Source organism: Trachurus trachurus, assembly GCF_905171665.1.
Source record: "Trachurus trachurus genome assembly, chromosome: 7".
NCBI classification, from domain to species: domain Eukaryota; kingdom Metazoa; phylum Chordata; class Actinopteri; order Carangiformes; family Carangidae; genus Trachurus; species Trachurus trachurus.
In genome coordinates this window covers 20179081-20241240 of record NC_139901.1, presented here as the reverse complement: position 1 = coordinate 20241240, position 62160 = coordinate 20179081, and the positions used below count along the sequence as shown (strand labels likewise).

At 40.5% G+C, this 62160-nt stretch overlaps 6 protein-coding genes across 12 annotated transcripts in view; 4 read left to right on the top strand and 2 right to left on the bottom strand.

Annotated features, from left to right (window-relative positions):
- Positions 1 to 16240: 16240 nt before the first annotated feature.
- Positions 16241 to 18795, top strand: LOC310988266 (uncharacterized protein). The gene is made up of 4 exons (XM_083974798.1): positions 16241 to 16316; positions 17551 to 17891; positions 17979 to 18071; positions 18155 to 18795. Exons 2-4 carry the CDS (start codon positions 17576 to 17578, stop codon positions 18433 to 18435), a joined length of 690 nt encoding a protein of 229 aa, XP_083830924.1. The 5' UTR covers positions 16241 to 16316; positions 17551 to 17575; the 3' UTR covers positions 18436 to 18795.
- Positions 18796 to 19393: 598 nt separating this feature from the next.
- csad (cysteine sulfinic acid decarboxylase) lies at positions 19394 to 23492 on the top strand. 2 transcript variants are annotated; one of them, XM_083974797.1, is made up of 14 exons: positions 19394 to 19561; positions 19659 to 19804; positions 19885 to 20011; positions 20105 to 20195; positions 20433 to 20655; positions 20771 to 20850; positions 21144 to 21198; positions 21325 to 21441; positions 21544 to 21608; positions 21703 to 21784; positions 21892 to 22091; positions 22430 to 22481; positions 22577 to 22666; positions 22829 to 23492. In XM_083974797.1, exons 1-14 carry the CDS (start codon positions 19549 to 19551, stop codon positions 23000 to 23002), a joined length of 1515 nt encoding a protein of 504 aa, XP_083830923.1. In that variant the 5' UTR covers positions 19394 to 19548; the 3' UTR covers positions 23003 to 23492. The 2 variants fall into 2 exon arrangements, with proteins under 2 accessions (XP_083830923.1, XP_083830922.1); XM_083974796.1 differs by having other exon boundaries at positions 19394 to 19804.
- A 1128-nt stretch (positions 23493 to 24620) lies between these two features.
- Positions 24621 to 32927, top strand: znf740b (zinc finger protein 740b). 2 transcript variants are annotated; one of them, XM_083974806.1, is made up of 7 exons: positions 24621 to 24696; positions 27603 to 27736; positions 27915 to 28142; positions 28537 to 28665; positions 28766 to 28901; positions 29225 to 29343; positions 30711 to 32927. In XM_083974806.1, the coding sequence occupies exons 2-7, from the start codon at positions 27692 to 27694 to the stop codon at positions 30858 to 30860; spliced, it is 807 nt and encodes a 268-aa protein (XP_083830932.1). In that variant the 5' UTR covers positions 24621 to 24696; positions 27603 to 27691; the 3' UTR covers positions 30861 to 32927. The 2 variants fall into 2 exon arrangements, with proteins under 2 accessions (XP_083830932.1, XP_083830933.1); XM_083974807.1 differs by lacking the exon at positions 27603 to 27736 and having other exon boundaries at positions 24626 to 24696.
- Positions 32928 to 43821: 10894 nt separating this feature from the next.
- copz1 (COPI coat complex subunit zeta 1) lies at positions 43822 to 48442 on the bottom strand. The gene is made up of 9 exons (XM_083974993.1): positions 48332 to 48442; positions 47791 to 47859; positions 46655 to 46736; positions 46467 to 46558; positions 45651 to 45706; positions 45475 to 45552; positions 45297 to 45348; positions 45170 to 45208; positions 43822 to 44455 (listed from the first exon to the last, which is right to left on the bottom strand). The coding sequence occupies exons 1-9, from the start codon at positions 48398 to 48400 to the stop codon at positions 44408 to 44410; spliced, it is 585 nt and encodes a 194-aa protein (XP_083831119.1). The 5' UTR covers positions 48401 to 48442; the 3' UTR covers positions 43822 to 44407.
- An 8341-nt stretch (positions 48443 to 56783) lies between these two features.
- On the top strand, positions 56784 to 59317 carry nfe2 (nuclear factor, erythroid 2; the record flags this gene model as incomplete). Its single annotated transcript, XM_083975536.1, has 3 exons — positions 56784 to 56831; positions 56920 to 57033; positions 57844 to 59317. 3 exons carry the CDS (start codon positions 56784 to 56786, stop codon positions 59128 to 59130), a joined length of 1449 nt encoding a protein of 482 aa, XP_083831662.1. The 3' UTR covers positions 59131 to 59317.
- Positions 59318 to 59459: 142 nt separating this feature from the next.
- hnrnpa1b (heterogeneous nuclear ribonucleoprotein A1b) overlaps positions 59460 to 62160 on the bottom strand; it is a 4123-nt gene continuing 1422 nt past the window's right edge. The window contains exons 4-12 of one of the 5 annotated variants that reach the window (XR_014595503.1): positions 61968 to 62160; positions 61797 to 61880; positions 61628 to 61678; positions 61464 to 61544; positions 61250 to 61378; positions 61017 to 61169; positions 60873 to 60936; positions 60130 to 60705; positions 59533 to 60055 (exon numbers count right to left, since the gene is read on the bottom strand). The exon at positions 61968 to 62160 is cut by the window's right edge and continues 18 nt beyond it. Coding sequence is in view for 4 of the 5 variants with exons in the window: in XM_083975538.1 (XP_083831664.1) it covers positions 60884 to 60936; positions 61017 to 61169; positions 61250 to 61378; positions 61464 to 61544; positions 61628 to 61678; positions 61797 to 61880; positions 61968 to 62160 (744 nt within the window). In the remaining variant the exon portion in view is untranslated. The other 4 variants (XM_083975538.1, XM_083975537.1, XM_083975539.1 and 1 more) reach the window with 4 other exon arrangements.

Genomic DNA, 62160 nt, shown 5'->3' with positions numbered 1-62160 from the left:
TTTGTCTTTGATAAAAACAAACTGACAACACTTTATTGCTGCATCTTCAATTTTTTACCTCAGTAACTTGAACAACCACAACAAGTTAGCCCATACAGTTTTGAAAACAATTTCAAGCCAAGCTGCAATTGTAAAGTACAACTGGGTTATTTGTTTGTTGCCTTTCAGTAGCCTATCTTCACTGAATTGAAATGGAATGGATCTCATTTGACCCGAAGGAGCTTTTTTGCACTTTGCCTCATTTGACGAGCCCACTTTTGTCCAAAGCTTCAATATATTTTCATTGTTTGTTGAGTTAATGCATCACTATTTTAAAATCCAATAACCCACATTAGATTTTTTTTTTGTCTTACAAAAATTGATTTCATTCATGACAGAATTAAGGTCTCCAGACGTTAAACAATTTGCTCCCTTTTCTCTCAAAATGCTAGAACAGTTTATTCATGCTGTCAGTGTCTGCAATTAAGGGAATTTTAAAAAGTGAACATTGTCTTCCACTAAAGTTAACAAAGGAAATTACCTAAGCATTATATTTTAGTTCCATAGAGAATCAGCAGTTGAAAATAGATTTAGCATGTGTCAAATTAGGTTGTTGGCTGAGGTTTGTTGTTCTCTGCTGATGGATGTTTAAAGGGATAGTTCAACATTTTGGCAAATTGGCCCATTGCCATAATCCCTATACTTTTAGGAGTAGGTTCGTTAAATTCTCGGTGTAAGATGTTTTTAGAACCGCCGAGCCGCAAGCTGCTACGCTACGGAGGCTAATGGGATTTCTTGGTTTCCCTCATCAAACTCATCAGATACACAATCCAACAACTCCAAAATGCTCTCGTGGACAAGTTGTGACCTGCAAATTCACCACGATATGAGATAATAACGGAACGTTACGAGACGGAGTTTTGTAGGTAAATTCATGCAAAACAGCTGATGCGCGTTCCCATCGGGGGCAGTTTTCCGGAAAGCAGTCTCTGCATTTGCTTCGAAAACAACTCTGTCTCGTAATGTTACGGGGTTACGGGGCGCGTTTGTGAGGCGGTGTGCAGAGACGAGAGCTGGGACACCGGGGTGGCGGCTCTGATCTTGCAAGGTTGGTTTTTAGCCATGAGACGCAATAGGTGGCACACATTGAAGGCAGAGAGCCTCCATTCTCCATTTATTAAACCATCACAATTACTCCAAAGCTGTTAAATTAAGGTAAAAATGTAGCATAGTTAAGCTACAAATCCTGCATAGTTTCTAGTCTTTGCTGGAAAAAAGATGGATGCAGATGGAGAGCAGCTCTACAAAGAGCTCTGTCAAAAAGATGAGCTTCCCAAAAGAATTACCAGGAAAAGGCAGGCCTGAACGAGAACATGCATAGGTAATGGACAGTTGGAGAAAATATCCAAAATTACAGTCACAGTTGTTGTTTGGGCTGTTTTTTCCCCTTTTGTGAGTCATTTTAGTAAGCAAATTAGTCCTAATGCCTTCATTGAGATCATACCAGTTTCACCCCATGAGCACCCATGACTTTCATTTTGATATCAAATAAACACCTTTAGTTCTTGCATGGTTGTGACGCTTTTGCAGTGGCAAAATCTGTCCACAGACAGACAATTTAATGCCTGTTCTCAAAATAGCCTGTGTGATAATTCCTGTGACAGCAGATATCTCCAGGACCACATTGACACACATACACACACATACTCAGAGGGTGAAAACAATACCAGCCCCTGTTGCGGCTGGTAATAAAAGCAAAAAGCCATAATATCCTCATAGAATGATCTGCACCTGCAATACTCCTTCCCAGTGCACCTGCCTTTTATCAAGTGCTAATTAAGCCACTTCAGGACCAGACTGTCAACTTTCAACACAAAATATCCCAGAACATAGAGGAAAGATGCCATAACATCTGCTGAATAAAATCATGCTGCCCAGAGGACCAACGGTATCTTTGTAATTCAGTTGACAACCTGCTCTTTAATATAGCATAACCCAGAGACTGACAATTGCATTTGGATAATACAGCTCAAAGTATAATGAGTAGATTACTGTGAATTTGTTAAATCATTTGAGGAAAGGCTCAATGCATTGTCACTCTGTTGACTTTCCAGCCCAAAACAAAAGGGGGACTGTCCTGCAAGTGTTTGGACAAAAAATTAAAACCTTCTATCTTACTTCCAGGACTAAGTTTATACTTCATTAATGGTACTGTTGTCTTATTTTTCTTTCCAGATTTCTGTAGTGTATTTATACTGCCTTATTATTAGTGTACTAGTGCAGCTAAAACTAGAAAGAACACCAGAGGCCTGTTTGTTAGAACATAGTAAACCAGTTGCGTGCTGTCAGGACAACAAGTAGTCAAGTAGACCAGCCAAACCTAAAATTAGACATCAAATACTGAACAATTACTGAACAGTGCTCTGCCTATGAGTCCTTTGAGCCTGGAAATAAATCCAGTTTCCTTGTCCTGAAGTCACCGGGTTTTTGAGTGGATGTTTGGCTAGATGCCTGGAATAATGTGTTTGGTTAACACAAGCTTAAGACCTTTTAATGTTTTTTTCTACATGAAATGCATTAGTAAATAAGTAAATGTATAGGCGTGCATTCAAATGATCTTCATCTGCGAAGATGAGTTGCTGAAAAATGTATAAGTAGCATAAGCTTTTCTACATCAGAGCTTTTTTTTTTCTTTATTACAAAAAACAAAAGCTAATGGATGATCACCTTTAGGTCTGCCTACGTCACCCTACCAGCTCTCTCTTAGGCTATATATGGGATCTCATATTGCCTGTTTGCAATCACATTGAAATTTACTTCCCCCTTGTGGTTGCAGTGGGCTATGGTCTTTGTACCGTGCTGGGGTTTGCCAAGCTGAAGGGGGAGGAGCATGTTTTAAACGTTTGACCCTGTGCGCTGGGGTTAAGGATGTTTAAGAGGTCAATGTGAAATAGTGAGCTACATCTAGGTCTACCTGGCTCTGTTTTCCTATCTGTAAAAGTCACCTCTAGAAATAAATGTTGAATTATTTTCACCTCCTTCACTCATGAACCACCATCACATTCTTCATCCAGTTCAGATGTAGTTCACTCAAGTCTTCATATTACAATGAGAAGAGGTTTTAATTTACTTTGACCTCTCTGCTATGAGATTTCTGCAAAGACATGAATGCTGCACATGAGTCTTAACGTACAATAATAGCTTTCAGCTTGTCCCGTTCGGTCTGATTGCATTGTAATGCTTTTACCATGTTATCTTAACTGAAGGCTGCCAGTGAAAACTGATCAATTATTTTATGCTCCTCTTTTTTGAGGTGGTTTAGAAATGGTGACAGAAATAGCGTATTATGTTGTTTGTGCAGCAAATGTTATGGGAATATGTTTTAAAATGATTATTGACAACATTATTACTCAAAACTCATGCATATCTGTAGTGGCCTCAGAAGCTCAACCAACAATCAAGGGAATAGAAAAGCTAATTTCCACTATGCTCGTTCTTGTTGTTAATTGTTTCATCATCTTTATGTGTTGTTAACATCACACAAGGATAATGAAAATTAACACGACAGCTAGCTGCCTCTTTTCCAGTGATTTTGTGATATTGATTGCAACTCCTGAAAATACACTTAGTAAAATATAACCATACAGGATACAACACCAAGACAAAGCTTCAAACATGCCAAGCATATATTCTCACGTACATAAATAATCACTGGATTTTAATTACTTTGACACCCTGTGTACCTTCTTGTATATGCAGAAATCTCTCTTCACATCCTTATTGGGTTATATTTGTTCAGTAACACTTGATCCTATACGTGTCTGTTGCTGTGATATCCATAGCTTTTTATTGCCAATGGGATGAACTTTGATGAGCATTTACTGTCTGAACCAATGGCATTTTTGCCAGACATTACTCTACTCAATACCAGCCTTTGCCCTGGCTAAGTCTACATCAGGAGTGGAGCAACAGAAAATACAGGAAGAGATAAATAGGACCATTGGGTGCTGTAAAATATGCAGGTATGGCGTAGGTGTTAGGATTGAATAATTGATTAGGATGGGTCAATAGTGATATGTATCATCGTTGTTTGATGAGCTATAGCGCCATGTGAAGATAGCCCTAGAGAAAATCTATAGGTAAGGGTAGACTATTGATCCGCACAAATCCTACAGAAGGTTGCACTGATGACAACTAAATGTGTGTCAGAGAAATGTAGAGAATAATGTTATTCATCAGAATAAATCAATAGGGAATCCTCCTGTGTCTCATTCAGTTTGATCAAATTCTTAATTACTTACCTGGAAGAAGTAAGCCTTGTTCCTGTTGGAGTGAGTCATATAGCTCTGGAGCTTTCCTGTTCTTGAGATTACCTGTTTCTTGGCAGGAAAACTACATTTGCACATCATTTCTCATCAATACACCTGGATGCTTTTTATTGCAAACAAATGGTTAAGCTGTATATTATGGTCCATAGTCATTCAAGTCTATGTTTCAAATTTTTATCAATAATCAAGTCTTCAAAGCATGTAAACTTTTCTTTCGGATTGTGATTTTGTTGATAAGTACAAGGAGCTTTTTCGAGCAGATTGCCTGGATAATACACAACAATTCATTGAGGATCAACAAACACTACTTGAATTAATTGCAACATATTGCTTTTTAAGTGAAGATTCATATCATCTCTTTTGCTTTTTCCAAATCCATACCCAAGGGTCATTACCTACCAAAGGAATGCATGAAAAATATTACAGACAATATGTCCTAGTGGTGGATGTAGGAAGCAAATTCCAGGCAGGGCTTTAGGGGGCCATCTGCTCTTGAGTTCCACCATAATGACCAGCTTATGAAAGCTCTGTCCTAAAATTTGGCTCTATGTATATAGCAGCAGACAATGAACCGTCTGCCATCTGGGAATCACAACAAGTCTGCTCTCCAACGCAAATGCTCGCTGTGTTGGAAATTATCTGAAGAGTTCTTCAAACAGCCATGCAACATACTGGGGAAGGCATGTGCTTTGGACTGATCTGTTGCCTTTGGTCCTCTCATTTGGCATCAAAAAGAAGAAACTGGCTTCACTGTTCCACTTGTCAAGCAATGGCATCACTGAAATATCTGCATGTGTGCATAGTTTACTCATCTGACATCAGACAAGCCCTTACTTTATTCTGCCCCTCGGTTTTCCACACACACTCTCATGGGAAACTTTCAACTCAGTGATGCGTGAACATATTTGTGCAAGGTATTGAAATTTCAGCAGAGCTGCGAAGCCAAGGCGAAATGGGATATCACAGTATTATGCTTTTATACAGTGTTGGTAAGTTAAGACGACAGTGTCATGTGCACAGATATGTTCACAGTTATAAAAATACACAGTTGGAAACATGCACGGAGCTGTGCGCTGGAGTGTGAGGAGATAACCATTATGCAGCTTCAGTTTCTCTCTGGCACACAGAATTAGCTGAGGTTAATGTGTGCACCTTGGCTTAGAAAGAAAGTGGAGAGAATGGTGTGTGAGTGTGTATGGTGGTGGTGTTGGGGTGGGGTGGGGGGGTGGGAGGGTAGCACGGCAGGGTTGACCATTTTCTCCTCTTCTGTAACTTCATTAAAGAAATATAAAATGGCAGGCCATTAGGGCAAACGCATTCACCAGCCTCTTATTGAGAGATGCTTTTAGAACAATCTAATCCACCACAAATTGTATGGCTCACTAACACTCCAGACACACACACACACACACACACACACACACACACACACACACACACACACACACACACTAATCCTCCAAATATGAAGCTGTGTGAGGGCTGCAGTAGGAGGGGATGGGTGGCACTGTGTTTCCACAGTGATAAAGTAGCACCTCAGACATGGCCGTCTGTTCCCCCTGCCCTCTTATTAAACATAAAGAAAGAGAACGAGGGAGCAAGAGACCAACAGAGATTGTGAAACAGACAAATCTAAACTTCACACTCATTTTTCCTTCCTCTGCCTCTCCCCCAACAGCCTCCATGTTCTCGCCTCTCTCCTCTCGATGTGTGCTCCCATCACTCCTCCTCTGTGTGAGTTATTAGGATGAGAGGAAGTCATTCTCTGTGTGTGGTTATTAGTATTGATCTGAGCGTCGTTCAACAGCCGTTTCCTGCTGATTTCCTCTCGTTCGCCCTCCCTCCCTTTCTTGCTTTATATCCTTTAATAGCCCCCCCTCCACCCCAGCCCACCCCACAACCACTCCACCCCACCCATCCATCTTAGCTCTCAAGCTGCACTACAGTGAAGTTTTAACATAGTGCTTTGTCTGCTGTGTCTGACTGATTTACTGGATATTGTGGCCTTAATACTGCTACACACATTCACATACACATCCATGCACGTACAACTAACTGACCACGGAAACAATAAATTTACACTCGAGCTCAGGCCTGAGTATTTTATTGACCAATAAAGGCTACACACACACACACACACACACACACACACACACACACACACACACACACACACACACACACACACACACACACACACACACACACACACACTCCATTCCTGCTGTTTGCAGACACCATGCAGTCACTCACACACACGCACACACATCTATTATTGAAACAATCACTATTTACTGTGGGGCCCTCTGAGTCTCTGCAAGTTATACTCTGCCCTGTTTGCTGGTGCTGAGTCTGTAGTTTGTAGACTTATATTAAACAAAATGACATTTTAAGAACTGACAAATAAAAGGAAATAAATCAGTTAATTGTCTTCCAATTTAGTCAAATGAAACAATGTCCGCTTTCATCAAACTTTGTAACAAACACACATATACGCATATTTACCAAGTCATACACACACAATGTTTGCCAAAGAGCCCAAGGTGTTAAAGTGCACTGGTGCAAAGCTCATGATCAGTGTCTCTTTATTATTAATGGACCATTTAAATAACACAGGTTGAGGCATGTGTATTATTCATGATATTAATATCATTTCACCCCCCCACTGTGTAACCTCCCAACATCATCCTCAAGAGATGCACACACACAGATACACACACACAAACATACAAACAAGTGTATGCATACATTTGAGCCATCAGACACAGATATCATCGATCATAGATTAACAACCAGATTTAAAAATAACACCCGTGTGGCCTGTATGTTTGGCCACAGCATCATCAGCTTACCTCCTTTTGACACGAGTAAACTGCTGACTGTGGCCACATGACAATTTGCTGCAGACAAGAGTCACTAAACTCTATCAATTTCTATCAGCTTCGCCAGTGTTATATTGGAACACCAACCTTAACCTTTCGCCATAACCTTAATCCTGCCACCAATCCGATAGATCATTAGACTTTAGCATATTTATTGCTATTGGCATGTCTGTCCTCTGTGACCATGTCTATTAGTCTTGGCAAATAGAGCAGCCATCAGTAATGAAGACACACTACATAGTCCCTAATGGCTTGTGGAAGGGATGTAAACAAGGTCAAAAGTAAAACCAAAACAGCTCACCGCAATGAGAGGAAAATGAAAGAAAACCAGCATCACGGCCAGGCAATAACTCGGTACACAGCAGCAGTGACAAACAAAGCTATTTGTAAAAAGAAAAGGTGGGCAAGAGGCTTATTCTGGGGGGAAATCATTTTGCCAGGTATGTTGTCTACAGCTCAACTTGGCCTGTCCTCTGTTGTTGAGAGGGCCAGGGAACACACACAGTGTCTCTCACAGGCTCTGTGCCGCACAGGAGGACCAGGAGGACAGTTTCTTTCTTTCTTTTTCTTTTCTTTTCTTTTTTTTTTTTACATCTACAATGTATAAATAGAGGACCGCTTCTGAGGGACAGAAGCAAGGACAGCCACTTTGACACAGTCACAACCAGACATGCGGTACTAATAAACTGGAAATGTTATGGTTTGAAATCCATGTATGTACAGTAATGTGATGTAGAGTTTTTAAATCAATGTATTTGACATAAATAGTGTGTAGAGCTCAGTGAAATGACCCATAGACAGCTGATTCTGATGAAACAGGAGGTAAATAGGGTGGAAGTGTGTAACATCAACACAGATATTGATACTAAAGCTGACAGAAGCAGAAAACTAACAGTTTTAAGCCTGGAAGCCACAGAAATGGTGGGCTCATGGGGTTGAAGGCTAAATCTGATTGGTTAACATGGCTGAACTGATTGAAGGGACATGATAGAACTGAAAGTGGGAAAAAAGAGAGTGTGAGAAAGTGATGGTCTCTTTAATTGAGGTCAGATGCAAATACAAGTGAATAATAACCAGAGACTGAAGACAAGTCAAGTCAAGTCAAATTTTATTTGTATCTCCAAATATCACACGCTTGTGCCCTAAGGGGCTTTACAGTTTTTCATACGACACAGCACAGTGCTATTTGTCAAATATGATCTTCAGATCAAGTCTTACAGAGGCATCACATCACATGGATTTTTAGATTTTTTTTAATTTTTTGTCACTGTGAAATACAAATGTCAACAAAAAAGAGGTGAGGTCATATCGACTATCATATATAAAATCAAATTTTCGTGCATGGAGACTGCTCAAGAAATCTGGTGACCTTTGACTTCTAACAGGCTTGTCTTGTAACTGTTGATGTGTTTGCCTTGACTGAAATATGTGGTCTTTATAAAACTGACACAGATAACTAGCTGTAATATGACCTATGTTGGCATTTTGATTTGTCTGTGTGAGAGTCGGGTATTACACTACATTTGTATGTATATGTATCATACACTGTATATCTTATGTATACTGTATGTATCATATTAAGTCTGTATATGAATTCAGAAACGGGTACAGAAACACAAAAAACGAATTAGTATCAGTGAGAACATCAACATCCAGAGACACAAGCATCCCATTATCAAGATCTAGTTGGCTGCTATATTTAGAAGATGTGAACTGTGACAAATAAAAAAAATAAAAAAACCTGGATATTTCTGCTAGAATTTTTTTTGGGGGCAGTTTCTGAAAAAGGGAATCGTCATGCTCCATGACTGATGATGACAAACGTTTATAGCAGCCTCTTGTGTTCACAGCAGCCAACCAGAGCAAAATGCTGAGTTACATATCTGTCTCTCATTTGTACTTGCTCTCACTCTCACCATCTCTCTCCCCTCTCGGTGAATGATATTCAGTTGCACGTTAATCCGCCCTGGATATTAATTACAGTCTCCATTAACATTTAATAAATACTTCCCAGGTGGGCTTACTGCTGAGTGAACAGAGAGCCTTATCAAATATTAGGCCTTTAATTGGCCTTTCACTCCAATGAATGGCTTTTTAATTAGCGTGCAGTTATCATTCCTCCACCAACCACAGGGCCAGGCTGATTAGCACGCGCAGATGTGCCAGTTTTGCTGAGTGAGGGCATCTTAATGACCTGAGGTAGGCCACTCAATACATACTCCCTTCCTGTGGCCAAGGGAGGGATAGTGCAATCGGTGGGTTGCAGGCCACAGCCAGACACTAACTGATTGTCTGGTTATAGCATGGAGATCTATGGGGACGGAGAGCTTACAGTTTTTTAATAAGACAGAGATATGTGTAGATGCCACAGCTAATACAAGTGTATACACCCACGAGGCATTTCTTTAAATCAGTAAAATCAATCTTAACATGTCTCTGCATGTGCATTAAAACAGTTATAGAACACTTTTGTTCATATCAGAATGTCACTTCTGAACATTTTGTCATTGTATTGTTGTAAAAAAACAAAACAAAAAACAAAAACAAATGGACACTCGCTATGATTACTACTATCTGGTCTACCTGACCTACATGTATCTGCAGATGTGAGGGAGAACCAACAAACCCAAAAAGACTCAGGATTTTGAAACAGCAAATCAAATCCCTCCACAGTTGTGTTTTCCCTTCATTTAATTTCACATTAATCCTTCAAGTATAGATGTATTCAAGAGTTTCTTTCCATTAAATAGGTGCCAGCATTTTAAGATGAGATTAAATTTAAACTATTTACAACCAACTTAATAAACTTCATTGGGTATTTTAGGAGTTTTTCAGATATACCGATATAACATTTCTGAGACAAACACCTTATCATAAAATACTTGGAATCAGCAAACTGCTTTAAAAATATCTGCATCAGCAGCAACTGGCAAAAATCAATACGGCTCAAACACCAAAGTGAGAATGTTTAAAATAAATATGCAGACAAAGATAAATCGAACAATCCTGCTTTTTAAAACATTTTTTTTATTAACAATCACATATTCACCATGATTATTTACCTGCTTCATCCTTTTTCCAAGGCTTGAGCAACAGTTTTTCGCAATTGAATTGGTAGGAAGACTTCCTCCCGCTGGGGCTGTGAGGTGTGATGCAACACTCAAATATGAATCACTGCCATATCCGGACTACCACCAATTATTATAAACACATTCAGCAAGGCGCAAACACACATACTATATTCACCAATGTGGGGAGGGAACACAGCAGGAGAGAGTGACGGCTGTCATGAACATTTAAAATCACACAGACATCGACACCACATCTACGCTTTGGATTTAACACTTTCACACATACAAGTCAGAAGTCTCTCTCCTGTCTCCAAGTGCTTTAATTAGTAAATGTAGATGATCTTGAAAAGCATAAGGAAGAAACACACCCAGTTTATATCGAATTATGTTTCTAAATCCAGTAAGAAATTACTGCTTCCACATTAAATTGGATTATTAACAGCAGCTGTTGTATGCAGATGACGATGGCGGCCAAGACAACAAAGGAGCTTGACAGAGTAAAAGACAATTTGCTCATGTAACTTTTAAGAAGCAGCATTGTTTCCTTGTACTGATCAGATCACTGCAGTTCATGAGATTCTTCAATTGATAATGAACACCAAGTGTAACTGAAGCCTTGAGGACTTCACTACTTCACTTCACAGCACAAGAGGAAATAGCTGAAAGTGATACAAAGGGATGGTTTAGTAATAATTCCTCTCTACCATCTCAATGACCTACTCGGTCTCTAAAAGCCTTTTGTTAGCACTCCAACATAAAATGTACAAGCAAACCCACTTCTTCGACATTTTCACTCAAAAGTATTCAAATTACTAATGCAGTGCAAATGCATGTCAAACACACAGAGAAAAAAATATTAAAATACTTTCATGCTCGCACTTTTAAAAAAAATATATATACCAGAGAGTGTAAGGAGATAACTCAACCTCCAAACCCTGAGTATGTGGTCGTATTTCCAATACTACTGAGACTTGAATAGAGGTGCTTTGCAAACCTCTCACTGCAAATCTATTTCTAAGTCTGTCAAATATAAGCAATGTGCCCTTATCGTGCCCTCGCCAAAACGACCTCCCAAATATGGGCATATTTTGCTCATGATGCAGTTCACACTATGCAACAGATTTATTTACAGATTCATCTTGCGTGTGTGATGCTCGTAGCAGCGAACCTGTTAGGGAGCCAAAGAGAAAGATTTGAAGGGAGAAATCGCAGCACTAGACTTCATCAGGAACAGAACAGTCGGCAGTAGGGAGGCATTCTGGACACTTTTCCCTGCGAGCTTTAAACTGGTCCAGTGTCGTCATCATTGTGCATGTTGCCGTAAATCCACAAGGACCCTAAATGCATTAGCAGATGTTCAGTCAGTATCACAGTGGGTGACAGTGGTTAAAATGGTCAGGTGGGATGCCCCCAGAAAGCTTTAGAGTTTCAAAGTCAGATTTCAGAAACTCCAGAGTGACTCCGGCTCTCACACAGAGGACACTAAGTTTAGGACAGACCACACCAAACCCCAAAGCCAACAGAGTGTGGGCCCATTTTGCCGCCGGGTTTCTTTTCAGGAACTCAGAAAAGCTGTTTTTGTCCTTTTTTTGCCAGAGGGGACCTTGTGTCATCTCATGTCCAAAAACAGAGACACTATTGGGTCGAAGAAGGTCTGAGCTTGATGGCTAAAATCATACAAGAGGCATGCTCGTGGTTAATTGAGGAGCTGAGTGATGCAGCCAGCTGAAAGCATTTAAGTGGTACTTTAGAATGATAAGAGCTCCCTCTAGGGGTCCAGGCACACTGCAGTTGACAAAATCTCTTTCTCTCTCCTCCTTCAGTCACTTTGATTCTGTTATAATGATGCAGATTTCCCCTGGTCCAGGAATTTGGTTTGATGAATCCTGTAAACAGCGTCTGGACACAGCAACGACCGACGGCTCCATTGCATTAGAGCAAGTGAGAAATACTGATATCAGCTGACACCTGCCTCTCCCCAGGTCCAGTGACTTCAACCATGATGATCTCATGCAATAAGAGCATCCTTTTGTGCACTGACCCTTTTTGCTCATTTGAACTCTTCAACTCTGTCCTCCTCCCATTTTTTTCTTTTAAATCACCCTTTTGACCTCCTACTAAAAACACTCCCTTTGTCTCAGTCCAGCTTACCTCGCACCCACCAAAACACACACACACACACACGTTGCACTCATCCATTTTCTCCTGCAGCTCCTCCTCCGTGGCTTTAATGTAGTCTGAGAATGTGTCTGCTCTGTCAGCCAGACTCACTGTCTTTTCCCTTCATTAGACTTAAAGGAAGGAAGATGCCTTTGTGTTTGCCATTTTTCAGTATCCACTCCGTGTAAGGGTGCTGGGGAGCGCACACACACACACACACACACACACACACACACACACACACACACACACACACACACACACACACACACACACACACACACATATATAAATTATTTACACTTCTATCAGCATTAATGGAGCCATAAATTACAGTACAGGCTCAACCTGTAAGCCCTCTGCAAACTGTCTTCTTCCCTTAATGAACAACAGCTTCATATATATTTGATCTGAGAGAATGTATACGACAGACTGAATGATAATGGATAGTCATCCTGCCGTTATACCATATTAAACCCTTCTTTGCTCTAAAAGTAAGGATTATAATATCTCAGACGGTATTACTTAGGAGCCCTGAGCTGAGCCATACTGAAATCTCTTTTTCTACTAGTGTACTTTTTTCTACTTCGCTCTTATTCTTCTGTCATAATGCTAAATCGAGCCCCACTTTTGCAGAAACCCGAAGCTTCCCACCTGCAGTATGTGTTCACTCTACTGTGAATAAGTTCTTCCCTTTGCCCTCTCTTTCACTCCCTTCCCAATGTCTGTCTCATCTCTGTCTTCTTCCCTCTCTCTGTTCGGCTGCCCTGCTCCTGTGCTCTTCCCTCCCTTGCTCTGGTCTTTCATTTATAATGCATGTTAAACAAACAGACATGTCAGAGTCACTCAAATGTATGGGCGTCCCCTCGCTGCTGCTCCATCCACCCCGAGTAGGGAGGGTAGGGTGGGTCACGTCTCGAAGGCCCCCCGTGTGCAGCCCGGGCCCCGCTGAACTACAGCCCTCTGCATCAAACACAGCCTGTGCATTCTACAGGGGGAAATCAATGTTGGTCCAGCACCTCAGTCTATTTATACAACGTTGTATTATCGCATAAAATCATGCTAGTTCATAGAGTGGATCTTTTTTTCTTTTTTTATATCTGATCTTGAGTCTAAATTTGAAAGAAATGTGACGAAGCAGAGGTGAATGAAGCTATTTGTAAAGGCATGTTCAAAAGAGAAGAAGGCGCCCTCATCAAGGCTGTTACTTCAAAAGGAGTTCTGTTTATGTTGTTTTCACATAAAAGTCCTTACTCATGTATTGTCAACATGCAAGGGAAGCAATTTTTGATCCATACAAATGTAGACCCATCTCCATTTTGTTTCTTGTGGCTCAGAGTGCTAAATACTGTCAGAAAGAGCAATTTCCTTTTGTCTGTTACTTTACATGTAAATCTAATTTCTTTGTTAAGGCGTGGAGGGGATAAGCTGCTGCTTTGGCTCACTCTTGAATTGTGTACGTGCATAAATAAACACACAGACACACACACACACCGTCATCTGCAAAATCCCAATTTTCCAGGTGCAGAGGTCTGTAGAATGGAGCTAGAACCACTCATAAGGAAACTGCATTATTCTCCATCAGCGCTGTGCGGCATCTGAGCTATTATACCATCCACCACTAGCATGCACATACAAATGGAGTTTACCACTTGACAGGGAGCGCGATGGGGCCTGAACAGCACAAGGGTATGAGTGGGATCGTGCTCGATCGCCAGCAAAGTAAGTTCATTTTCATTTTCCATACAGACCATGCTCCACTTGTGTTACAGTGATATAATGCAGAATGACTAAGTGCACACTTCACAGGCACATTATACAGCATTTGCAGTTGGAAGCTCCCAGAGTGTCAACATGTTTGTAATTTCCTTAGATCAGATGACTGCTTTTCAGCTTTGCGAAAGTCTTCAGGATGTATCTTCTCCAGATCAAACTGAATATAATGCAAATTTATAGCATAATAAAGTCGTTAGATGTACATAAAAGTAGATGAATTGTGCATTCCTCTCTTACACAGCAGTCTCACCTGGGTAGTAAGAATAAATAATAAGAGTAAATGATGGTTCTCTCCACTCTTTCCACCCACTGTAGGCTGAGAGAAAACTGGATTTATTCAGTCACCTAATACACACAGTGACTCAGAGTGTATACTGTGTGTGGATGAAATGAGCTTGAGAGGCTTTTCCTCTCTCACAAAGCAAATATCTGTCCAGGAATAAGATATTGATTTGTCATTTCCCAGAGCTGAAGCTGAGTAAACAGGCTAAGCAGACATGTGATTGGTGGTTGTTGATAATTGTTGTCCGGTAACAGTCGGAGGCATTTCCTCTGAAAATGACACTAAACGCATGCTGAACTGTAAATCATTCATGTTGCCTTGCAGGTACCTTTCAAAGCACAAACGTCTGATAAACACCGTGAGTCTTTTCTGCACAAACAAAACAAATCAAATATTTATTTCCATGTTTACAGCACTCTGCTTCCCCAGTATGAACAACAACACATCTCTCCACTGTCAACATGAATGTTGGAGCTGCTTGTTTTAGAGGAAGCTCGCTCTGGGCGGAGAAGTCATTTAGATTATAGTTTAACAATCCAAATGAATAACCATGGTAGTGACACACTTGTCTCAAAAACAAAAACTTGTCTTTTCTTCATTTGTTTATTTGGCATAAACCAAGATTCCATTAGAACAAGGACAATGGGACTCATTTATCGCCTGGATTGTGCCACCTCAATGTGCCACAGAAGTGAACTAAAAATGCTGCGTTATACTTCAAGTAGGTTTTTTGTGCCATTTTTGCATGTGCACAAAATGAAACTAATGAAATTCCTGCAAACATGCAAGAAAGCTATAGGGATATGGAAACCTGTCTTTTTCATTTGGCATCATGACCCTACTCATCCATCTGATCCATCCTGATATACAGATATGTCCAGACATCCAGAACATATTTTGTCTGATTATTCTGATCATGTAGCTGGTGGTCCTGAACGTTTTGCCTCCGTCATGAAAAGACTTCCTCTCTCAGCTTGAATGAAAGGTTGCCCACCATCCCTGGGATGGTGGGGATCATAGATGTAGCAGAATGAGGCAGATGTCAGTCTAATTACCATAACTCTGCAGGTAAGTTTGAATGTGAAATTATGAATTTCTACAGTGTAAACGTGATTTTGAGTTTGCACGAGAAACTAATCTGAAAGCTGTGGTCTCTAATATATTTTATGTTTAGCAGCAAAAGTTGACCTGTTTTATGTTGACTACATGAAGAGTATAAGAACCAGTGAATGTGTTTGTTTTGTGTGTGTATGCTGTATCATTGTATTATCTTCAATTTCCATTATGTATGATTCATACTTTATTATACTTTATTATTATGATAAAATGTGTATATTTCAGACTTATACTACAACATTATATATTTGATACTAAAATGAATTTTGTGTTTTTATCGTATTGTAAATAGATTTAACATCCTCTCTCCTAGGTGTTTAATTTCTTATTTTGTGTTTTATTTATTTCACCGCACTTTATATGGGCTAATGTATTCCCTTTTAACCCTGCTGCTGTAATTTGAATCTACACTCAGGGGACATTAAGTGTCATCTTATTTCATCTTTATTCAGATTAAACAATGTTTTTTTTATTATGATTTATTCTTAAAGAAAAGATCTCTGAACACTTCCTTCATCACAGACTGCAATGTGTATTCAATCCCACCAGATGTCACCAAGTCTTGATTTGGGAGTTAAAATCTGCAGTTAAATCATCCGGCCACTAGATGGCAGTACACCAATAAGCACCAGTACAAAAAAAAAAAGTTTCAGTGGGTTCCTCTGACAAAAACAGAGAAGAAAACGAAGCGGGAGCGAAGAAGCAGGAACAAACCCGATATGTGAGAACACAGGAAATGTTTTCTCTTTGTCTGCTCAAAGCTGTTTTGGTTTAATCGTATTTTTTCTGTGATATCAGCTGTTACAATAAATTGAAAAAGAGTCTTGTGAGAACACGCCGTGAGAGGGAGTGTGTAGTGTGCAGGAAATCAGGAAGTGTAGACATAAACAAACTCAGCATGGGGCTGTGGTCAGGCTGACGTGGGTTTCAGTTGTACCTGTGTAACGAAGCACATACAGTACTGTTGTTAAAGGACGCTGGGTTTAGATAATGATAATAATAGTCTGTCACTATACAAAGAACAAACTTATAGTCAGAAACAGGTACATTGTATCTTCCAGATCAACCTCTCAGGCACTAAAGCAGCTCTCAGTTTGTACTTTCATGATAAGCCCACACACCCAGAAACCAAACGGTGCGCTGGAAGTGAAATTAACAAGCTGATTAGTAGATTTGCTTATTTGATTGACAGAAAATCGATTGGTAACACAGTTTGTCATTTTCGTCACCATCTATCAATGAAAACAAAATGAACATGTATCTTCAGGGCATAATCATGAGCATTTTTCCTGATCTTTTCTGGCATGTAGGCCTATAGGCTACACTAAGCAACCAATCCATTATTTAGGAAAGTGACTGTCAAATGTATTGATTGTAAAAGATGATTATTGGTTACAGCCTCACTATGATGCATTACTATGAAGGCTGTGTGTGAATGACCTGACAGAGAAATTAAAACAACACTATGCTGCAACAATAAAGGTATTTGTCCTGCCTGACCAGGACTTCAAGCTTTAGGGCACATCATACCTAATTAATATTCTCTTTAAGTGGTGAAAAATCATGACAAATATGAAATTAATCTAATCATGTTAAACAAAAATGATATGCACTAAACCTGTTGTGGGGCCCTGGACAATTGTCAGCATTGCTTGGTTTGTAATTCCCTTGTCATTATATTTTAACAGATAATAAGTCATTTATTTAACCACTGCACATGCTTCATGACCAACTCACTGGTTGCAGATTTCACAAGCGATCAGAAATAAATTTGAGAATATCATTGTACCTTTATAGCTTTATTAGCTTAGTTACAAAAAATATGTGTACATCTATGTGTGTCTGAATAGGAAATGACTGACTCTAGGACTAAAGAGTGTTTAGTATTAAGTTTTGCCATCATTTTAGATTGGATAAAGAAAATGTATCATCATCACTATATTTTTTTTTCTCAGGAGCTGATTTAAGTGACATTCAGTCATGGCTGAGGAACCAGCAGCAGAAATCCAGCTACTCCGGAGCCAGAAGGCCAGACTAATAGAAATACTTAGTGGTGATCCTGACTTTGTGCTGCAGCACGCAGACTCTCGCTGTCTGCTGTCACCTCACGGCTACCAGCAGGTGAAATCATGCCGTATTCCTACTGAGAAGGTGACTGAGCTGCTAGATCACATCCTCCAGAGAGGGCCTGAAGCAGCACGAGGATTACTGGAGCTCCTGAAGGACCAGGCTCTACTAGAAACCTTTCCACTGCTTGATTTTATAAAGGATCTGCAAATCAGCACGCTATCATCAGGTGGGTCAATATCCGCTCAATATTTTCAGCTATCTGTGAGATGCTGTTAGATTTATATCTTAAATATAAATGTTTTCTTTACACAAGAACAAGAACAAACAAGAAGAAGAAGAAAACGAAAGAAGAGAAAAGCTCCTGAATTGCAAGAGACCATTCCTGGCAAACAGATCTGCAACAACAGTGAGTCACGCTCCACTCAAAGCTTTTCCCCTCAAAATACTGTAAGATCATCACCTGCTTTATCTGCTTGTCTCATTTTACAGGCCCTTGTTTAGTGACGGAGAAGCAGTTAATGACCGTGGCCCGTGCCATTGGCAAATGTTGGCGGGAGATTGGCAGAGTGGCTCTGGAGATCCCGTCTGTGAAGCTGGAGCAGATTGAGGAGGACCACTCCAGCCATGTGGAGCGAGTATTTGCCATGCTACGCTACTGGAGGACGTGCCAGAGGGAAAAAGCCACAGCAGCTAAGTTGCACTCCCTGCTCAGTCAGGAGGACTGTGCGCTGCCACCTGAAAGTGTTGACCACTTGTTGAAGAGTGACTGAGGCCTTCACCCCCTGGGACTGAAATACTTTCAAAGGAGGATGTTGCAACTGGATATGAGTGTATTTCTCATTATAAATACTTTTAATTCATATTAGAAAAAGACCATTTTAATGGGACCAGTTCAGAGACATTGACGTACCACTGGACAAGAGGACTCTCATTCAAAGATGATCGTCTGCTTTTTATTACAGTGTAGAAAAAAAACTTTTTGTTAGTTGGAATTTCTTTAAAAGGGCTGTTTCTATTTTCTCTTGTGACTGTAATACTGATTTTTATATTTTCCCTCCAGTCAAGGCAGTTAGGACAACTAACTAACAGTGCTCATTTTATTTTAATGTACTACAACAGAATATCTAAAGAGGAGGAATAAATCATATTTCTGTCCTGTATTTTGATGGATGTTCTTTAAGATCTTGGGGATAAGGGCTAAAAGAATCAAGGCTCTAGCTATGATATAAAATATATTATTTACATTATTTGCAAAAATGGCTCACTCGCCTGGTAGCCTATGTCTGGCATGAAAACAGTGTGTGTTTGCAGTAAAGCAGAGATTAGAATTTACTGGAGATTTCCTGATAGTAGTGATCATACCTCTTTATATACAGTCTATGGATCATACACGGCAACAGAGGCATCATCTTGATGTAAATAAACGATCTTTGGCGGTGGATGTTGACCGCTCATAGCTTTCCCATTGGATCTTAGCCCGTCATGTGACGGCACACTGGTCTCCTGTTGGACACCCGATATTACACTTGACTGCTCGGCTTCTGGGTAAGCTCATGGATGCATTTTAATAGATCCATGGGTAAACCACAGAGACACCGGTGGGCTCGATTTAAAGGTTGAAGTGTCCCGGTTTCATTAAAAAAAGAAGAAGAAGAATTATCGTAATAGGCTACGTCTCTGTCGTATTCCGTTCCGGAAATAGACGCAAAACAGTACGACAATACAATACCCCTCCGACCTCAGAGGGTTAATCAGAGAACAACGCTCCCATAAAGCAGAAACTCATAAAAGATAAGTTACTTGCTGTGTTTTCCCACATAACATTAATTAACTTAGTCTGGTGCAAAGGTAGACTCCCTCACGCTCCTGTCACATTAGTTGATATGGCAAACTCATGTGAGTAGGCTACATTGTGCTGTTGTATTTTTCTGTTTTTTTTTTGTAGCTCTTAACTTTTGGAAGTGATGGTTCATGTTTTTTGTTGTAACTACAGCAGATAAGATGACGAAGGAAGCAGCTGGTTTTACTGACCTGAGTGAACCTCTTATCGACCACACAGAGGGCCAACTCTTCTTGAATGAAACCTTCAAAGTTATTCTGGAGCAGGTGCTCTGCAAGGGCACAGACATCAAAGAGAAGGTAAAGCCCCAAATCCCAATTGTGTCAAATTACAGTGATGATTCTGAATAAAACTCATTATCCACTTTTTCTTCCTGCAGGTTTGTGAGTGGAAGGAGCCTGAGGAGCTGGCTCTGCTGCTGGATCTGGAGCTGAGGCCAACAGGGGAGCCACAGCACAAGCTCCTAGAAAGAGTTAAAGATGTCGCCAAGTACAGCATCAAGACAAGTAAGACTGCTGAGACAGCTGTACCAGTTGAATAGATTGACCTTATTCACTCGTGATGAGACTTTTCTCTTTTTTTTTCCTCGATCATTTCAGGTCACCCACGTTTTTTTAATCAGCAGTTTGGGGGGGTAGACTACCACGCCTTGTCTGGACGAATGCTAACTGAGGCTCTCAACACTAACCTGTAAGAATCAGCAAGAGATAGCGCATTACACATCAAGTGATATATGTAGATAAGGTTTTGTGACGGTTTTAGGTGGTAGTAGTGGATCTTCCATTAGTAAAAGTAAAGTGTAAAAATATCAAAAAATCTGCATTAAAAATTTTAATAAGTGAAAATACACAATACTGGACCTAAATGGTTTGCACTGCAGGTGTTTACTCGGCGCTCTGGTCATTATAGTGTGTATTTTACCTGCAGTTTCACCTACGAGGTGGCCCCTGTGTTCGTGCTGATGGAGACTGAGGTTCTGAGGGGCCTGCGTCAGATGGTGGGCTGGACCGAAGGTGATGGTATTTTCTGCCCTGGAGGGTCTACTTCCAACATATACGCCATGAACCTTGCACGCTACCGACTCTTCCCAGAGGTCAAAAGCCAGGGGCTGTGGGGTCTCCCACGACTGACCATTTTTACATCACCAGAGGTCAGGAACAGCTGTTCAACACTGTACATCTGAGGGATTGAGGTCCTAGATGGAGAATGAAACTTCAGTGTTTGTGTATAAATATGATTAAAAGAAGCATCGCTTATGTTTTCAGAGCCATTACTCTGTGAAGAAAGGGGCTGCACTTCTGGGAATTGGGACGGACAACGTCATTTTGGTGAAAGTGGATGATAGGTAATTAACTGTTTTTGTATGAGCCATTTTGGAGCCAAAGGTTTCCTGGTACATATCCTCAAATGAGAGGCCTTTCCCATTTTTCATGTTATATCATTGTAATAACATGGTAATGTAACATAACTGTGGACCATGGGTCTATGTTAGGATATTATTCCACTATTTTCTGACCTTTTACAGATTAAACAATTAACTCCCACCAGCCAGTTGTCGGTCGGTTCTCAGGATCCTGCCACAGTGATGCCTGACCGATTTTTCTTTCCTTTTTCTCTGTGCTCTCTCATGTGCTGCAGGGGGCGTATGAGACCAGATGACCTGGATGAACAGATAAAGCTGGCAAAATCTCAGGTGAGTAAGTATCAGGTATGACCTGTCATGGTTCACTAACCAACCGTAAAACATTTTGTTCATCCTGCAAGTCACAAATCACAGAGTGCAAGATGACAGTACTGACTTTCAGTGTGTTTCTACCAGGGTTCAGTGCCATTCCTGGTAAGCTGCACATCAGGGACCACAGTTCAGGGTGCCTTTGACCCATTGGACCGCATAGCTGACGTCTGTGAGAAACACGAGCTCTGGATGCACGTAGATGTGAGTCCTCTAGTGAAAGAAATTGCAATGACACTGTCTTGCATTAGCTTGTGTTACATTCATTAAAATGTGAGTTCATGTAGAAGTATGTATTTGTTTCAGGCTGCCTGGGGAGGGAGTGTGCTCTTCTCCAAGCAGCACCGACATCTGATGAAAGGAGTTGACAGGTATTAAATGTACAGGCCAGGCAGTAAGACATGGTCAGGCGATATTTGATTTATTGATTATCATGTGTGTGTTTCTTTGTGTCTGTGTAACAAGAGCAAATTCAGTTGCCTGGAATCCACACAAGATGCTGGTGGCTGGCCTGCAGTGCTCTACCTTACTGCTTAAGGATACCACGGTTCGATTTCACACTTTGAGGACAATTCATACCTGATACACATCTTGACCTTTTTCAATGGTTTTGCACTTCAAAATTGTGACAGTCATTTATCTTCTTTTCCTTAGAATTTGCTGAAGCAGTGCCACAGCGCCAACGCCACCTACCTCTTCCAGCAAGACAAATTCTATGACATCAATCTGGACGTTGGGGATAAGTCTGTGCAGTGCAGCCGCAAGGTGGACTGTCTGAAGTTGTGGTTGATGTGGAAGGCTGTTGGCTCTAATGGCTTTGAACAACGTGTAGACAAAGCCTTTAACCATGTCAGGTAAGCAAGCTGCAGCTGTAGCTCAATGCACACCTGAAATAATTAATGAATTAGAAATGATCTCATTTTGAAAAGATGACATCTAAAAGCACTACTATTTCACTTAACTCACATCTTATCACTAAACTGTAGCTGTTCATTCATCTACATTATAGAACAGAATAGAAGGAATATTTAGGATTGTGCAGCAGGTTATGAAACTGAAATCCTCACTCACATAATCTTCTCCTGCCTGCCTGCCATCACCATCTCAATTTTATTGAAAAAATAACACAAATGACATCGGCATCATCAACATTTTATATAAAGGCGTATACTGTAAAAACTTGCCCCTACAGGTATTTGGTTGAACAGATGAAGAAAAGACAGGGGTTCCACCTTTTGGATGAGGTAAGTAAATATCTTAATGATACTAAAAAAGGTACGTTGTTGTTTTTTCTTTGCAAAATTGTCTAACACATGTCTGTTTCTGTCTCCATTGGCAGCCAGAGTTTGTGAATGTGTGCTTCTGGTACATACCACCCAGTCTGAGAGGGAAGGAAGGAAATGCAGATTATCAGGAGAGGCTGGCAAAAGTAAGTGTCTGTATTACAGTGCAAGTTACAAGTGCGCACATAAAGACTATAGTCACATAAGAGTTTATGATTTTTAATTTCCTTGTGGATGCTTGTAGTCTCCATGTTTTTTGTCTATAACTCTTTGTGTGTGTTTTTTTATCTTCCTTATTTGATTCAAAGGTTGCTCCAGTCATCAAGGAACGCATGATGAAACAAGGCACAATGATGGTTGGCTACCAACCTCTGGGAAACAGGGTCAACTTTTTCCGTGTCATTGTGTTCTCTCCTCTTGTTTCCCAGAGAGACATGGACTTCTTTCTCAATGAAATTGAAAGACTGGGAACTGATCTGTGATCAAAATTACAACTCAGCTGCCCATTCATAATCTGAGGCTGCATCCAAATGTCACAAATGATGAGAAATTAAGAAGTTATCATGTTTGACAGATGTGATTAAACATGTGCTCTGAAATTAGTTTTTCCAGACTTAGAACTTTTCATCCTCAGATCAAGAAACAAGTAGTTTATAACAATGATTTTCAGCTAAAAGGGGACTTACAATAATCATATCAAGAAATCTGTTTTGTTATACAATATTATATAAGACGTCCTAGATGTGACCTTTTGCACTTGTATTTTGACTTTTTGCCCTCAGGGCGGCATTATAGAGTAAGTAACTAGTAGTGATGATGATGATGATGTTTCTGTAAATTCCAGAAAAACCCAACACTCTGCCCTGTTATTTTCTCATACTTTTTTACTTAATGTATGTATTTGAATAATGTTCCTTTAAACTAACCTAACCTGTTTTTAATACAAGTTCTCACGTAAAAATGTTGAAACATGAGTAGTTTATGACTCTCCTCTTGTTGTGATCAGATCTGCTGAGGGAAATAAATCACCAATTGCATTATAAAAGTGTAATAATTCAGTCTGACTTATTGCTCAACATTGTTAAGACCTGTCAGTCAGTTTGAGCGTGATAGCCAAGTCATGCAATCTGTGGATTGTGCCTTCAGCTATGCAAAGCTTTTTTTTTTTTATCTTTTCTTTTTATGGTATGTCCATGTTGCAGCAGAATGTACTACGCACTCATTGGCTGGAAACTGATTGACCACAATTTTGCAAATAAAACATTTTCTTTTATAATGAAATACAGTGGTACAGTACAAGGGCCAAAATATTTTTAATAATGTATGATATAAATAAATGTGTTGATGAAAAAAGGACTGAAAAGCGCTGCAGTTTTAGATGCATGAGTTCATCTTTTAAATTTAGGAGGTCATGCACTGTCGAGTCACTTGATCCATATCAAGAAAAATAAAAATCTGGTATTTTAGGGATTAATCTGGTTCGTGTTCACGCTGACTTTTACATTCTGCATGAAACAGATCATGAGCCACATTAAGTAGCCTACAATGGATCTTAAAACTGTTGCCATATTTTGAATGACTATTTGTAGATTATGGGGATTTGACTGGGTGATTGTTATATTTCTTATGCACACACTGAATTAGCCTACAAGCATATCACACCTCAGTTTCAAATGCTTTTGACTGTCTGATCATGTTACCATTATTACTCATTAAATCACTTCCTGGTCACAAATATTTGAAGTTAGCTAATTTTACAGTGCAAAACTCCTGTGGTTGGTCTGTCAGACCACATCACAAAAGAGTCTGGAAACAGACCCTGATCATCTCTTCCCTTCTTCCTCGCAAATAGACGTTTCCAGAGCAAACAGGCTGGCTATGAAAACAGCGGTTGTAGTGGTCCCCATCTATGTATCGCTGGGGGGTCCAGATCTTTGTGCTCCGCCACTGCCTCGCCTCCACCAAAGATACTCTCCTACTCCGCCTCCAACAGTCCCTCACAATCATGGCCGAAAATGTAGGTCACCGCGCTCCGATCACGTGACTGCGCGTTCGCCCAATCACGGCTCTCCCCGCGAAGCGCTTCCGGTGGCGTTTCCTGTCAGTGTTTGTAAACTGAGAAGAAATTGGAAGTGCGACAAGAAATAATAACCTACAAAACTGTTTAAACCGAAAGGTAAGCAGTCGGCTTTCCGACACGTTTCTGTCGCGGTTCTTTAGGCGTTTTATAACGTGCTGCTCGTTTGTTTCCAGCGGCTGTAGCCGGAGAGGGAGCTGTTGTTTTGTGGTCGGCACTGAGCCCGCACGCCCTGCCTGGCTGTTGTTGTGTTGTCTGGGGTGGGGGGTGGGGGTGCAGTCATACAAGAGTTATCCTCAAACCCAACTCCTGGCTGGCTAGCTGGTTAGCATTTTCTGCTCCATTCAGCAAACTCTCATTGTACTGCTCACTTTTACGTCGTACGTGCAGCAGCAGCAGCAGGTATCTGAGAGCTCCACACTCAGTCCCGTCTGACCGAAGCTAACCTGTTCAGGGATGGTCAGGTTTCCAGCATGGTACCAGTCGTTAGCCAGCTCCCTAGTACCCCGAGTGCCTCATTGTTTAACGTGGTTGTTATACAGACATGCTTTCAAATGAGCGCCATTCACAATCCAAAATTATTCGGCTTTTTAAAATACTTCAATTGACTGTGAGCAAACATTTTACTCTAAATTGATGTGTGGCATTTTTCTGTACCATCAAAGTGTGCACGCATGGTCTGTCCAGGTAACAGTAGTGTGCACAAAAAGAGTAGATCGGATCAACATTTGGTGTGGTTGCACTATACTTTAAAATGGTACCACTTCTCTTTGGTAGCTGCAGTTGTTCAGTTTTGCAGGGAGCTTTGCAGGTAGATTGTTCCATGCATTGTGGAGAACTTGCTCTCCCAGTGTCTTTTCTCTTCATAAAATCCCAATTAAACTCACTGAGGTTGAGATGGTTCTACGCATTTGGCCTCATCATGCTGCTGAATAAATCTTGGATGCCTCCCTCGCAACTGTTTATCTCACCACTCATTGCAATAGTCATACTGGCTGCTTTTATCCAGTGAGGGGTTTGGAGCATGGTGGTACTGTGTTCCCACTGCTCCACTAGCTGTTCACTGCCCAGGATGTTTGATGATTTTCTCAAGGACAAAATGCTACCTGCCCCTTTTCATCTTATAGGCTACATGATCATGTGAGACAATAATTTCTTTAAGTTCTTGGTGTTGTGATAACGAGTGTGTTTAAATACACTCTGGTATTCTGGTTTTGATGTGGAATATGGTGTTACTGTTTACACAGATTATAAAGAAACCTGGGGACGCATACACATGAGGTTTCTGATGTTTGGTTTGGTTTGTGTTATTCCTGTTCTGACTGAGTTACCTAACGCCTGCATATTAACGCAGTTTGGTTTCTGACTGTATAAGCTCTGCTTCATTAATCATCCTGTATTTGCCTTCTGCATCTGATCATCAGTGATTGCAGACCAGTGCCACAATTTGTTCATGACCTGCTTTGATCAGACTCCCTTTGAGCAAGTTTATTGCCGGTGCAGCATTTGCCATTTAAAAAAACATATTTTTACTATGTAATGTGAGTCGAGCATGCACCTGAAAACATGCCAGAGGATGGTTAGAAACCTGGATAACGTGTTTTTCATAAAAAGCAGACACTCGTGCACATGTAAAGGCAGTCAGTGAGGAGCAGGGAGTTTGTACAGTGGGTGAGTTTTGTTTGGAAATGTTGTAATGAACCCTACACAAAATAGCCTTGTCCTTTTTCCTAATTGATCATCAGGTGTGTCGGTATAACAGCTTATATTATGGAAGTTTTGCTGTTCTTTTATTTTGTTGACCCTTTCATGTTAAGCATCTACATTTCTTTTTTTTTCTGAAAGTATATTTTGGGGGCTTTTTTATGCCTTTAATTGATAGCGTAGTAGAGAGAGACAGAGGGGGAATGACATGCAGCAAAGGGCCACTCGAGTCGGGATTCGATACGGGGCCGGCTGCAGCGAGGACTGTAGCCTTTTTATACATGAGACGCCTGCCCTACTAACTGAGCTAAACGACACCCCAGCATCTACCTTTGTATCCCAGCCTATGTCATCTATCTTCTATCAATCTTATAATCATTTTCATGCTCTGGCTGTACGTTTAAATAATCAGAATAATGCAAGCCGAGAGACAACAGAAAAAAAACTAATTTTTGTTTATGTAATTATCCACACTATAGCTGTTCTGAAGAAATAATTTTGCAGTTATATGCAGTTGAGTTATCACACAGTGCTTTACATGTGCAGGTGATTGAGAGCAGATGATAGTTGCAGAAGTTACCACAGCGCCAGATTTCACGGCTGCTGTCCAGTTCACTTTAACGTGACTGACTGGTTTGTGAACTATCTGAAATACCCCAGTGACTCATCGGTTGATTTGTGCTGTGAAACACGACTTCCAGCGTTGCTATGACAATGTGAGTTGCTCAGATGTAGACTCAGGGTATTGTCAGTTTATTAGGCTTATTTTCTCAGCTGTACAAAGACAAACTGTAGCTTTCAATCAGATTATAAAACATCCCATGTCGCCTATATTTCATTTTACGATGTCTAAAACAATATGATCTAAGATTAAAAGGAAGAATGGGTTTTATAGCGCACTTACTACTGTCAAAAAGAAAAAGCACAGGCATTAGATGTATTTTACACTTTTCATTGTCACTTCACATATGAAGCATTTGTTTGATTGATGTATCATTCCTGCACACATGTGTTTTGTTGTTGGAGGCTGCCTTGATGTCTCTCAGTTTCTTCCTTCCATTTCTTTTATTTCTTCTCCCCGACTGTTGTGTTTTCTGTCACCCGTGGTGACATGTAATGTGCACCAGACCTCTGGGGGTTTATTGCCTAATAAACTAGATATTAATGCTGGACATAAATTTCTGGGCATGCCGTATATCCAGACATGATTTGATCAATCTAAATAGATTGATGTGGTTTTCCAGCGCCTGATTCCAGCATGTAAAAAGCTTAGCCTTATGTTGTCATGCCTCTACTTTCAGACTTTCAGGTGGGTGTCTCTTCTGTCACCCATCATCCTGAGTGAAGCCCCCCCTGTTCCCCCAAACACACACGCATTCAAACCACGGCGATGACACACCATTCCAACAACTCTGTTCGAGACCATATGAAATGGGTCAGTGGAAGTCTTCATCTCCAGAATCACCATCATGGTTTTAACGTGTCCCGATACCATTTCATCTCTCTGTCAGTCCCATTTCTCGACCCCCAACCTCGTTCTCCCCGACTCCTTGTCTCTGTGAGGAGTCTTATGGCCCCCACTTTCTGCTCTGACATGTTGTTTGTGTTTCCAGGCTGGGTTGCTGGGCTGTGAGGCGGTGCTGTCCAGCATGGCCCTAATGCAAGCCAACAGCATCCCAGGCCAGAAGAAGATGATGTCATCCTTGGGTCACGGGCACAGAGCCAGTTCTGAGAGCCAGCAAAGCCACTCGCAGCACAGCCACCATGGACACCAGGTTCACCACGGACAACCACACAACAGCCACATGGGGCATCCTTCGACTGGGAGCTGTCCACCTCTGGTGAGGGAGATTTTTGCATGAAGACAAAAATAGACAGGGTCACTCAGAGGGTTTTCTAAATCTGTAGTTTAAAAGCTTTGCTTTGATGGTTATTCACAGAAAATGTCTACTTCTGTCATGGAACAGTGTAGGAAACATCATGTGTATTGCGAAGAATATATGTGATTATTTAATATTTAAACAAAATATAAACTTTGATGAATTGCTTTAACACTAAATATGCACTATGATGCAGTTGTAAGCAAACACAAGGATAGTTTAAGTTTATTAATAATACACAGTGATTTTCAACAACTGTGACTTCTTTTATACTATTAATTGCAGGCTCTGCTGTTTTTAAATAGCTCTCAAAGTGGTAAACTAAACTATACTGATCTCTTGCTTTCTTCTGAAGCTAATCCGAAAAGACGGGGATTATCACACATCAAGACTGATGGATGGAAAGGACATGCAGGCGAACCAGAATATGCAACCCAAGAAAAAGCACAAAAAATCCAACAAAGTCAAAGAGAAAGTGGTGGAGGTAAAGATATTTTTAGAGCTGTTCTTTACAAAGATCTACTCGTGATATTAAGTCCAGATTTCACAAATTAAATGTTAAATGTTGTCTCTGTTGTTGATAGCATCTACTTCCACCAATCGAGATGGATGATGATGATGACAGTTCCCTGAAAGTCCAGAAGAACTTCATCTGTGACCACTGCTATGGAGCCTTCCGGAGTAGCTACCACCTCAAGCGACATATACTTACACATACAGGTGAGGACACACAGCTCATTGTGACCTTTTTCTGGTATAAAGATACGAAAAATGCAGGCTGGAGTAATGAGTAGCCTCCACACATTTCAAAGGCTCCTTTTGCTTGGATTTAACTACAGAAAACATAAAAATGTTCTGTGTTTGTCCATATCATGTAATTGTGTTGCTCTTTTGGAGAGGACCCGTCAAAGTTTTAGTAAAAGATTAACGTTTCAAATCGATTTAATGTTAAAAGTGAAAAGTATCTTTATGCAAGCAATAGATCAATGTGTCCAGTGAAATCGACTGTAAGTGATACATTTTCCACTTGTGGCTGTTCACAGGGGAAAAGCCATTTGCTTGTGATGCGTGTGATATGCGGTTCATTCAGCGTTACCACCTGGACAGACACAAGAGGGTGCACAGTGGAGAGAAGCCCTACCAGTGTGATCGCTGCCATCAGGTTAGTCATTCATTCTTTTAAAGGGATAGTTCACCCAAAATTCAAATTTCACTCATTATCTACTCACCCTCATGTCGACTTAGGGCTGGGCCTTCTCGGAGTTACAGCGGGGCTCCGTGCAGCACTGCATGTCCATATGACGGTAGCGAACAGGGTTCACTTTTCTTCGTTCAAAAAGACACACCAAAAAACATTCAAATACCTCCACACAGTTAGTCTGTAATATCCCTCTTGTATTGAAGCCCCAACATCAGAAATTGTTCGGAAAAAAATTAAATAAGTCTATATTTTAAGACTTCCGCTACAAACAAGCTTAAAATATAGACTTATCTATTTTTCTTTTTCGGAACAATTTCTCATGTTGGGGCTTCAATACAAGAGGGACATTACAGACGAGCTGTGTGGAGGTATTTGGATGTTTTTTGGTGTGTCTTTTTGGACAAAGAAAAGTGAACCCCGTTCGCTACCGCCATATGGACAAATACTGCTGCACGGAGCCCCGCTGTAACTCCGGGAAGGCACGGAGGACTCTAAAACTTCTCCCAGCCCTTAGTCGCCATGAGGGTGAGTAGATAATGAGTGAAATTTGAATTTTGGGTGAACCATCCCTTTAATGTAGCCTTTTTTTGTATGTTATTCACTGAGCATTTTTAGATTAATCTCAGTCAGTCTTTCTGCATGGCCACAATCTACCTCATTTAAACTCATGCTGTATGGATCAATTGATCAGCCGTGACATGATGCTCACACTGAATGCAAACACAGAGTCACAGGTTGGTTTTGTCCATTGATAATTCCAATAAAGTTTCCCCAAACATAACAACCGCATCCTCAATAATAATGATAAAAACAGAAAAGGGCGGATTACCTTCTGCAGTTCTTTGATGACTGATTGAAAATAAAGGTGAAAAAAAAAACTGAACAAAAACTTGCTGGATTATGCAGAAATTATGTTTTTTATCACACCAGCTCCAAGACCAAAGTTTTAGCTGGAATATTGAAAATGCTGCTTCAGCAGAGGAGCTGCTCCCGCTGCGCGACAGTTGACCAAAATTTCTCACACACCAGACATGTGGTTGCTCGTCTGAGAGCCGACTGGTTGATTGTTCATGCAGTTAATCTGGCATTGTGATTACCTCACGCTGCACATAAATCAACAGTCTGGCAGAAATTATGCTCAATTTGAGGATTATTTTGAGAACCATTTTCAGGCCAAAATCATACTCTCTCTCAATGTCTTGGCTTTGCATGTTCTTCAGGGTTTCTGCATTTTAGCCAGAATCTTATAAATAAAAGCAGCTGTTGTGGCAGTCAGCTTTGCTATTTCACTTTGACTCAAATGCACATCTTTCTCTGCCCGGCTTCAGAACTTCTCACGGACAGACAGACTGCTCAGGCACCGACGGCTCTGCACTGTTGGGATGAGCAAAGAGGAGAGCCAGTACTCGCAGGATACACCTGGCCATCCAGCTTCCTGGAGCCCCCTACAGCCTTCCAACAACCGCCTGACTGTCTGACACCCACCTGCCCCCCAGGACCCCACAAAAAGATCCTACAGACAGCAGCAGTCTGCGGCTCAGTAATGTTGAACATTGAAACACCACAGAACTGTAACCTGACAGCCTAGCTTAAACACAACCAAACTTTAGTTTGCTCATCCATAGAGCTTGATAGTAGTTTTTTTGTACTTTTTTAAAATCTGCCATTACATTATGATACATGCAAAAGAAGGACTAATTCACAATCCTGGACAGCAGATCACGATATTACAGCAATAACCCAGTGAAAAATGCTCACATCTACTTTAATCTGAGTAGATGTATTTTTGGTATTGCTGCCAAGAGACTGCAAATATTTTTGGCTGCATGAACTGTCTGCTGTCAGCCCCAGAGCTGCCTCTTACCACACGGACAATTCACTAATGGGCACAAGCGCAGAACTATGTAGCTTTTTAACCATGTACCAGCTTATGCTGATAAGTGAGACATCCCAGCGGACTTGTGGTCTGTGCTGCCACAGGGAAGTAATTACCCACAAATCCAGTAACTACACTATACAACACTACAGACAGGTTGAATAACACTGACAGTTAACTATAATCTCCTGAAATGTCCAATTTTCAAATAATCTGGGTATTAGCATGTTCTTCACAATGTTCCTTGTTTTAAAGGGGTGATGCCCTGACTGTTAATAGGTTACGCTGCTGAAAGGCTGTAGAGGCTGACAGGTTTTGTAGGAGTAGCCGAGGTTTTTTTTTTGATGCTCTTAAACAAATCTAGTGAGTTTTTTTTTTTTTATATATATAATGTTAGCTGGATGTAGGAACGACTTGTCTGTGGCAAAATCAGGGGTTTCCTAAAGTGCTTCTGTAATAACACCCTTGAGATAAACTCAGTGTGTTTACTGTCCCTGCTCCTAGGAACCTCTGTCAGTCTTATTTCTTTCCACTCAGTGTTAGATCCCTCTGACTTTGAGAGACTTTCAAAAGTATTTTTCTAAGTGAGGCTGGGTCAGCATATTATCTGTAATGCTGAGACCTACCTAAAGGTTCCTGACAGTATATTATCAAATCTCATCAGAAGTGATTTTTATGAGGCTGTTTCCACAGAGGTGGATCATAAACTACTCCCAGACCTAAAATCATTTTTCACTGCTGGTACTGGGAAATCTTTCTTGGTGCTAACCAGATTTAGTTCAGAGTTTGTGAAAGTGGCCCGGTACAGTTTAAAGTGTTTAACGTGTAATTTGACTCATCCACAGATGTAGAGAGCTGACCTATGTCTTGACCTGACTGAATGTGACCTGAATATAGTGCCATGTCATTTCATCTCCGTTTAAACCTTGAGCATCTTCAGTGAAGATGAGAAATGTAGTTTATGGACAGGGGAGGAATACAAGGCCCACGTGGTGTTTGCTATGATCATAACCTACATTATGTTATTGTATGTCCAGGCCTCTGTAGAATCGAATCAGTTTGTAAACACTGGACTGAAGATGGTAGCTCAGTTGTAAAGGAAGACGGGAGTTTTTAACATTTAATATCTGTTTAGGTTAAAACATGTTTTATAATAGACTGTTAGTTCCGTTGCTGTCAGACTTTTAGATCATGTGAAAGGAGTTTTGGGCCCCTCACTGACTTGTCTACTGTTTATGAAGTTAATATATATTTAAATTGTAGTAAGGGTAGAAGATAGAACGTATGGGACCTACACTCCAAAAGCGAATCAAAGTATTTACAAAGTTATAATCATTAGTCTGATGATTTTTATGAAAACAGAAAAGGCCATGATGAATTATCATTCAACATGCTCTTAGGAGTAAAGTAAAAGCTGATACTCGTTCCCTTTTAGTATAGCAGCCATGATTAGTCAGCATATTTTTTTTTATTTTTCTTTTGCATGTATTTGTTGGAGGAACTTGTATACATTTTGTTTTGGTAAAGACATTTTTTTAATGTTAGCCCCAACTTTTATTTTTTGTTATTTCAGGGGTGTGAAGTAAAGACTCAATCATGCTGTAGTGAGTGGACTTTTATGGCCCCAAGTCTCAATAAAGCTGTTACGGTTTTTAAACTAGTGTGAATTGTTCACATCAGATCTCTTCCTTTCTTCTCATAAAACTAAACTTCTTCAGAGGGATTAGCAGATTATTCTGGTGACTTCGCAACTGCTGAGCTCTAATCAGCATCAAATTGTACAAACTGTACATTACCTGATTCAGTCAGGACATCTTTTAGAGAAAAAGATAAGAAGAAAGACTGCAGAACATTTCAGAATAATGCAGTGCACTAGTTATGTCAGCAGGTGGCATCCATGAACAATTGAGGGTCAGTCGTCTCCATAGTGCAGTGGCAAAGATGTAGAAATAATTAAAGATACTTTCCAAGATGGGAGGTGGTTCAAGATCAGTGCTCTGGGGAAGAAAATACCAGTAACTGATCGACATGAATGTGATTAAGGGAGATGCTCCAAATTTTGCTGAGTGTAAATAAATCTGTTTTCAATAATAACATGTAAAACATATGTTACTACACTATCAAATGAATGTGTGTGTACAAACACAAATAACCTGCGAGACGGACATCAGCTTGCCATAATGAGACAGACACATCAACAGCACATTATATGATAAATGCAAAAATAATAACAAATCTGCTTTTCTTACCACTGTTCAACAAAATAAAAATATTTACAATAATACAAAGCTGATGAAAATAGTTTTTATGCCTCTGTGACAGCGACAGTCAGGGCTGTAACCTTTATGTTTTCAGATTTTAGATTGTCTGTTCATCCCATTCTTGTGAGTGGGAAATCTCAGCAACACTTTAAGGGAATTTAGGTCATTTCTACAAATTTCTTAAACTGAGTAGATTTTGGTGGTCGAAGGGCACTGTGACATCACAAATCATGATCTTTTGAATGCGATATCTCTACACCTCCATGGGAAAATGTCTTCCCATTTTCTATTTTATTTTGATTAGTTTTAATAAGAAAAGTAAAAGCATTGAAAAGGGCAACTGTCAGTGACGAGTTCTCCTTTCATCAACACGTCTCATTCAGCTTGGACAACTACACAAAGTAATCCAGTTTTGTTGCTTAAGTAGGTTCACACAGGGCCTCGTCAGTACCACAAGAGGGAGGTGTATGCTAAGGTACCGCCTGTTTACGACCTTCCTGGAGAGACAGTAGGAAACAGATGGTACTTGCACTGTGTAAAAAGCCAAGTGTTGTTGTAGTTTTCAGGGGCCTTTTATGGTAATCGTTAAAGCTGAGACAACAGATGATCAATACACCTTAAAACTCAAAGCAATCACTGATATCATGTCCTGGACTTGTTTAAAATGTATGACCCATATATGATTTTGTATTATACTACTTGCGGACTTGCAAAGAAAAGTAAAAAATTCCGGTCACAGTAATCCTGATAAAACAAACAAACAAAAAAAAAAAAAACAGTTTTCGAATCAAATTTGATTTTAGAGCTTGTTAAAACATCTACAACGGAGTAATGGGAACCACACAACAGCCAGTCGGACCTGCATGAAGATGATTTGTTTAAAATGTTGCTGTTATTGTCAAAGTAGGCAATAAAATAGACATAACTGTCTGTGCGGTAATAGCTAATATCTGCATTCTTCAAGCAGGAGGAAAGAATTTCTCCAAGTACACTGCCCCGTCATTCTGCCTGCGAGGGTATTGCCACATCAGTTGTACGTTTGGAGGTGCAGATCATACCCTTTAGCACCTTCCTCTTTGCTATTGACCAGTTCTTTAATTAAAGCATTAAGACAGGCAGGATGAGATCAGCCTGAAGGCTGCTGGGAGTGTGCGTTTCCTCCCATGGGAGACATCCCCTCCCTCTGCAGCCTGATTTACAGCACCCACAGGCCCCTGGCACTTAACAATGGACCTCTTTAAGTGAGGTAGATGGGGAGGAGATCAGAGAGGGGGAGATAACACTCCATCTTCATACACAAAGTGCTGAAATCATCTAGGTTCGAAATCATCTCTGTGAGACAGACTGATCATGGAGCCGGTCCAGAGGTAAAGTGTAGGAGTGCTGCCTTGTGCTCCGTCTGGCTCACTCTATCAGGGAGGGGAGTGCTCTTAAGACTGATAGCCAGCTCTCTACATCCTCACCTCTCCCGTCAGAGGGATAAAAAAATAGGTCCTCCAAACAGAAATTTCCCCAACATCCAGTAAATCTCAACTGACTGAGCATACTGTGGTTCTGTCAACATATGGGTGGTTCAGAGGTTTACAAAAACAAGCGCTCAGCACCAGAAACGTTCTGTCTCCTACAAATGTTTGGATGCCCCCTGATCAAATACATCACAGGCTTACAGCGAATGATTGAAACCCTCCCAACAATAGCTCCAGCTATCTCCCTCTCCCCGAGGTGGAGGAGAGCCTTTTCATCTCAGGCTTTGATTAATAAAGGAACCGCTGGTTGGTTGAAAGCAGCGATCTGCCCCCCCCCCTCACCCGAGCATCCATCATGCCCGTGACAGCCCACCTCTCTGTGTTAATTAGCGGTGATATTTAAGCTGTCTGAGGTGTTCCATGGCCGTCAGCGTGGTGGTGCTGCTCATCATTAAAATTTCAATTCATCTGTCTGGGTTACTCCCATTTTCCTGGACACCTAAGTTAACATGTCCTCAAACATTCACTCAGACCACAGTGTCCACGGTAAATGGTGATCAAGACACAACAATAAGTGAGAATATAATGTTGTTTTTTTTAATATTTTTTCCAGAATAGGAGATGTAGAGAGGAAATCTCATTAAATACCTTAACTGTGAACATGACCCTGTTGGTGCAATCACCACTTACACACATAGATTTTAATGTTAACCCAACCGTGGCAGCATGACTGTAAAAACCTCAATTTGACTTATCACACTCGCTCAATAATTATTTGATATTACATGAAAAAAATTGCCATAAATCTAAAATTCTTGTCAAACAATGAGCAGCGAAAGTGTGAATGCATTACTTATTAATGATTACCAAATATTGTAATATTCCCTAATACTAGGGGATATTATTCAGAACTAAATTATGTATGTAACTGAAGCCTGGTCTACGTTATAACCAAAAGGCATAATGCACCAATATGAGAACTTTACTGGTACGAAATTAAAGAATAGCTCCGTATGTGATGGGCATCTTAGCAAATGGCAGGCATTTTACACCAGTCTGAGGTGGACAAACGGCAAAGGACACACAAATATGTTACACAAAGTCGTTGCATACATGGTATAAAAGTACGTTTTACCAAATCTAGTTAAACATATGGAAGCTAGAGTGGAGACACCTGCCTCACCTAATGTCTCTGATGGGGAATGTTGTGTCATATCATGTTTCAAACGGTCCCATATTCAGATGTCTGCCACTACTTTTCTAATTAGTGTAACTCAACAAGATTAATTAGCCTGTGAATATCATTCCCATTACTCAAAATTGTAACACTGAGGAGAAGAGAGGCGGAGGCCGTCACCCACTGACTGGTAACAGGGGAAAAGTAAAGTTTGGCCTACTTGCATGTTTTGATATATTCAAATCATGAATATTCATACATGGAAATGAACCTCCGGTTAAAAAGAATTTTAGAAAATACGTTGTTTTTTGCAGTTTGGTTTAATGAGGTGAAGCCCAAAAGATCTGTAAAAGGAAGAGACAAATGGGATAGGATTTCTGAAGATATGAAGGGAAAAGATAGATTATTAGATTGATCGAAACAGTTTGAATCTGTGACTGATGGTGCTTTTTTTAATGGTTAAGACGTCGACATTTTATTGGAGGAAAAGCCCATAAGAATACGCATAAATAGTTAATGATAAAATAAATATTGGCTGAATTCCATTCAGCTTCTTGGCTGTGGTATCGTGCCAACAGTGTCATGGCTGACTGGGACACTTGAGAAGAACTCAGCTACTCTTTATGTTGCCAGTGAGTGACACCTGTGCTCTTCTTGCTATGACAAGGACTCTCACACAGCTTCTGTCTGAATTCCTAATGTACAATACCACACAAGACTATTAAAGCATCTGAAAGTAGGGAGGTTGCTGAGGTCAAAGGAAATGTGTAACTTTATCTCGATCTTAACTCAAACCACTGACATTGATATCTCTTGATTCACACAATCTTCTGCTGCCGCTTCAAAAATGTGCTCACAAAGAGAGAATGGACAGAAAAGGCCCGGAGGCTAGCGAGAACAAGGGGCGGGGGGCTTCCTGCTCTGCCATGCACACCTTGGCTAAAGGTCTACGGCATGCAGATGCATTTACAAAGATCAAGTTCAGTTGCCTGGGACCTTGTTGCCAAGATTTATTTGGCCAAAGAGTCATCCACATTCCCCTTGACAGAATGGACACCCCGGCGCCCTGCCGACTGTGTAAAAATCACTTTCCAACAGAGGTGCGTTTAGCCTCGACAGATAAATTAACATGCCTTGGCCTTACGCCACCCTATTAATCTACAGCTTGTTGGGACACGTTTAGACTGCGCTTCTTCTCCAGGGAACAACCCACCAGCTGTGATGTTGGTCCCTGTAAACGCCGCTGCACACTTCCTCTAATCTGACATATGTAATAGTCTTTAAAAAGGGGCAACATGCCAGGAGAATGGGTTCTTCAACTTCACTGCTCTCTGATCTTTTATAGTAAGCAGGGTGACATCACTGTTAAAGTTTTACTGTATATCGTTTAAAAGGATTCATTATCATTAACTGTGGGATTATACAGGCTTCGCATTTGTTACTGCAAACAAATCTACAGACGAGCTAAACTGGATAAATCTTCATCTTGATTTGCTGTTGCTTAAGACACATGAGATTTATTTACATAAATGTCAATATTTGTCTGTTGGATGGATTTCTAGAGAAGTCTCTTTATTCTACATTAAAAAGACAATAGAAAAAGAAATAGTGCAGGTGATGAAGGGAAACAAACTCTATTTGTTATTTAATGTGTAGTTTATTCCAGTAAATTGTGGAATAAATTGTAAAGATTAGGCCATTTTTATCCATTCTTAGTGATGTAGCTGAAACAGTGAGAGTCCTGTAAAGACTTCTGCTGACTGCTGACCTCAACACCACCACCAAGTCAAAGTTTCCACTTAGCCTGTGAAGTACCCCATTGATTGCAGACATTCATGTTGACACTGTACTGTATGCCAGCTGCTCCGATGACCCTTCCCTTTCTCTTAATACTGACCTGAGGTTGACATGTCTAGTTTTGAGAGGCATGTCTGAACCACTATTGATTGGACTGCCATCACACTTGGTACAGACGATAATAACTTCTGTGTTCCCCTGACAACGTGAGGATGACTCTTGAGTTTGGGATTCAGCCCAAAGCTCTACGAGTCTCACAGAGCCATAAGCATGACTGTAGACTCCCTTGTTAAGTTGTTATTGACAATTACAACACAATAAAGGAGACCAGGTGAATAACATTTCTCTTTTCAGTTTTAGATCGTCAGTCTCATCCACTGCAAAGAGTCCATATTTGGGCTTCAGAGGTCCAGGGTGCTCGCTGCTCTGTCGGGAGACAATATTTATGTTCCAGCCCAGAAACACACTGAAGGAGTGATGAAAATCATCTCTAAGATGAGTTTATCAGAACATTAACTTTCAGCAAAGCTTTTTCCATGACCTCAACACTGTTAATAAGTTAAAAGAAGCTTTTACTAATGAAGTCATTTTGCTAGAAGAGAAATAGTCAGAATTGCCTGTTAAAGACATCAGAGCAACAAAGGCCAAGGTTCATAAATAGAACATGATTGCATGGAAAAGCCCTCATTTAAACTGTTAACTCTATACAGGCATATTTGTCTCAACCTCTTCTAACACACCGCCAAACTATCCATCATTCCCCCGAGTTCAGAGGGATCATATCTCTTTGAGATGTAAAACCTGTTTTCTTTCTCTTACATGGCAGATTGTCAGAGGGCACGCTGTGTAACCCCAACTTATCAAGTTCACGAGAAGGTCTTTATGAAATTATGCAATCCCGCTTGAGTCCAGGGCTTTCCCCTGTCTTTGCATTTTCAGACAATTTTCCACTTGAGCAGACGACCTCAAGTGTGAAGTGAAAGAGTAAAGAGAGGGATTTGATATCCAAGGGAAACGGTGCATGAATTCACTGGGGGTTGATAGACGGGGCAGGGGCAGCCATGCTATTTACCCTTAGAGATTTCCATGGGTCAAGGCTGTTACAGGGCCACATTCTCGCTCTTCTTGATCTTGTCAGGATAGACTGTCAGGCTGATGAAGAGATAGGCTGCAGACGGATGATGGTGTTGCACGAACACTGGTGCTGCAGTGCGAGAGAGATACAGTAGGAGTCAGACGCCAAAGTGACTTTGGCAGTTTTCTGCTGCTGCTGATCAGCTATTTGATTTGAATGATTTACTCAGCCGCTTAGCATCGTCTGACCTCCAAGTCAACCAGAAAACCTGCTGATCATAACAGACAGCTCAGGTAGAAAACCCCAAATCAGATGCAGGGTGGAAGTTCAAGTTTTCCCATCTCTCTCTTTCTCAGTGGCAAAATTGAATTGTCTTTGGCATTAATGGAATATTTTGCATTGCCTTCTTAATCTTTTGGGGTAGATCCCTTGCATTTTTTCATCCTATCACAAATTTCTCTGTTCTTCCTCTGTGCTCTGTGCTCCTTTCATGACGTCAGGACTATTATACTCCAGCGCCACCTCCCTTCAGGGATAAGATTTTACGATTGCAACCTGACACCGTTTCTGTGTCCTATAAGCCACAGAGCTGTAACTCACTTCAAAGGCAGGAGGCATCAAATCACAGTGCGCCCATAAATTTACCTGTCAAATCTTGGCCAATGAGAAGCCGGCATTAAATCTCTGCTGTCACGCTGGCGGCCAATGGAAAGACGATGGCTGTAAATCTGTCAGGGTCTGCGTCTGTTAACGGTGTTGTGGTGTGGTTGGGGAATCCACGGGGAGGGAGGGGAGAAAGTGAGAAAGAGTAGATGACAGAGGGAGGAGGGAAACAAACTGAGGGTTCAGAGGTATGCCACAGAAAATGCTTTTCTTTACATTCTTTAGCCCCTGCTACAAAAAAATACACACTTACACACAGTAGTAAAAAGGTGGAGGGAATACCTTGGATTTTTCCCCCCAGCAAAACAAGACTAAACATGGCCAGAAAAAAACACACACACACAGAAGACACATACTGATGGATGCAGTGGGAGTTAAATAACACCAACAGCAAAGCTCATAAAGCTTTACGGCCAGCAGGGCAGTGTCTGATGTTGACTGTCTACAGTGAAAATGACTGATGGCCTTCCTTTACTGCTCTTTTGCATCATTGCTGGACCAAAACTCAGTGTTGACTGTTTGATAACCGCAGTAACCCAGTAACCTCTGACTGTCATGACACAGCACCATCAGTAGCAGCGACAGGCGCCCCGACTCACACACGGCCCTGCAGGATCACAGAAGGGGTCGTCCAGGGTCCAGTTGAGCCCATCCACTAACCAGATGTGCCCCAGTTGTGCAGCTTCAGGGGATGATGGGAGTTTCCCCTGCGGCACAGCGAGTCTGAGCAACCACGGCAGAGGGTTTTGTTTTGCCATCCGTGCACAAAGAAACACAACACGGCCCGACTGCTTCTCACCAATACCAGCTTTGACCAGAGAGTATTTTCACATCCAGAGTGCCTGCACTATCACTCTTCTAAAGTATGCTCTCTGTGAAGAGTAATGCACTGCACTGGCATAGGAGAACTTTGGGGGAAAACAGCAGAGGGAAAACACATCAGGTAGAATATTTCCTCGATTAACAATGCCCTTGGTGGTGCACTTTCATTATCCTATCAAAGTTGAACATTTTCATGTAATAAATCTTACAGGTATCATAAAATAACTGTTCCTGCAAAGGCAATGCTATTCCAACCCTAAGAAAAAAGCTTTCCCTTAACAAAGCCCACAATTTTTTCACCAACCTGTAACGACATCCAATAAACCAGCCACATTTGTGGTGACATTTTTATCTTACATCAACAAAAAAAATTAAACATTAGCATCAGAATTTACAGTCATCTTATGTCATTACTATGAATACTGTTTTTTTCTCTTCAGTAACATAAACAGTGTGCTGAGTTATGGCAAAGCCAGGCAGGAGTGCAGTGGTGGAGGTGTTGTTTTTGGCAGGCTTTTCCTGAAGCAGCCATGATTCTCTATTCTATGGGAATCCATAAACAGACCCAGAGAGAGCAACTGGGGCCATAAACCACATCAGGCTGCTGAGATGCTGCTGAGGCAAAGGAAGCTGGCCTGGGCCCTTACCATCTTTCCCCTGCATGCATGCATGCACACACACACGCACACACTTTGAGCTGCCTATAATGATCCATATTAAAAAACTATATGTACAATGATTCTGTAGATATGGTGGTTTAGTTTCTTTTGACTGAATTAATGCAGTTTAAGAATGGATAATGGAGGGAACGATTTCCTGTCATATCAGGCTGCTTTCTCTGACATAATGTTAATATCATTATGTTAAATCTTAGTGCCATGTACTGGTTGGAAACGGAGAGCAGTGGAGGTAAAATAGCCCTGTTAATTTTAATACACTGGGTCATTAAACATCATGTGGGTCTTGCCCTTTGTCCTGCTCAGACAATATAATGGCACTTCCTTTAATCTGTTTACTGTATTGGATCCAACATACTGTCATTGTTTTCCCCAGCAATGTTTCTCCTTAGTAGGGCAAGACATTGGATGGGTGCTCAGGCCCATTGACTATGACATAAAGACTCTGTAAGCTTACAGATGATGATAATTTATTGACTCTAATTCACACAGTCCACTCATACACACACACACGCACACACACACAAGAGAAAGAGAGCGACTCTTTCGCTGTATGCATCGATCAATTACAAAGCTCTAGCCCACACATCTCTGACAATTTTACTGCATGTTATGTACAGCATGTCAAGCCATGGCGTTTCAAACTGTTATACTCATTCCTGTATAATTAATATAAATTACCTCAGTGGTTTTTTATGGTGGTGCAACTATAATTAGTGGATGAAAGTGAGTCACTGAGCCACCGATGGTGCTGCAGGCTATCTAGATGAAGAGTGAGGGTATGGACAGGCACCCTGGGGGGGAATCTGTTTTAACCCTTATATCTCTGCCTGATCGCGCCCTCTCTGGAATCTCATCTAATCACATTTACTGACATCTACCTCTGCTTACCATGTCCTCTTTAACCTTCATGTCTTCGTGTCTCTTTACACCAGCAAACTGGTGGGATCACAGTGAGCTGGTGTGATAATGAAGTTCATTTATGGTGATTATCTTTCCCTTTCTTGTGGCTCTTTCTCCAGTAAAACACAGAGAAAGTGGCATCAACACAGCCTCCATTCATGCTGTATCTGCAGCCGTAAAGAGCCATAGACTCACAAGGCTGAATGAATGAAACTGGAGCCGTGCCAAGACAATAGGTGGACAGGTCAGAGCCAATAACAGTTTCATTGACTACACAGCTCTGTGTATGTAAAAACATCAACTACACACACACGTCACCTTGTTTTGTTATTATCTATGTCTGTTCAGTAAACGGTGGTTGATACAATATGCAAACAATATTTTAAACATATTTTAAGCATTTATACCTCATTGTCTGGCCTACAAATATTTTTATTTTATTATTGTTATTTGTTGCCAGTGGAAGAGGGACGATATTTCCCACAGGGCAAATAAACAGTATGCATACTGACATTACTACCAACGTATGTGCTTCTCTCCACAAAGACCTCCAGGCCAAAGATATCTCCACATCACCCTCTGTATCTGTTTCACAGTTTGAAGCATTGTGACTTATCTGCTTGTAGATAAGAGAAAGAAAGTGCACCAACTGGAGCAAAAATAATTTTTTGACTCTGACCAGCAGACAGGTCACAGCATGCCAAGTACAATCTCACAAGGAAGGAAGGAAAAAAGATCTGTAATAAGATCCATGACCTAATGTGGTTCAAATTAGGCATGGCTCTGTCTGTTGCGCAATCAATGCAAATCTCTGCTTGCAAAAAATGGAAAACCTTCAGTGATCAGCCTGAGAACATGTGGGGGATACCATGCTGGAAGAAACCAGATCTATCATTTCTCCTCCTGTAATATGCATCAGATACCCGCATAATGTAGTGCCTTTTCTCACATGTATTCCTCTAAGGAGTGTATCCCTCATTTGCATTAAAATGAGTGTATGCCGTTAATGTGTGAAGGTGGGGGTCCATACATGGGAGCACACAATTCATGATGCACAGCGCCTCTCTCCAGGCAAGAAATGAATCAAATAAGACTCCATAAAACTTATTTGCATGTGACAGTACAATGTAAGCGCCTGATCATAGCTGCATGAAGAGGTCTCCTCCCCTTTCTGTCTTTAGTGTCGGTTGTAGGCTATTGTGCATCTTCACCTCTGCACTTTGCTGGAGACACCAGGAGATGGAGCCCTTGTTCTAGTGAGACTGGCTTTTGCTCCAGTCCTAAGGAACAAAGAGCTGGGCAAGTCTGAGCTAAGTAAACAGTAGATCTAAGGGCGCACTCACACTAGGCAATCGTACAGTGCCCAAGCACGTTTGCCCCCCAAAGTCCGGATTCTATTCTATGGCTAGTGTGAGTGCAAGTGTACCGTGCTTGAGTAGGGTGCACTTCCCTGGCATGGCACGGTTGGAAGAGGTGTGCTTGAGCACGGTACACTTGCACTTCGGGTTCGTTCTCCATCACGTTTTCTGCAACCGCGTGTCACTTAACATTCGTGCTTCTGCACGGTACGGAACAACTGGCCCTAGTGTGAGTGCACCCTTAGAAACCTGCTCAATTTGCAGATTTTAAAAATGCTGTGTGTGTGTGTTCAAAGATTAAGAAGAATCCGGTGTTCAACACACGAGGTAGTATGGAGGCATGGAGCAGATGTTCGCATTCCCGTAACAACAAACAATTTTATTTGGCGACAGAATGCAAAAAACCCCTCTGTGATCAGTGGTATAATTACAGTACTAGTCGTACACTTTTTCTAATCATAATGGTCATATACATGAAGTGAAAGAGATAGTGACTGAATACTTAGTACAGTAATCTGAAGCAGTCGCCAAACTGAATGAAATTCTTGTTCCTGGAGACACATGGAATGTTGTGGCAGGCTAAGATGAGGTTCATCGATGTTTTATGGAGTAATAGATCTGGTCAATAAACACCTTGATCCTGTAATTCAAAAAACAAACATACATAGGAAAACAGGCCAACCCTGACACTGGAATGTACACCATATCTCATCCTTAGGATTAAGCCATACAATGCACGCCTGCACAAACAGAAAGAAAAAAAATAACAGGGAAGTGAAACTTTTATCAAGCAGTAGTCCCAGGAGTGCGACTGGATCTGCCAGTGGTACTCCTCACAGCTTTGATTGAGGAAGTTGAACTCGGAGGAAAAGGAATATGTGGATCAGTGCCATGAAGACTGGGCTGAACAGCGGCTCACTGACAGACTGGTGGGTGCTAGGCAGGAGTGACTATCGTAGGAGCGACCACTTGATCTGTTCTTTGGCAGACTGAAGAACCTGTGGAGGAAAACAAGCTTAGACCAAGTGGAACATCCCCAATTACAAAATTTTAACTGTAAGTAACACGAGACAAACCAGGAGGAGAAAAAGCATCAATAAAATAAAACGAAATATATATATATATATATATATATATATATATATATATATATATACACACACGTTATAACAAGTTGCATCTTGTTGATGAGGTAGAGGAATGGAAAAAGTTGCATATGCCCATTACAAAAAAGAAGAGGAAATGAGGAACAACTAGTGATGGAAATGGGGAAAAAATACGCATGATCTAATTAATCATCTTAATTCATTGAATGAAGGCTGAAGCATAATCATAAAGCATGGGGATTGGGAACAGCCATTAATCTCAGCCAGAGGAGGGATGGTGGTAGCCAGTCTCAGGCCTCTTAAATGACAACATTAATCACAACAGCTCAATCACACAGACAGACTCATGTTAGAAGTTAAGCGCAGGAACCACTGTTGGCTACATACCACCTTACCGCAAAAATAATTAGTAATCACGTACACCGTCATGTGTGTAAGAGGATGCAATATATGACAACCCAGAGGCAAGTGACAAAGTGTGGGTGGAGGGGAATGATGCCATAACAACGACCTTGTATTTACAGGTTCTGAAGTAATTTCAATAAACTAATGGAGCTTTTAAACTTTATAGTAGAGAGAAGATCAAGGCGGGGATGTTTTTCTCACCTGGGTGACTGTCTGCTCTGTCAAAGGCACATCATCCCCCTGCAGGAACAATAACGGTATGTTTATAGCTGACATAAGCAACACTAAACTTTGCTGAATATTTCTGAGGAGAGGAGGAGAGGCTTACCCTGAGGGCCACGCGGTGCACAACTTGTTGTGGGTCACTCTCTAGGATCACCCTGCAGGAGGCAGCAAAGAGACAAAACCAACAGTTTGTCATACAAAAGAAAAAGGCTGCACTGACAGTGTAGAAGTCACCTCTTGTTAAAACGACTAAAGTTTTAAGGGGCTGGGTTCTTACTTACCCTCCATCCACGATCTCATCCACAGCCAAGAAGAGCCCCTCCATATTCTCCAACAAAGCCCTTCTCTCAACATTTTTTCTATGGAAAAAGACAAAATTATACATAAAGCCTAATTCAACAGACACAGATAGAAAAATAATATTTGCTTTAAATAAATAACAGCTGCCAACACATACCTCAGCATCTGACTAAGTGAGTCGAAAAGGCAATTTAGAACAGCCATGAGCATTAGCTGTTGAGAACAAAACAATATATGTGAATCTGTTCTTTTTTTAATGGGATAACAATTTTAACCAGGGGAAAAAAAAAAATCCTGAATTCAAGGCTCTTATAAAACATAAACAAACAGAGATGTGCACCTTTCTTGAATGATGAAATGTTTGTATTGTTATATCAATTATTTTATTTTTTATTATTATCAGTTGTTTTTATAATTGTTGTGCACCAGTTCAGCCTCTTGGCCAGGTCGCCCACGGAAAAGAGAGATCTAATCTCAAGAGAAAACCTGGTAAAATAAATAAATAAATAAATAAATAAATACAAGAGGTAAGTATAACTTTTTATGGTGTGTTCACAACATTTTTCAATAGGAAGGCGCACAATGTCTTTCAATTTCTGATCGTTGTTGTGCAATGTAACTACAGACGACAATGGGGAGAAAAAAAGAATAGCGACATGTGGAAGTACAAATGATCCGTGCATCAAATTAAGAAGAAAATGCTCAGCAGGTCACATAATCAGTTTTAAAAACAAGTTTCACTTGCTAAAAAAACAAACACAAAATAAACACAAATTACTGCAAATCATTCACTACAGACTGTCAAATGTTTGAGTAGAGGTGTAAAATAAAACCTAATAAGAGACAGATGAGACTGTACAAGCGTCTAAGTGTTTTACTACTTTGAAATCTCTTATTGCACAAGGCTAAATATCATTGCTAAAAAGTTTGTCTGGTCTCCTATGACTGATTAAAGTTCTTAAATTAACCTTACCTCATTTTCATGGGAACTTCCAATTACATAGAAGAAGAGGTCTATGTTGCTCTTGTAGACGACAGTGAGGCCCTCAAGTAACGCTATCTCACCTAAGGGAGCACAAAAAGTAAACAACCATACAGTGTTTTCATACATGTGCTATGGGAAGAACAGTGACTGTATTAAACATAATGAATATATCTTACTGTCTGTCCTGTGTGTTTTGTTGAATATGTTCTTCTCAAAAGCCTTCTGCTCCTTCACTGTCGGGTATGTGTCATCATAATACTGCAAATACATTGAATTCAAAGATGTTATCATAGGGTTAGGGTTTGAATGGACCTAAGAACCCACATAACACTTTAATTTGTTTAATTTTCTATTAAAATATAAAGCTGCTGATATTCTGTATTTCCCCTTTATTGTTCAAAAACCAAACAGAGCAAACAGATCAAAATCAACAGTGTGTTATTCAGACCCAAGTACATTCCTTCCAAGTGAGAAAATAAATATATTGGGAGTAGGTGATAGAAATGTGGTTTTATTTAATTAATCTTAAAGGCTTAATTATTGCCTAATCCATCTGGGCAGTATTTTGGCAAACAATATTCAGTCAGGAGAAGCAAGTGATGCATTTGTTGGTAAATATTTTCAGCAGCAGATTTGCTGCTATATGAATATTACTTAATGACGAGAACCCATGTTCATCATAATAAAGGATCATGTGGTCCAGAGAAATAGTGGCTTTTAGGTGTGTCTGTATAAAGGTAATAGTTTTGGACAACAATGAGCTCTACTGGCAGTGGTGAATACGATGGACTAGGCTTTGAATACTTAGGTTATACTTAGTAGGATCAATTAATTGCTGATTTTAATCTTTTAGTTTTATTTCATTTTAGTGATTTGTCGACAATATGAAAAATATGGACCCATGAGACAGGGATGACCCTGTCCAACAAGCATATTTGCCTTAGTTTATGCCACTCTTCACTAATATACTGTATAGTGAATGACAATACATGGCTCCGTCACACTAATAATAAACAAGTTTTGTTTGGCAACACAAAGCATAGGCCTACAGTATATCAAAGAATATCCTTAATAACACATAAATATCCAGCCAACATAAGTTACTTATTAATCAGAAGAATTATGTCTGCCCTCAATTATGATCGTAAAATTGTAATTATTACTCAGTTATATCATTGGTCCCGCAAATGGATTATGCTGGGGGAAGAAAACTTCCCCGCGGTTAAACGTAAATGAGAGGGCCAGTGAGCAAATGTTGGAGAAAACTTTAACCACTGAGGATAATTTTATTGCACAATAGCTTAAATCATACCTTGGCATACAGCCTGTCTCCATCGTTGTCGAGAATCAGAACTGCTTTCACCGTGTATAAGGATGGTTCCTGTGAAGACACCAAACAAACGCACTACTTTGTTTAATTCACACCAGAGTCGTATAATAACTCCAGGTTAAGTAAAGTGGCTGCAGTCAACAAACAGTGGTCAGAAGCGAAAGATTAGCTAGTTAAAAAAAACTACGACGGGCGCAGACACCAAATGAATGAAACAAATACAGTCAAATCGGTCTGCAACAACGTGAACAGTATTTGAAACAATTAGTATTTGGGACAATTAGTCAGACAAGTAGTCGAGAAGTCAAAGGGAAGACATGACACTTCCACATCACCGATCAACGTATACAAGCTAACCGATGCTAGCAGGTTAGCCGACACAGCCAACACCAGTTAAACCGACAGTCAACTACCACTTTTCGAGAGACAACTCCAAACAAACATTTTGTGTGACACACTCATAGACGAAACACGGAATCATGATACGTACACTGTGTAAAGTAAGTACAAGAATTAATATTACCAGTATGGGAGAATCCATCTTGTTTCTCGTTAGCAGACCAGCTAGCAGGCTATGTGTAGCCGACGTCATACTACAGTAAACGAGGCTCTCCCATTGGCTGACAGTCTCTCTTCTGACGCGTCATGCGTAGAGGGCAAAGGGCAGTTTCCTGAAGGGAGGGGAGCCAGGGGAGAATACATTTAATTTAGGCTACCGTGTGTTATTGACATCTGATCCACACTCGACTTCTCTAAAAGTAATAGGCTACAAGCTTGAACAGCAGTAAGGCAAATAAAATGTTGTTTTGTGAATGCTAGAGAGGAGAGGAGATGAGTGGAGTGTGAACAAATAAAGTGGGGATCAATGTTTTTTTCAAGTAACCATGTTTACACTGAAAGAGCCTACATCAAAAAAGAGGGAATACATGTAGGCGACTTAGCACTGTGAAACACGGCTGCATCCAGGTGTTTATTATGGAACGTACAAAACTTTCTTCAGATGCTTTTTTATGTAGGCTACTGTCAGCATGTTAGACAAATAACTTTTCATAAACACTTGTCCTACTTAATGTGGCTTCACTGCCTTCATAACCACTAAATAAAGTTGTTATTTAGTTGTTTTTAGAACTAAGAGGTGAAAGTGGTCCACTGACACACTACTAGGGCTAATACACTGACACATACAATCGAGGGCCCAAATTTACAAGCTAAGCCTTTAACTATAGTAACATTTCAGCTATCAAGTAGCACTCATCAGCTCATTTTAACAGGCAATGGCTGCAAATTATTTCAAATTGTTGCTACAACTGTACTTGACAAAAAACTATTGATTCTAGTGGTCTTTGGTTGCTGTTGTGGGTGGGACAATGCTTTATATCCAGCCTGCTGATGAGAAGTGTGAGAAGTGGCCTGGCAGACATTTTTTTTTTCAAACTGATAAGGTTGATAACTCAGTAAAAACAGATATACAATAAAAAATGTGATTTATAATACATATTGTGATTCCCCTCATCGGATAGAATGCAAAATTCTTGCTAAGCTAACTTATTTTTAATTCAAATGCATTTTTTGTGGGCATTTCAGCTAAAACGAGCCACCTTCAGAGTTGAGTTTTGGTGGTTTCTCTAGCATATATTACGTATCTTCACATTGCTCTTGTTGTTATACAGATCCAACATTTGTGTGTGTGTGTTTTAGCTTTGGTGCAGGAGGCATCGTGAGCTGTGCACACACAAACACACAGACACGCATGCACGCACACTAACACCACAAATACACACACACAAGTTCCAAAATGGTCATGATGTTATTCTAGTGTTCTATTCATTCTTAATGTTTCAATGTTATTGTTCATGAATTCAAATGTAATATAATAATATTATATATGTGGATTGATTGATCAGAAATTATGTTTTGATTCCTCTGGTGGCCCTGCATGCTGCATGTCATTCCCCCTCTCTGTCTCTCTACAGCTGCCCTATCGCTTAAAGGCCTAAAAACCCCAAACTAAACTTTAAGGGAAAAGAAGAAGAAGAAATGACTGTGTTCTGCTTGAGTGGCTCATTTTAGCTGATGAGTGGCTCATTTCACCTGAACAGGTGGCCCATTTTACCTGAACAATGCTCATCTCAAAAATGTTGGACAACTGATGTTTCAAAAGATAGGACTTGAACAATTATATTTAATTAGCCTATGTCAATTCAACAAAAATATATTAAAAACAGTCAATATGAACTACAAAAAAACAAGTCAGTGTCACACGGTGCTTTTATTAGTTTCCTAAGCGATTTACCAAAAAGTGGCTCAATTTACCTGATGTCACCTCAGTGCATTAATGTATGAATTTAACATTCTAGAGGTGAGGATAATCTAAATCCTTTTGTATTGCTGAGTGGTTTAATTTATAATACATCTTAATTCCTTTGTGGGTTAAATTTGTTCTAATAAACTGAATCTGCAAAAATATGTATCAGCTTGAAAATGAATGTGAAGTAAAAAGTACAGTACTCGCCTCTGAAGTAGACACATGAACAAGCATAAAATGAAACACCTAAGTTCAAATACTGTACTATACAGTACTTGAATATATTCATATATATATTTTCCACCACTACAACTTTCCCCAACTACAGCAGCTAGGCTATCAAAAAAGGAATTGGGTGGGGGATATTGTTTGCAGTAGCTACTGATTGTTAAATCCCAGTAGGCCTACTGAGGTTCAGAGTTCAATATAGCCTACTTGATTAGATCATTATTATGAAATATGATAAGTTTCATGAATTAAGTGGTCGCTGCTTTTTGCAGGACTGGTATTGTTAGAAACAATCTCTCATTTACCAGCCCTTTTAGCTTGCTCACACTCATCAACATCTTTTTTCAGGATCCTCCTACATTTAACCAACTCCAATTATCTTAGTTCCCACTTCTGGGAAGCATTTGGAAACCCAGGCTGATGGGGATTTCCCTCTATCTCACTCCATAGATGACATCAGAATTTGACCTTACTGTAAAATATGGTTGAGCTTGAGTTTCAAATAATACAGAAATACACACAGTTTGGAAAGCAAATGGTGTAGCCATTATTTAACTGCAAAACGGTCAAAAGAAACAAACTATTATGACACGCATTCATAACAGCGCGGCAAGAAACCATGAAATGTTGCAATACTACACTATCCTTACACAATTCAGCCACTACAATTTCAAAATGACCCTGACTAGGGAGGAAACAGTGCACTGCCTTGAACTAGCGCACAGATAGGCCTACAGTAAGGTTGATAAACATAAAGGTGTCACTGTCATCGTGCCATGTTGTCTGTGAAGTCAGACATAGTCATGCCTTCATTATATTTTTGTTAAGTGATGATGACTGGCAGAGTTAGTAGTGGGGTTGAATGAAAGTTAAATGATGAATCAACAAATATTATAAAAGAACATACAAAAAGTGGCCTAACAGTCCTACACTGTGACTTTGCTTGATTGTACAGGCTTAAAAATGGAACCAAAATATGTGTAAAAATGTAAAGCACCTATAGGCTATGTCATAGTTGAAAAACCTGCAAAAAGAACTTAAGAGTTAAGTAGGTTATAAATTGACTTGTTTGTAAAATCTTAAAAAGCATGATGTGATCGAACTGTTAAAGAGGCTGATAATGTCACTTACACAGAACATCCCCTGATCAAGTTCAATGAAATATCTAGGCCTACATCATTAAATTAGTCTATCACTCACGAAAAAGCAGAAATTAAAAACATAATACATAGAGAGGATGTAGTAGTGTGACATTATGGGTTGCTATACCCTCTCCTCAGTTAATGCCAGCAGCAACCACAGCAGTTAGCAGTTCCCTTCCTAAGAACCAAGTGGTCCTTTTATCAGCATTAAGCAGAGCTTCCGCCAGTCAACATCCTCCTTTCCCTGCCTTCCCTCTCCGTGTCTGTATTACTATAATAAGCAGCCTTGACATAGGCCTCCAGTAATTGCATGTTTAAAATTGCCATTGCACGGTGTATGTAACCTACAAATATCTATGCACACAAACATTTAAAGACATTAAAACAATAGATAGTAAATAATTAATTTTCTTATCTGCAATCCCATTTTCATATAATATGTTAATGTAAAGCTAAATATACCCTAATTATGAAATAAAATTTTGTTGTTGCATAACTTTATCCTTATCTAAACATCTTGAGATAAGCACAGCCCATATTGTGACATTCAGAAGAATGATGCTGCATCTTCAGGTTCCTCATTTGTGCTTTTTCAGGTAGTGATAATCTGTGACCATCATGACAGCCGTTTTCAAGAACAACCATAGAGAGGTTATCTTCGGATCAAATGTCTATCTACTTACCATTGCTCTCACCTCTGATCTAGATAGTTTCGTGTGAAACGAATGAAAAGAAGTTCAATTTACAAATTGACATTTTTATGTTCTCTCAACTTGCGTTGTTTTTCTTCAATGTTACATGTACAATTGACAGACAAGTAAAACATGCTTAATTTTCATGTTTAGAAATCAAGATGGTTAATAATTAATGTGAATAAAAAATCATACTACATCTGCACTCTATTTTTTTTTCCTTTCCCAGAAACTCACTCCAAAAATATTCCCTTTTTGATACCACAACCCAAAGCACACACTCATTTTGTTTAGTAGTGAGGTGGTTTTTCCGCTCAAGTCTGATACAGCCTTCTGGATGTTAAGACAAAACCAAAATGCCACATTCCACTATCCTTAATGAACAAATTAAACACAGTGGAAACACCAGGATACAGAGAGGAGCAGGGAAACAAAAACCGTTAACCATTAAATTCAGATTTGATTGAACACTCCGTAGTAAAATAAAATGTCCAAGAACCAGTGAGTCAACTGTGTGCAGGTCCCACCCAGCATGTTGGGTCTATTTTTGAAGTCCAGTTGTTTGTGGCACTGAGGTGCACAATAAATAAAGGGTGACAGTCCAGAGAAGTTGAAGCAAGCTGGAAAGCAGAGATGTCAAAGACTAATTGAAGCAAATAAACACAAACAGGGAACGTGGGCGTTGACCTGGGAACTGTGTCCAGATTCAAAACCACTGTGGTCGCAGTAATAACAGGGTGCTCTTTGGCATGCCGAGGCGGTGGTTGAGTCAGGGGCTGGGTGCTAGGAACTTGGGTTGGGAAGTCCCTTCTTTGATTCCTGGTAGACATTCACCTTTCTTGACTCTGTCAGCCACCTACTTTTTCCATCTTAGAACAATGACAGAGAAAACATTGCGATTTATGTCTCAGTGGGATGTGATATTGGATTCAGCCAGACAAAACCTTCCATGTTCTCATGGCTTTGAATATCTACTGCCTTACTGAAAGTCTCAACTCCCACAATTTATGTTTATCTCACAGTGAAACATCAGGTCAGCATACAGAGCAAACATTTACAATATGTTCCTCAAACCTTTTCATTTATCCTTTCACTCCCTGTTCTTTGATAATTAACAAAGTGTAACAATGGAGTTAGTCAAGACAAATATATTACACAGAGATATGAGTGAAAATGGTGAACATGTTCAAGTGTGTAGTCTATATTCTAAATGTAGAATATTTGTGACAGTGTGAGTTTATTTGTGCACCTTTTCCTGGAGTTTTCTGTGACTTGCAATTATATTTTTGTTACATGCTAATTCACCCACTGCAACTTACGGAAAGTGATTGTGTCATCTGCTCTTGGCTTTGCATTTCACGAGAAAACTAAATTCCACAGAGTCTGTGCTTGTTTAAATACGTAACATACACATGTTATACAGTGCAGTCGTCTTATATACAAATAACAGCAAATGTTTCACTTTTCAGAAAACGGCCCACAGGATTTTACATAGAGACACCGTAACATGTTTGTACCTGCTTATCTGACTTTGCAGAGGTTATCTCAACATATGTTGTACCAACAGAAGGTCAGTCAACATACACACATTTCAATATGTCCATTTAGCGATTTGGTTTCACCAGTATTTTGAAATGAAATCTACCCACTCTGCTGTAATGTACAGAGTAAGAGGTCATTTACAGAACATGAAAGGCCTTGAATATTTCATGTGATGTGGATTGGTTACAAAATCATCTCTGTCACTGTGAGACAGATATACTGTCAACTCACAGAGTGTATAAAAATAAACACTTATTGCTGTACGAAATAATAAATTAGCACTACCACTACTACTACTACGACTATCGTGAAAGCTGTTGCACAATGAGGCAGTTCTACCTAACACATAGCCTTTGTGAGTTCCCTGTTCACGGTGTTTCAGATCAGGGCAATGAGGGGATTTTTTGTGAAGGATTTTAATGGTCACTTGCTATGTAAGACACGCTCCCCTCATTCTCCCCCTGCTCCTCTCGCTCCCTTGGTGGTTGCTCTGCCAGATAGAGGAACAATGTAGTCTTTCTTACCTGGCGGAGGGTGTACATTCCATTTCTACTAAACTAAGTCTCAATCCAGCCTCCAACCCACCCCTGCTTGAACAGGGCCCTCACCGCAACGCCGGCTCTGACTCCAGGTGCTCCAGTCCACATCACACTCCTCATACCTTTCGTTTGGGAGGATTTGAAAGGACACCGTTCTTGTACGGTTTGGCCAGGACAGGAACAACCATCCGGCTTGTTTTCACTCAGTTTTAGTTCTCTAACCTGATCGTTTTACGTGTATTGATGTTTCATAATTGGAATCAAAATTGGTTTCAGTCTTTTTCTCTGGATTTGTAAACAGCTATCTACTTCACAGTAGACAGACAAAACGATTGCCATGGTGTATGCCAAACTGTTGGTTTGTGGTTTGTCATGTGGGCAAAAGGGAAATTTGGAGGTTGGGGTGCAAGTGTGCTATTAAGGATGCAAGAGTGCAAAAAACTGTGGTGTGGGTGCTTTACAGGAAGATTGCGTTTGTCTGCACAGAGCCATCCCATTTATGCCGGTGGCTGTATGAGTAGCTGAACAGAGAGAGAGAGACAGCTGAATAAGATATAGAGCAAGAGGACTCGCCTGTTGTGAACTGTTAAAAGTAACATATTCGAGAAGAGAATTTCATTTTTCTCTTACCGTCGGGATTGTTTTATTTGTTTTGTTTTTTTACTAATTACCCGTTGAAGACGCAGAGAATGTTGCTCAGGTATGTTTACTCATCTTACTTCCAGTCATTTGTCCAATGTTTTCTCTTTCTATTATAAGACTACATGCTGAGAGGTTACAACTTTACTTTACGGTTACTACTACTGTATCCATAAAATTATTGTATTGTATTGTATTGTATTGTATATTGTATCTGATAACTTAGTATAGTACTCAGATACCATGACATTACACATCCACATGTACCAAAGTGAAAGTATTGAACAATTCAATTGTATTGTTGTTTAATCGTTAAGTTAAGTTAATCTTGAAGTGAGGCTTTGATATGCAACTTATATGCCTTATGCATTAATACAGATTCTCTATGTTTTTCTACAAATAGGTTTCCACAAATTAAATGAAATATAATCTTTCTGACCTAATTTTATTCACTGCTTTATCAAGTTTTTTATTTTTTATTTCACTAAATGAACTGGTGAATAGAATTTTTCATTTTGACAGTGAATTATGATTCCTTACAGTAAAGGAAACAGCTGTTAAAAAGAAAAGAAAAAAAAACTTACCACCAACCTGACACCAGTTCTAACAGGATATTAGAGTTATAGCCACATGTTTTAGAACATTTAAATATTATAACTATACTAGAAGCGGCAAGTGATAGCACATAGCTTTTTAATAAAGTAATAATTAATATTGCAGATTTAATGCCGACAACTGATTTTGCAGTTTAGAAATTTAAAGTTTAGTTAAAAATTGTATAATAAATATCACCCGTGGAAACATTACATGGGTGACACTTGAAAACTATATTAGAACTTACCAATTGCGATTGCAATTTTTTTTCTTCTCAAATCTTAAACAGTTTAGTTGATGCAGGCCATTGTCTTCAGAGGCTACACCCATTGAGTTTAACTGTAATCTGTGACACCTCTGGGACACAGCCTGTTGTTGGTAACTTATATATTTTTTTAATCGTTTTTTGTAAAACATGAAATTATATTATTACGGTCAGTGGGTCATCCTCATCCAATAAAAAAATGTTAAATTAACACAGTATTAAGAATAACAAACAAATTATTTAAGTGACTTGTCCGCTGTCATGGATGACAATAACATTTATTTGTTATTTTATTTAACACAAATGAACACTGTTACATAAGGGAAGTAACAGAAATCAGGGTATGGAGCATCACTGGCGCTAATTTTGTCATCTCTGGGTAGAATTGTGGTTAAAACAACTAAAAAAAACAGCTGTTAAAAAAACACACCCTATAAATTAAATATATACAGCTACATGATACATACTGCTACAGTATATGGGTTTGTGACCTTCAGTGTTCACATCCCTCTCTCTGCCGTCATTTGACATGTTTCATACCGAAAATTCTGAGTGTGTTCTGTGCTAATACAATCCATGATGTTCCAAGACTGCAGGTCTTGAAAACTGGACCTATGCTAGCAATACACCAAGGTTCCCAAAGCAGTCACCAGGCCCCAGTCTGTCTTGTAGAGCATGCTGTTTCCCCGTAGATTGTCTTATCAGGGGTTGGCATAGCTGCACCCCGGGACAGCTGATGGGAGGAGTCAACTCAACTGAACTGAATCCTTTATACGCTCCAAAAAGACACAACACCCAAACAGTCATTTATTTAGCACCAGCAGCTCTTCAGATATGTAATGTATTGTATGTATTACACGTGTTTCAAGGCATGCTGTGACTAAAAGATACTTCGATTAGTATAATGTTCTTTATTGTTTATACTTCTTCTTTCTTGTATTATTCAAAGTGTAGAAGCTGCATAGTTAATATATCTCACTATTTTCTGTCTCCACCAGGTTGATCATTTGTAGTGAGAGCCTGTCCTGAATGTGTTCTACGGCCAATTATGTTCTCCCACTGAGGAGAACCTGTGAGGTAGGTCTGTTTATTAAGAAGGAAACATATATAACATACAATCAAGCCTAGAAGAGACATATGACTTAGTTTCATTTTCTTTTCCTAGGTATTAGCTACTCCAGGCAGGCTGTGTGGAGGAGTGTCCATGCCGACTAATTTCCCTGGAGACACAGAGATAGATGTGGCTTGGCAGGAGCTGATGGCCATCTCAGAGCTGCAGGTAACTCTAAAGCACTGACACACTGAGGGCACTGTAAAAGTCTGACTTTTTTTATTGCAAAATATTACCATATACATTACCCATTTTATGCCAGATATAGCTACCATTCAGTGTATGTTATTCCAATTCCCCATGGTGCATAATCATGGAGGTACAGGTTGTATTGTATCTGATAAATTCACATAAGGTGAACAAAATGTATATATTTTTTCCCTTTCTGGGCTCTGACCTCACTAATATGTTTAGCATCTATTACAGACAGTACAAGTTTGGCTAATCTGACTATATTTAATCAGTTTGTCAAATGTGTTATTTTTTTCTTTTCTTTTTTAAATACTGAACATAAGCTACACGATTCACCCATTAAAAATGTGGTTCATAACCAACTGAATATTATTGGTTAATTCCAGTGGAATGATACATTTTAATCAATTTTCATGTGATGGCTACTGTTGAAAAACGAATACTCAGGTGATATGGGCAACAATGGTCTATTTGACTGATGGCAGGATGAAGAGATTGTGAAAGGGGGCAAACGCTGTATGTTGCTAGCAGCCCCCCTGCACTGCACAATAGCCATCTGTTTCCAGGTGAAACCTGATCACATCTATGAGCCCTTCATAGGCTCAGGGTGGCAGGCTGAAGTGGGGGCAAATTGTGCTCCATAGCAAAGCAGAGGAATTGTGAAAAATACTCTAATCAACTTGGTACCCTGGAGCATTTAATTTATGTCTTTAACCATTCTGTATCTGTTGTAGCCTATATGCCTGTCAATCGCATCTAGGTGAGTCCTTATTGTTATCGTTACAGGAGTTTGAAGTCCCTCGAGAAGGCTCCTATGAAACAGCACAGTACCAAACCATGGAGCCCATGGTCCATGTGGGAGGGTATGGGATGAATCAGTCTCACTCTGAGCATCCTCCTGCTGCCTGTGAGCTCAGCACTGCTGACACTTACAATGGATGTTACCCCGAAGAGGTGCCCGTCTGTCATCGTCCGGGAAGCAACGCAGAGGCAATGTACGGACACTCTGGGTCTCAGCTCAGTCAAAGAATGCCCCCCATCTCCTCCCAGACGCAGCCCCCTCTCATGGCTCTTAGGGAGCAGATGAACATGTCAGGTAGCAGTCAAGGGCACAGGAGAGCCAATGCTTGTTCCTCTCAGGGTCTAAATCGGCACATGCTGTGGACTACGCACGGACAAATCTCACACGTTCGCTCAGCTGAGGATCTGGAATCAGACTCTGGTTTGTCTCTGGGCTCTAGTCCACCACTGGCCTCTCCAGATAATCCTGTTGGTGGTGCACCAGGTTACCAGGGAGTAGACATGAGCATGACATATAGTGATGGTGAACCAGACAGCATGACTGAGCATGCCAGAAGAGCCCACATCCATTACTCAATGGACTATGAGAGTCAGTCTCAATCATATTTACACTCAGGTGCACATTCATCTTATTTTTCTCCCCAACCCACTTTATCTCACGCACAACCGAATGCTCCGACTGCACGGTCAGTGAAACCACAGGGCCAGGCTGCTGCTCTGAATGACATGTACAATGACTCTGGGGTGTCCAGCAGAGGGAGCTCACAGCACATGTACACAAAACCACAAGCCGGCACCTCCACATCTGCTAGTCTGACCAGAGATGAGCGTCGGGCAGTGGCTTTGAAGATTCCCTTCCCCATGGAAAAGATGATCAATCTCCCTGTAGATGACTTCAATGAGCTTCTGACACAATATACTCTGACAGATAGTCAACTAGCACTGGTAAGGGACATTAGGAGGAGAGGGAAGAACAAGGTGGCAGCTCAGAACTGCAGGAAGAGGAAGCTCGAGAGCATAATTCACCTCGAACGAGAACTGGGCCAGCTGCAGACCCAGAGAGAACATCTGGCACAGGAAAGGCTCGAGTTCCAACGCAGCTTGTCGTTCATCAAACATCGCCTTACAGATCTATATTCAGAAGTATTTTCTCACCTAAGAGATGAAGATGGACAGCCATACTCAATAGATGAATACACCCTGCAACAGACACCTGATGGGAAAATTTATTTGGTACCTCACACAGCTATGCAAAAGAGAGAACAATGCTGAAGAACTGGGGACTAGAGTTTTTGCAGAACATGTTCTGCCTGCCTGACTGTGCCAACTTAAGTTCACCCGGTTCTGCCTGCATAGTGCACACACATCATGCACTAATGGGCATTTTACATGTTACCAGAATTGAGTAGAACCACACCAGAGTACTTTGTAAAAAAAATACTTTATTTTAAAAACAGTAAAAAAAGAGAAGTAAAAAAGGGATGAGTCTTCTGCACCAGCATCATTTTTCCATGTAAACCTGTGAGGCAGAGAAACACAATCAGGTTAAACTGAAATAGAAAGAAGAAAAAAAAGTGACTGGACACTTTATTGTTCTGTACCTGACTGATTGAAGCCATTGTCATAGAAATGAAGACAGGTTTTTGGAGACCATTGTGTAGAGTTGCCTAGAAAGCAGAAATACCAAATAAGTAAAAAGCAATCTTTCAAAATAACTGTTTTATTTAACAGCATGCATTCTGTTGTAAGACCTCTGTGCACAATTAAGAGGCCAATTTTACCAGTCAAAAAGGTGTAAGTCATAATAAAAACTTGTTTGCACAAAGAAATGTTACGTCATTATTGGGCAACACAACTTTCTACCAGCTACATGACAAAAGCAAGATATACACTATCAGTAGTTGAGAAGTCTGGTCTTACCTACAGACAGCATTTAAGCCTTTTGGTAGCTGCTGCCTGCTAGCCTCAGGCCTCTGTTCTCACTCTCCCCTGCTTCAATGATCCTGGCGATGGTTTTGCTACTGCTCTCCCTCAGCTGGCTTCCATGGCTAGCCTCAAAGACTTTGCATGTAAGCTAGCATCCTCCAGAAGATCTTTGCAGACCTCAGGGTAGAGTCTTTACCAAGTGATGGGCTCTTTTTGATGACTGCATTTGCACACCTTCTCATTCCTCTTTATGATGACTGCATTTGCACACCTTCTCATTCCTCTTTATGTTGACTGCATTTGCATACCTTCTCATTCCTCTTTATGTTGACTGCATTTGCATACCTTCTCATTCCTCTTTATGATGACTGCATTTGCACACCTTCTCATTCCTCACCATTGTATTTCATATTGAGATTTTAAATGCATTGATTCATGAAGTACCGTATGTGATGACTAGTGTAGAATTTCTTGCAAACCAAGGAAATGTGCTCCTCCAGACTCATGATGCAAAATATGACCCGCTCCCCCACATTGTGCAGTGTCTAATGAGCCCTCCCTTTCCCACACTGAAGAGGCTAACAAGACTTTTTAAAAAAAACTGAAAGATGGTTTATTTCAGCTTGATTTGATGCAGTTACAAATAAAAACCAGACCTTTAAGGAAAAAAAAAAAGGAAAAAAGAAATCTACATAAAACCTTATTGGAATGCTTGCTTTCCAGAAACACATTTTGATGAATAAAAAGAAACAAAACGTTTAAATGAAGACCCTCCATGATTTATCTACTGTACATCTCTTCTTGCAGCAGCTGTAACCTGCCACAACTGTTTGGCTGAGCAGATTTAGGAGGTAAACCTGCAGCTGCCCTGTCACTTCGCTTGCTCTCCTCTCCTTGCTCTCCTCTCCTAAGTACTCAGTCCTGTTGAACAATACGGAACAACATTGTTAACTGTGCACTGACTTTGTATGACCTGACATCCAGAGTGAATTTTTAAATGTTATCTGCACTTAACGATACCCTGCAACCACAAACTCTGGTTTCAATGATACAAAGTTAAAAGTGTGAGCATGCCTTTAGATTCTTACCGCTTCACATTTCAAAATCGTCCTGGACGGCCATATCCGTTGTTGGAGCCCCCTCCATAGCCACCTGCAAGTAAAACACAAGTCAGTTTACATGCAGCCAGCAGGCAGCCACATTACACCTGCTGACCATTTATTGACCCTTACCACCAAAGTTCCTGCCGCCACCGCCGCCGCCACCAAAGTTGTTCTTCATGGGGCCAAAGTTAGAGGCCTGGGGATCATAGTGGCCCATGTTGTTGTAGTTGCTGCCGCCGCCGCCACCACCTCCGCCGCCACCACCACCGCCGCCGCAGTTGCCTACAAACAAATGATTGTTAATTACAGCTTGACCACCATAGGTAGTTCAGATAAGCAAAGGAAATTAAGGGGCCACTTACCATAACCGTTGCTGTCATAACCATTTCCTCCATAGCCTCCGCCTCCACCTCCACCCTGGTTGTAACCTTGGTTATAACCACGGTTGCCACCATTATATCCACCTGGACCGCTTGGGCCACCTCCATAGCCTACAACATAAATGACATATTGAGTGCAATGCAAAGCTTCAGTACTGAAAAAAAACATTTGACAAAATGTCCTACTCACCACCACCACCATCTCCTCCATTGCAATTGTATGGACCATCACCGTATCGCCCCCTCCCACCTCCACCTCCTCCTCCTCCTCCTCCTTCTCAAGGAAACAAACAGTCTGATGTTAGACATCACACCATTGCAAATAAAAACAAATGAAGGGGAAGCCTACTCAACACTAACCCTGATTGAAGCCTCTGTCGTAGTCGTAGGGCCTGCCGCCGCTGCTGCGACCTGAAAAACAAAAACACAGCCCATTAGTCCTGGAGCAGTGCCAACTATGTCAGTGTGAACTAATGTTGCTGTGCATAATCTAGGTCAGCAACATAGTAAAAAAAATCACTTCTCATACCCATTCCTGCAGTCTGCATTTCCTGCCTTGTAAGGGCTTTCCTCACTTCACAGTTGTGGGAGTTGATTGTGTGGTATTTCTGGACTGTGGGACAGGACAGAGGATGTATTAAGTAGCCAGTCAAGATGACAGTTAAATGACATAATTTTGGCACAGGGGACTTATACTTACTGACAATCCTGTCAACTGAATCATGGTCATCAAACGTGACAAAAGCAAAGCCCCTCTTCTTTCCGGTATTGCGGTCAGTCATGATATCAATGACCTCGATTTTGCCAAACTGCTGGAAGTAATCCCGCAGGTGCGACTCCTCTGTATCTTCCTTGATGCCGCCAACAAAGATCTTTTTGACAGTTACATGGGC

Bases quoted from the DNA above. Each gene is read 5' to 3' on its own strand.
- LOC310988266 (XM_083974798.1), top strand. From the start codon at position 17,576: ATGGCTGAGGAACCAGCAGCAGAAATCCAGCTACTCCGGAGCCAGAAG. The intron at 17,892-17,978 runs GTGGGTCAATAT...TCTTTACACAAG, and splicing joins AATCAGCACGCTATCATCAG to AACAAGAACAAACAAGAAGA. The intron at 18,072-18,154 runs GTGAGTCACGCT...CTCATTTTACAG, and splicing joins CAAACAGATCTGCAACAACA to GCCCTTGTTTAGTGACGGAG.
- csad (XM_083974796.1), top strand. From the start codon at position 19,637: ATGTTTTTTGTTGTAACTACAGCAGATAAGATGACGAAGGAAGCAGCT. The intron at 20,656-20,770 runs GTCAGGAACAGC...TTATGTTTTCAG, and splicing joins CCATTTTTACATCACCAGAG to AGCCATTACTCTGTGAAGAA. The intron at 21,609-21,702 runs GTATTAAATGTA...CTGTGTAACAAG, and splicing joins CTGATGAAAGGAGTTGACAG to AGCAAATTCAGTTGCCTGGA.
- znf740b (XM_083974806.1), top strand. From the start codon at position 27,692: ATGACACACCATTCCAACAACTCTGTTCGAGACCATATGAAATGG. The intron at 28,666-28,765 runs GTAAAGATATTT...TGTTGTTGATAG, and splicing joins TCAAAGAGAAAGTGGTGGAG to CATCTACTTCCACCAATCGA. The intron at 28,902-29,224 runs GTGAGGACACAC...GGCTGTTCACAG, and splicing joins ACATATACTTACACATACAG to GGGAAAAGCCATTTGCTTGT.
- copz1 (XM_083974993.1), bottom strand. From the start codon at position 48,400: ATGACGTCGGCTACACATAGCCTGCTAGCTGGTCTGCTAACGAGAAAC. The intron at 46,737-47,790 runs GTATGATTTAAG...ATGTATTTGCAG, and splicing joins GAGACAGGCTGTATGCCAAG to TATTATGATGACACATACCC. The intron at 45,707-46,466 runs GTAAGGTTAATT...TGTTCTCAACAG, and splicing joins GAAGTTCCCATGAAAATGAG to CTAATGCTCATGGCTGTTCT.